Source organism: Megalobrama amblycephala, linkage group LG4, assembly GCF_018812025.1.
Source record: "Megalobrama amblycephala isolate DHTTF-2021 linkage group LG4, ASM1881202v1, whole genome shotgun sequence".
Classification (NCBI taxonomy): Eukaryota; Metazoa; Chordata; class Actinopteri; order Cypriniformes; family Xenocyprididae; genus Megalobrama; species Megalobrama amblycephala.
Genome location: NC_063047.1, coordinates 52,807,762 through 52,879,850, shown reverse-complemented (window position 1 = coordinate 52,879,850; position 72,089 = coordinate 52,807,762). Strand labels below are relative to the sequence as shown.

Below are 72,089 nucleotides of genomic sequence, written 5' to 3'. Positions count from 1 at the left end.
ACAGTATATTCCAAGTTTTCTCAATAGTATCTACCTTCCCACAATCCAAAGTCATCATTGGAGGGGATTTCAACACAGTCCTTAATCCTTCATTAGATAAATCAAATAACGGAAGTCATATTAAAACCTGGCACTCCACATTAACAATAAAAGAGTACATGAATGATCTTGAACTTGGCGATAGCTGGAGACTAAACAATCCCACAACAAGAGACTACACATATTTTCATCAGCACATAAATCATATTCATGTATAGATTTCTTGCTATCAAGCAATTGTATCATCAATAAAAATCATACTGAAACCCCACAAAGATGGAGAATGAACTTATCCTTACTACAAGATAAAGATTTCAATGAGTACTTTAAAAGAGAATGGGCATCCTTCATAGAAATAAATGATACACCAGGTATATCTGCATCATTATTCTGGGAAACCACCAAAGTAGTCTTAAAGGATTAGTTTACTTCAGAATTAAAATTTCCTGATAATTTACTCACCCCCATGTCATGCAAGATGTTTATGTCTTTCTTTCTTCAGTTGAAAAGAAATTAAGGTTTTTGAGGAAAACATTCCATAACTTTTCTCCATATAGTGGACTTCAACAGTTATCAACAGGTTGAAAGTCCAAATTGCAGTTTCAATGCAGCTTCAAAGGGCTCTACACAATCCCAGCTGAGGAATAAGGGTCGTATATAGCGAAACGATCTATCATTTTCTAAAAAAACAAATAAAAATTATACACTTTTTAACCACAAATGCTCGTCACTGGCTCTACGATGTGCCACACATTACGTAATCACGTTGGAAAGGTCACGTGACGTAGGTGGAAGTACTGTGGTTGGGCAAAAAACTCCATCTCATTCTCTCCTCCAACATCAAAATCTTCCCAACATCGTTGTTTCACCTTTTTTTGTAAAGGCTGTCTGACTTTGTCTTTGCATGTTCGTTTTGTAAACACTTGCTCTGGACTTCCGCCTACGACATGCATAACCTTTTCAACATGATTACATAATGCTTGGCGCATCGCAGAGCTAGTGCAAGACGAGCATTTTTGGTTAAAAAGAATATGTTTTTTTTTTTTTTTTTTGAAAATGGCCAATTGTTTAGCTAGATAAGACCCTTATTCCTTGGCTGGGATTGTGTAGAGCCCTTTGAAGCTTCATTGAAACTGCAGTTTGGATCTTCAAACCTGTTGGTAACTGTTGAAGTCCACTAAATGGAGAAAAATCCTAAAATGTTTTAACCTTAAAGGAAACATATTATAAAAATCTGACTTTTTCTGTGTTTAAGTGCTATAATCAGGTTCCCAGTGCATCTACCAACCCAGAAAATGTGAAAAGGGACAACCCAGTCATTTTGTTTTGGTAAGCCTTCTCTGCAAGCATGTGAAAGTGAATGAGCCACTTAGATTTTGCTCCCCTTGTGACACAGGAAGGGGATATTATAATATTACCACCCCTTAATCTTTACGTTTCCACCCATTTTGTTTTTGCAAGCAACAACTGTATACCTGTACCATTAACACTGGTCCTGGAGTGCAGCTGTCCTGTACAGTTTAGCTACAATCCTGATCAAACACACTTGAATGTCATCAGGTTTATTAAAGCTACATGAAGGAAGGTGAGTTGGGTTGAAGCAAAACTCTGCAGGACAGCAGCACTCGACCATCCCTGAGCTTGTGATATGTCTCAGCTATGTAAACATTATCAGTGATCTGTTAACGGCTGTAATAGTAAACATATGAGTCTCCATAAACTCCTGGTATCTGAGCCACTAAGGACGCAGTGGTGTAATTTTATTTATGAAGGGAATGTGCCCAAAAAAATGTATATACCAGTATGTGCAAGTCATTTTACACCAGATTTTCTTTCTGAACGCGTTTCATTAGCACGTTGCTAATGTACTGTTGAATGTGGCTAAAGTTACCATTGTTTCTTATTGAATTCACGGACACGTTGTTATTTTCATTTTAAACCAGAAAAAGCTTGCAGTCTGTATAATTCATAAACACATCTTCATTCTTATTGAGTCTCTCCAACAGTGTGTAGCTTTAGCCACGTTAGTACGTTATCCAATCCATTCAGAATCGAATCAAACATCCACAAAATACATGCCATAACTACGTGATCTGATATGCATCAAGAACAGTTTGTAATGATCCATTTTGAGAATTATATTTGCTGTATGATTTTCTCCTGAATTGTGTATACCTCCATGTATTGGTGCTTGGGGGCGGGGAGCACAAGCTCATTTGCATTTAAAAGTATACACATTAAATCTGGCATTTTTCTCCCACCCAAAATTAGGCAGTTGAAACATGGTATAATAAAAAAATCCATGAGGTATTTTGAGCTGAAACTTCACAGACACATTCTGGGGACACCTGATACTTATATTACCTCTTGTAAAAAAGCACAAGCTCATTTGCATTTAAAAGTATACACACTAAATCTGGCATTTTTCTCCCACCCAAAAATAGGCAGTTGAAACATGGTATAATAAAAAAATCCATGAGGTATTTTGAGCTGAAACTTCACAGACACATTCTGGGGACACCGGATACTTATATTACCTCTTGTAAAAAAGCACAAGCTCATTTGTATTTAAAAGTATACACACTAAATCTGGCATTTTTCTCCCACCCAAAAATAGGCAGTTGAAACATGGTATAATAAAAAAAAATCCATGAGGTTTTTTGAGCTGAAACTTCACAGACACATTCTGGGGACACCTCTTGTAAAAAAGGGCACAATAGGTCACCTTTAATTTCTTTTCGACTGAAGAAAGAAAGACATAAACATCTTGGATGACAATGGGGTGAGTAAATTATCAGGAAACTTTAATTCTGAAGTGAACTAATTCTTTAAGAAGAAAAATATAATATACTACACACAGTATAAACACAAGACAAATCAGAAACAAGAAGAAGAATTAGAAAATAAATTAAAAATATTAAAAATGAACATACTACCAAAATCAAAGCGAACAGACCTTAAGCGACCTAAATAAAATTAAAAATCAATTAGAAGAAATTATCCTTAAAAAGTACAATTCCAAAAACGATTAAAATCTTTCTACTTCAAATACAAAGATAAATCTGGGAAAAATCATCATTACACAGTAATAAACAAAAGGAAAATAGTACAAAAAAAAATATATAAGAATACCAATATTAAATCCCACACAAACAGAAGCATTAGAAGAACCATTAACAGTAGAGGAATATAAGGATGCACTCTTCATATTACCAAACAATAATCCCCATAGGCCTGGATGGCTACCCATCAGAATTTTACAAATACTTCTGGACAATAATTTCACCACTATTCCAGAGAATGACTACAGACATCAAATTTCAATCTACCATACCACAACATATGAATACTGCACTAATTACAGTCTTGCTTAAACCAAATAAAGGTCCGACTTCATGCTCTCTAGTTATTGCCCACTGCCATTTATAAACACAGACATGAAAATAATCATAAAGCAGTACACGTTTAGAATCTGTCATGCCAACTCTTATCCTTCCAGACCAAACAGGTTATCATCTCACTTGATGCTGAAAAGGCATTTGATAAGGTAAACTGGTAATTTCTCAACCCAACATTGGAAAAATATGGCTTAGGAAATTATTTTATACACTGGATTAAGTTGTCATACAGCACAGTGACAGCATCAGTTATCACCAATAACATAATTTCATCACCATTTAAACTGCAGTGAGGGACTAGGCAGAAATAGGCAGACTGCCCATTATCTCCACTACTCTTTGCACTATTTAGCAACCCTGACGACATTCTTCTATATATACTAAACACAGAAAAATCACTGACAGAAATCTTCAAACTTATCAATGACTACTCAGACATATCCGACTATTACATAAATGGGAATAAATCAATAATACTCCCATTATACAAAGACTTTGAAATCACCAGGATAAAGAATAATCAATTTAAGACAGGCAACATTACATACTTCAGAATACACTTCTCAAATATATCAGATCTGTTTGATCTCAACTTCACTCCGGCATTAAAAACAACAGAAAACGACTTAAAGAGATGGATGAACCTGCCACAATCAATTATAGGACGAATAGCCACAATCAAAATGTCTGTAATACAGAAAATAAATTATCTATTGATAATGATTCTGATACAATCCACCAAAAAAAAACATTAGACTACAAAAATATAAAGAGCAAGGAGGATTATCAACACCTAATTTTCAATACTATCTTTCTGCACAGACACAGCACTTAGAAACACAGAAAATAGAGTTGTTATATAATTCACCCACCTTTTAAACTGACATCTTTTAATTTAATTATATCAAAATTAAAGTTCTGTTACAGACAGTTTAATTTTATGAGCTAAGTGATTTGCCATTAAATATTCTACAGATTCCCTACCAATGAGTGGTAGAAGTCCATCATGGAACTCTAATAGAAAAGTAAAATTACTTATCAGAGTGAATTATCTTTTACAGGGCACTAGTTATCAAAAGTTATCTAGCCATGGCTGGCAATTATTAAAGCCTTAATCAAATATGGATGGTCATTTGTTAATTGAATTATTGCAGACCATCAGAGCACGTTTGGGAGGTGAAAAATGAGCTGTGAGATGGAAACTGAGATCTATGCTAGATATGAGCTCCATTAATGATGCTGAGACCTGTGTGGCACTGAGGAGTTATAAACCTGTAGTAGAGAAAAGTTATAGGAAATCAAATGTCAGAGGCTTGATGGATCTGAATGTTGAGTGATAACTTCATGTGCATTCGCATTCAATGTACGCATTTTATCGGTTCATGCATTCCCCTGCTATTGTTTGAGCTACAGGAACATTTAATGTGAGTCTTTTGAAACTTTTTCTTTTTGCAACGTGCCATTTTTTTCTTCTCATAAATCTTATGAAATTAATGCATGCAGTGTGAACACAAGAAAATTACAACAGTGTCACATGTCCAGCTCTGGTTTCCAGAGTTTTGATCCCAGTCATGACTGTGACTAACTGACACCCACTGAGGGGCCAAAACAGAGATCATCTAACAGTGATTCAGCTGAGTAGAAAACACATTCCTGCTCCATACGTCACTCTTTTATTCCCAACTCTCTCTCGCACAAGCTCAGAGCAGAGGAAATGGAAGCAGACAGTGGAACAGCAGTAAGAGATTCAGAGGGGAAATGAGAGGCAACAGCTTGGAACAGCACTTCCTGCCTTTGCTCTTCAGAGAATATATGAAGTATGTCCAGTCCTTAACATCAGAATACAGATATAAATGTATATATATCTTGTATGTGTTTTTAAATGCATTCTTTAGAACAGACTTTTTCATTTGCACATCCCTTTTATCATCTTTATATTTTAATGCACTGTATAGAATAAAACAAAATCTAGTTCTATCTAAATGTGGATGAACTGAAATTAAACAATCCTTTCACTGATTATGAAACCTCCCTCTTCTGCGATAATTGTTCAGACATTATCTGCTTAAAGAATAAATGTAAATTAATGAAATCATATTTGAGGGAGTGATATCACCAACGTCTTTTTAAATAGAAGCAATTTTTAAAATACTTTATCAGGCTTTTATTATGTTTACGCCAACTGCCATTTATTTGCTCAGTGTTTAAGGGGGAATGTGATCATTTGTGTGATTTAAGCCACACCAAAACCATTAAATCTAGTTATTTTATTACATTTATTAAATGATTTACATTTATGCATAAGACACTTTTATTCAAAATGACTTCCATTATATTTAAGGACCAACATTTTATCATTTTCCATTCCCTGGGAATCAAACCATTGATTGACTGTTTAAGGTACAGGAATTATTTTAACAGCATTAAATTATAAGTATATTATAAAAAATTTAAATAAGGTTGTAATGCTTTAGACAGTAGAATTAACTAAAAATATTTAGCAAAGAACCACATATTTAAGATAAACATGACTTTTGCTAGCATATTGATCTAGGACCTTATGTTGTACAGTATATACAACTTTGGGTAGATTTCATTTCTAAAAGTGGGTGTACACACAAAAGTTTTCAGAATCTGTTCAAAATTCCTTTTAGAAATCATAGACAGTGGACGATTGTGTGTATATGCATCCCCACTCTGTCTCCTCCACAAAATAACCATATATGGAGTTTACAACACCTAGTTTGACTATGCATGATATCATCTTTTCCATATGCATATTCCCATCCATGTGATACTACCTTGTTAACGGTAGCCATAAGACAAAAACAAACAGTAAATTTTGTTTGTGTTGTTACACCGGTAAAAATCATTCAGTTTTTCTTTGTCCTGTTTCTAAAAAAATAGGAACTGAAGGAGGAGGAAAACAGGAACTGAAATGTGCATATGCATTTTTTTCACGTTTTATACCTCACGCCCCTGTTTTTGTAGCCTCTACACCAGGGGTATCCAAACTCTGTCCTGGAGGGCCACTGTCCTGCAGAGTTTAGCTTCAACTTGCCTCAACACACCTGCCTGGACGTTTCTAGTATCCCTAGTAAGACCTTGATTAGCTGGTTCAGGTGTGTTTAATTGGGGTTGGAGCTAAACTCTGGAGCTCACCCCTGCTCTACTCATGCCAATGTTTGTGATGGTTTTGTTTTTTTGGGTTTCTTATTTGAGTATCAAACAAATATCATCAGTGCAGGTATATATTCTGTCCTTCTCTCTATAGGTACACAGCTTGTCCAAATCTGTTCTGGAGATGCAGATGTAACATTTGTCATGTCAATAAAACTATTTGCACTGAATTGATTAGCTGTAAGGCTGAGGGGCTCCCTGTGGGCTTTCTGACAAGAGAGAGTGAAAATATGTGTGTTTGTGTGTGTGTGTGAGAGAGAGAAACAGCGAGCAAGAGCTGATTCACCAAACACAGATTGTATCAGTCGTGTCGCTGCTGACGGGGCTGCGCTGACTGTGTCTGGGCCAGTGCTGTTCAGGGCTGATACTGCACCCTGGAGATAGTCCAGATAACAGCACTGACATCCTCTCTCATTCACACAGCTGAGGGGGAGGACAGCCTCTCCCCTGGGACAGAGGACCGCTGCACTGAGGGGCAGGAGGGGGAGCCTGAGAAAAGGCAACTGGAGGAGGAATGGAAGAATTAAAATAATCTACATTAGGTCTGAAGTTACCAATTAGTAATGTTTAATTTGCAAATAAATTGATATTTTGAACTGGTACATTTTATGGTTTTGCAAAGCACTTGTCTGTAAGGGAGGTCTTTGGGATGTTGTGACCTGGCATGCAGTGGCTTGCCTACATCTACTTCACAGGAACCTCATAACTCAGCTCAGCGGTTGTGGCACTTTCCATAGTGACCCCTAGTGTTAGCTCTCGACACCAAGTCTCGTGCCCTCCATCAGGGAACGGAGGTTACAACAGTAACTTTCCCAATGTGTCACTTCAAAATGGTGTAGAGAACTAACACTAGGGGTCACTATGGAAAGTGCTGAAAGGTAAGATATGTTCAGAGTTTGCTGGCTGGGGAACTCAAGTGGACAAAAAAGAAAAAAAAAATGCATGTTATCACCTCAGCAAAGAGAAAGGCGCTGTATGCAAGCGGAGCTCCCAAGGAGTTTCCTGCAGCTTACCTGCTCATACCTGATGTAATGACTGAGGCAAATCAGACACAATTATTGGTTAGTTAACCAATAGTTTTAAGCTCACTCTGGAGTCTGTCCCCATCCCCCGGGAAGTTTTCAGTTACAAGTTTATTGCGCTGAGGAATGTGGTTGCCGCATGGAGAACAGAGTAGAGACACAGAAAATCTGCATCTTCCCTGCATTTTCCACAGAGAACACAGACTCTATGGCATTAATGTATAGACAGACTGTGCTATAAATGATTCCTTCTCAGGAAATGGTATCCATTATTACTGATGTTGTATTGTACTCATTGTATTTACATGTTTGATGATTGTTAAATGTTATGACCTGCACGGTAACTTCAATCATGCCATGTTTAGTGTCTATACGTTCGTAGCGGGAAGATTTAAATGTTTGTGTATGCGGTACATCCATACCTGTGCAACACATCAGTATTAAAAGAATATTTAATAGTTCTGATTCAAGAACTCAGCTTGTTAATCTTTCGGGGTTGTAAAAGCCCTGACAGGAGGGGTGTTGCCACCCGGAATTACAACATCTTCATTGGTCCGGTCAACAACTGAGAGGTGTGACTTTGACCAGAGGTTAAAAACCAGCGAACAGTGCCACTCCCTCTCTTCTTCTTCCTTGCTTCTGGACCGAACAAATCTCCTTGCGGCCGGCCTCTCTAGGCCCGGCCGCAAGGCTGGTAGGCCCCTGGCCTACAACACCCAGCCATGTGCTCATCACCCAACAGACTGGCAACAACTTCAGATGATAACTTCAAGAGTTATCCTCAACCTGCAGATCCGACGCTCTTCAGCCTAAAGGCATCTTGCAAGTATCGTACATTTTAATGCTAAACAGCGATTTAGTATTGATTTGTAAAGACTTTACCTTTGCTATTGCTAAAAGAAACTGATGAGTCCTTTCCAGATTGCCTTTGACATTTCATGTAGCTCTAGTAACAGCAACTCTTCCGGTTCAACACTATCATTACTCATTCTGACTTGCGTGTGTGTGTGTGTGTGTGTGTGTGTGTGTGTGTGACCCTTTATGTATGTTATGTTATGTGTTTGTTAGTTTAGTTATGTGTTTGTGAGTTAGTTAATAAAGATTGTGCACAATACACGTTTGGTTCTGACTCCGTCTGCTAATGAATTGCCTCTTAAGTGATAGATCCGGACTACGTGAGTAGTACAGTACAATAAGAAATATTATTTTTCCATAACTTGGAAATTGACATTTCTTAGAATTAATAAACAATCAACACTGAGCGTTCACTGGACGAACAGGTTAACTGATTGTAATGTTAATTTTAATGTAGCTACGTCCAGTTAATCTGATTAACGGATTTGCATATTCATAATTAATCATAATTAATAATCATAATGAGTTATGAATAATTATTAATATTTCCCCTTTGAGTTAATTTTCGCTACACTGACAACACATGGGACGAAACTTGTCAACCCAGACATTATAAAATCTCGCAAAGTTATTACATGTTGCCCAGCCTACCGCTCTGCAGATGTCTATTAGAGAGGCACCATTGGCTAAAGCACAGGAGGATGCAACACTCCTCGTGGAGTGTGCTCAAACTCCAAAGGGGCACGGCACAATATGCCAAGTTTCTTATATGCCAATTCTCTGATATGCCAAGACAATAGTATCTATGATCCAGTGGGCCAACCTCTGTTTGGAGACAGCCTTCCTTTTCTGCTGTACCCCAGAACAGACAAAAGAGCTGCTCAGAGCTTCTAAAGCTCTGTGCGCGGTCCAAGTAAATACACAGAGCGTGTACTGAACACAGCAACAATAAGGCTGGGTCTGCCTCATCTCGAGGCAGCAGTTGCAAGGTCACCACTTGGTCCCTAAATGGGGTAGTGGCAACTTTGGGCATGTAGCCCAGCAGGGGTCTCAGGATTACGTAAGAGTATGCCTAACCGAACTCAAGGCACATTTCACTGACTGAGAACACCTGCAGGTCCCCAACCCTCTTGACGTAAGCAAGTGCGGTCAGATGCACCAACTTCAACTGACTCCAGTGGCTCAAAAGGAGCTTCCTATAGGCCCAGCAAGAATACAGAGTGATCCCATAAGGAAATAAGGCATGGCCTAGGAGGAATTAACCTCCTGGCACCTCGGAGGAACCTGATGATCAGGTCGTGCTTCCCTAAAGACTTACCATCCACTGTGTTGTGATTTGCCGCTATGGTGGCCACATACACTTTCAGGGTGGAAGGGGACAGCCGACCCTCCAACCTCTCCAGCAGGAAGGAAAGCACTGACCTGACTGCTAATGTCTGCGGGTCTCCCTCTGGTAGCACACCATTTAGCAAATTGACTCTAGCCTGAGTTATAGTGTCTATCACTGCTGGTGATAGCCCACTCAAGTCTTCCACATCCAGAGGTCTGGGCACAGGTGCCAGATTGTGCCCTGTCCCTGAGAAAGGAGGTCCCTCCTCAGGGGGATTCACCAGGGAGGGGCTTTCGCAAGGAGCATGAGCTCAGAGAACCAAGTCCAGGTGGGCCAATACAGTGCAACCAATCAGGCTCACTGGAGGAAACGCATATTTGTGCAGGCTCCGGGGCCAGCTGTGTGCCAGAGTGTCCATGCCAACCAGGGCCTCGATCAGGGAATACCACAGTGGGCAGTGGGAGGATTCTTGGGAAGTGAACAGGTCTACCTATGCTTGTTGTTGTCAGTTGTCGAGTGCAGTCCCTGCATCAATTCTGGCTCAGAACTACCCTTGTGCAAATCTTTGAGTGCCTTGGCCTGATGGACCTGCAGGATGGCCAGGTCATGCAGGACGAAGATGGCCTGTCCAGCGGCAATGTAAGCCTTCGCCGTCAGAGACAAAGTAAACTTACAGGCCCTGGACAAGAGCCTAGGACAACTCTGCCAGACAGAATTGACTATAAATGCACCACAATTGCATACTCCAATCTGGGGAATCTCCTTGTACCCCCTGGCCACACCATTGTCAGTGGCAGTGGATGCATACCATATCCTTTTATACCCGTATGTCCAGGGGAGTGGCACATTTTACTCGCCAAATTTCATTGGCCTTTTTTTGAAGTTTTGAGGTATTGAGTAAGTATTGAAGAGTTAGGGGCTCCCAAGTTTGATGGCTAGTATCAGTCCTCGACACCATGATGAAGTGACTGACAGATAGGGAACAGTGTCATATTGGAACACATACTGTATTTGAAACTATAAACTATGATACTGCACTTACTTTTTCAGAAGTACAATACTATTTACAGTGTGTACAAATTTTCTGTATGCATGACCTAAAAGTGTAAACATTTCTACAAAAATTTAGGTAACACTTTATTTTCAGCTGACATTGTTATGTGTTACATGTATTTACATGTATTTACAGTACATTTTAAAAATTATTACAAGTAACTAACTATAAACCAAACCCTTACCTTAACTCTATAGTAAGTAGTCTATATGTAGTTAATAAGTTTTACTTAATAGTATTTTTCTGTGTGATAACACTGTAACAATGTCACCTTAAAATAAAAGGTTATACTTTATTTTAGTGTCTTTGTTACAGTGTAATTATACATTTAAGTACTGAGTAATATTAAGTAACTACATGTATTTACTATAGGGTTAGGATTAGGCTTGGGTATCGAGTATCGAGTATCGAGTATTGATTGGAACCGGGACTAGCTTTGCGATTTTCCCGGAATCGTTCAAAAGTTTAAATTTCGATTCCTAGTTTCGATTCACAGTCCGTTCAGGTCTATATCCGTTCAGTCAGAATTTGCGCTGCAATACATCCATGACAGCTGTTAAATCCATTCTGACAGGCTAATCATGGCCACTCCATGAAATATATAAATAATTTTAATAGCACGACCATTCAAAACCCGAGGATCTACTATGTGCATTTAAAACTATCAGTGACGATCATTTTGGGGCAGGAAGTAATGTAAACACAGATATCGGATGGCAGCCGCAAGTGAGTAAACACACTGGCCAAAAAATATATGTGGTCAAAAGATCGGATTTGTGCATTAAGACTTGCAGTGTAAATGCAGCCATACACTCATGTGTAAATGTGTTTTCAATATATTCATAATTTATAATATTTATATTCAAGTTCAAAGATTTGATATTTGTATTGTAGTTGAAAACAGCCCTGTGAGAAATTCATAGTAAAGTTCATAAAAAGTAAAAAGTTCATAGAATTAAAATTGATGGAGAAGGTCAGACTATTTCCTTTAGAAAGATCGTTGGTTCTTAAAAGAATCAGAATCAAGAATCGTTAGGAACCGGAATCGGAATCGTTCAAATTCAAACGATACCCAACCCTAGTTAGGATTAGGGTTTGGTTTGGTTTATGGTTAGTTGCATGTAATTATGCATAATTTATAGTTATTAGTATAGTAACTGCATGTAACATAATAATGACACTGTAAAATAAAGTGTCACCAAATAAAATGTAAAATGTAATTAAAAATGTAAAATATAAGATTTTGTAAGATGATTACTGGATGCCACTAGCTGAAGAAAAGGAAGTCATGTGATTACAATGTATCAGACTTTGAAACATTTCATCATTTGAAACAATTTTTGCATGTTTCACATTCTATTTTTAAAAATAGAAAGGAGTACTGTGGGTGTAGTACTGCTGTGTACATTGTGTAGTGTGCAGTAAGCAGTACACAAATATTCAGTTAATTTACACTAAATACAATAAATACAACCAATACAATTAAAATGTGATAACCTTTGTATATATATTTATTTATTGTATATATTATTATATATTTACACACATGGCCTTTTAGGAAAAGCAGGGAAGCAGGGAATTGTTATTTTGAACCGGTTCATTGGAATAAAGCAACAGAGCAAAGTGAACCAATTCATTTAAATAAACTAGGCTTCTCAATTCTTTTAACAAATATCCTGCAACCTGAAAAGCATTATAATTTTTTTGAACAATTAATGGTCTTCACTTTTGTGTCCATTTGATGTATCACAAAAATTACCTTGATCATAGATATATGGATAATTGTGTGGACATATGCATAAAATGTGTCTAAGAAACCGCTTGAATAAAAAGTTGTGAAAGTCCATTATGACCCTTTAAAACACTTTGTAATATATAATGCTCTGGAAACAACAGAAAGACAGCTAAGTAAATGATAATGCCATAGGCACAAGTTGGGAAATAGCTAATAGTGGTTTCCCGTAGAGAATATGAAATTGTTGGATCCACAACATCATATAAAATCACATGTAAGAAACAGCACGAGCCTGTTCTTGGCCTGTCTCATTCATCTGAGTATTTATAAAGAAAGGCCAATTCTTCTGCTTAAATCTGTAACTGCCCACAAAATGAGTGTCTGCCTTTGAATTTAGAGTGTTCATTAATAGGATATTATGTGCAGCAGGAGTCCATAGTAATAGAATATTACACACATGGTCTGAGGGATCCTCACTGTCTCTGGGCTTGATGAAATATCAATATACTGACATCATACATTCTATAGGAATTCACTGATTCTTAAGATAAGGGAAAAACATCCTTTAGATGTTAGCTTTTATTATTTAATAAAACCTTACTTTAAACTGATATATTTATGGAAAATATAATTCACAATTTATTTTTGCATTGTTTGATATCTTATAGATCTCTGCCTTCAGTTGAAATATATATTTTTGAATTTGTTGCATTTTTTAACACTTTGTTTGGCAGTTTTACATTGTGACCTCATGCTAAGGACAGGTTAAAATACATCTATTTTCCTAGAATATAGTATGTATTTAAGATAATGCTTAATTATTTAAGATGTGTATGGCATGTAGAACATATTTTGTCCCTTATCTCAAGAATCAGTGAATTATAAAGCATCAATGAATATTACAAGTGTGTAGTAAAAATTTACATAAAGAACAATCACATATTACAAAGTTAGAAATATCTCATTTCAACTGACTTTATGTAAAGAGTCAGGACACGACGTGGGATCCATGAGCAGGCTTTATTAGACAGTGATCGTAGTGAGACAGGCAATGGTCAAACAACAGCAGAGAGCAGACAGAATCATAGTCTTAGAGCAGGCAGTAAGTCAGGGCTGGCAGATATCAATCATAAGTCCAAGACAGAACAAATAGTCCAAAGGGCAGGCAGCAGAGAATCGTGAGCGGGGAACAAACAGGGTCAACAACAGGCAGGCAAACACAATGACAAACGCTCAGAAATGCAAACCGTAGTAATACAAGACCTCGCGAAGACTGTGAGGTTGAGAGCAGCTTATATAGCCCAGGTAATGAGCAGCAGCTGGGTGTGATGATTACTGATTGGTGAAGTGAGTGCAGGTGATTGCCAGGGAGGATTATGGGAAATGGAGTCCGGGAATGACTGGAACTGTGACAGAACGTCCCCCTCCCGGTGTCCTGGAGACCTACTGGCAGGTGAGGGTGGATGTACAGATAGGTAAGGAGGTCTCTGGGGCAGGTCCAGGGACTCTAGGCGTCATGGCGGATCGGGAGCCTCGGGCAGCCACAGCGGGTCAGGTGCCTCGGAGTGCCAGAGCGGGTCGGGTGCCTCGGAGAGCCACGGCGGGTCGGGTGCCTCAGAGAGCCACAGCGGGTTGAATGCCTCGGGCAGCCATGGCGGGTCAGGTCCCTCGGAGAGCCATGGCAGGAAGGTAGCCACGGAGAGCCACGGTGGGTCAGAAGCATTGGGCAGCATCGGGCAGCAGTTCGGGAGCCTTGTGACACCAAGGTGGGTCAGGAGCATCGGGCAGCCATGGCATTTCTGGAGCCTTGGGACGCCACGGCAGGTCAGGAGCGTCGGGCAGCCATGGCAGTTTGGGAGCCTTGGGATGCCAAGGCGGGTCAGGTGCATCGGGCAGTTATGGCAGTTCGGGAACCTTGGGACGCCAAGGCAGGTCAGGAGCATCGGGTAACCATGGCAGCTCCCGAACCCCACCCACAGGTTCCCACACATGGGCCTATGCCCCCCCCCAAAATGTCTTTGGGAGTTTTAGAGGTGGTAGTAGCAGGCTCCTAAGTTAGAGTGGGCTTGTGGGCTGGAGCGGAGTCTGAAGCAGACTCGTGGGCTGGTTCGATGACTGGAGCGATATCTGGAGCTGGAGTATGAGATGACTTGGTCACTGGGGCGACCATCTTGTCAGCTGCTCGTGCTGAAGTCAGTGGTGGATCGTCCACACTGGACAACAATCCTCTCCGCTCTCGGACGGGTCGAGAGACTTGACGTGACTCTAGAAGATCAGCGGAGACGTGGCGTGGATCTGGAAGATCAGCAGAGACGTGACGTGACTCTGGGCGATCAGCGGAGACGTGACGTGACTCTGGAAGATCAACCGTGACTTGACTTGGTGTGGGTTATTAGAAATGGAGTCTGGGATTGACTGGAACTGTGACAGCAACACAGACCACCTTGCTAAAACCCACACATATGTGGGAGATAAAAATAACTTGAATAAGCCCATTACATTAATGGCTTGTTTGAATCATGCTTCTAACAAACTGTTTTATTTTTATTTTTATTTGCTTGTTACACAATGGATCCTAACTTATTGTAATAATTATTTGACGTAGCCTACTTTTACACTCAGAATTATTCCTTGGCATCCTCACACACTAAAGTGCTTTTTTTTTTATATATAGTTTGCAGGCTGGAGGTATGCTATTATGTCGTGGGTCACCGTGATTTTGCCAAGTAAGACAGGTTCCTGGATCAACATATTTTGTTGATTCTGGAACAACATTCCTATCTGAAAATTTTGTCCTAACCTTTTCCCAACCCCCTAAACCTAACCCTACCCATAACTTATCCCTAAAATCAGATGGAAAACACTGTTGTGGAAGCACCTAACCCAGGTTGAAAGCCTAAACTTGACATAAATGGTAAACTTTTCCCTCAAATCTGATTGGTTGATTGGAATGTTGTTCATGATGATTGTTCATCAATGATTGAACATGTTGTACTTGGTGAAATCACGTTCACCTACGTCGTGTGCAGAGTGATGTTAACATTGAAGCTAGCTGGTGAGAGAAAATGGCACTATCAAAGAGTCTAAAGAGGAAAGTTGACAGCGAAAATAGGGCATACAAAGAAGAATGTAACGACAACCATGCGTTCATCCTACCTAGTTTTGTGAATGCAAAGCCGGTGTGTCTTATCTGCAACAAAGTTGTCGCTGTTTTCAAAGAATATAACACTGACACTGGACGTGAGCGCCGTGAGGCACCGCTACAAAAGATAATAGAACCCATTACAATGATATTGTCTACACTGGATGCGGTGCGACACGACATGACACATTCCCGACAGTAAACGGATTCCCCGTTCTATTTCTGACGTAGTCCAAGTGCTTTGCAACGGTCGGTTTGTCGTGGTCAGTGTAGACAGCTTTGAGCTGTTTCGCTGTGTCACCTCTGGTGTAGACACGTTGAGACACGAGATGAAGATCTATTTCAGAACCGGCCGCCATTAAAATAATCTGGCTGGGGGTGCGGGCCAGATATTATTGCTGGCGGGCCAGTTTTGGCCCATGGGGACTGCTGGCTGGTCCCCACAATGTAGGTGATCTTTTACTATCTTGTTCCCCACAATATAATATAAACGTGTACACACATACACACAACCTGAACATTTTGGCAGCCATAGCAATGTCCTGGCAACCAAATAGAACACGCTATAATAATTTAGATGACTTTTGGACTTTTGTATATTTAAGAACATTTTTTGTATAGACAACCACTTTTTTTTTTCTTTTTTCTTTTTTTTGTACAAATCGTGTTAATGTCTGGTATTATATTAGCGTTTGCTCATATTTTCTCATAAACAGTATTTTATTTCTCTTACTGAATGGCAGTTCAATTCACAGCATATCTGCAGGAGACAGACAGTCTTTCTGCCAGCCAAAAGATAGGTGATAGTCAACAGACAGGTGGAGAACAAATGGAGAGCAAGGATTAGAGAGCCCCTTGAAAAAGAGGGGAGACATGGAGGGAGGGTGGATTTTGTGAAGGGCTCTCTGAATCCCAAAGGACATGTGTATATCAGTCTATCTGTGGGGCTAATTCATGTCAGTGCGTGTATCTCATATCTAAAGAGAGGCCAAAGAGAGAGAGCCTGATAACTCTTCTCTACACTGATTCCTGTCTACCTTCCATATTTAAACTAGAAAGTGAAGCTGTTATGCCTCATGTCGATGTCAACAATCAAAAGTAAGAATAAAAAATGTGTTAATGGCACAGGAATGTTACAGTACATATACAATTTATTTGCATTTTTTGCACTCTAAACTTGATTGCAATCTAAAACAAACATTCTCTTTACAATCAAATATCAATGATAATGTTTTATTTGTATTTATAATTTGACATCAAAATTAATTTTATAAATGAATGAAATAAAGCCCCAGTTGAACTTGCTCTCCATTTTCTGGTTGGGCAGTATGTGGGCTGGATCAAGGGGAGTTCTAATGGCACAATGAGTGTCCCAATCGTCTGAGACCCCTCACTAAATGGCTTGTGAGGACAGTAATTGGAGAGGCGGGAGAGAGGTACATAATGAGCAGTGGTATCAAACAGAGAGCAGAATAGAAGTCAATGTAAAGGCAGACACACAGGAAGCACAGGCAGATTGCATTCATTGAAAATAGACATGATGTCTTGCTGAGGAAATTAAGCAATTTTAGAACAAAAACACTTGATTTGACTTTAAGAAACAATTCACCCAAAATTGTTAATTATGTCATCATTTATGTACCCTCATGTTGTTCCTGTTTGACTTACTTTCTTCTGTGGAACACAAAAGGACATTTTAGGTAGAATGTTCATGCTGATTTTCAAAAGAATTAAAATACAGCATATGGACTACTTTTATGGAGCTTTATGGCAGCGGTTCCTAACTGGTTTTGCTTTAGAACATAAAGAGGCAATCCAATAGTATTTGTATGATCAAATTATTCAGTACCAGAATTATTTATTATGCAAATGTTAACTAAATTTGTCCATAAAATCAAACATTTCAATCTATTAATATTAATATAAAACATTAAATACAGGTAATTAAATAAAAAATATGTTAATCTCTATAACTTCAGCAATAAAACTATAATTTTGGTAATTCGTTGCAAAAAACACATTGTGGTAGGCACTGAGCACTGGGCACTGAGATTCTGAGCCACTACTTTATGGTCCATTTTTACCCATTTTGGAGGTGGACAGTTCCCAGCTAGTCATATTTTTGTTGTATGCAAAATATCCCATTTGGCGTCATACAGGTTTATAACAACATGAGAGTGGTTAGAATTTTTGGGGCTTTGGATAGCACAGGTGGAGCTGAATTTGAAGGGGAGGATCAGATCTCTGATTGCACACAGTAAACAGAATCTGTAAATAAATATCCTTTTAAGCTTCACAGCTCACATTGCCCGGATTCATATAAAAAGCTTCATCCATTACAACAGTGAGGAATTAAACACTGGTCCTATTAAAAAGAAGTGAAGTGAGTGTAAGTAGCAAGCTGAGATTGGTGTGAAAAGAGACAAGGCAGATGGCAGAAAGCTGAATAAAATACCGCTGTCGGATCTAAGCCTATATTCATATGAGCCACCTACCTTTGATTTTCAAGAGGATTACACCTTGTGCTCAAATACAGAGCGGAGACAGAAGGAGAATGAGGAGGTGCAGAATGCATTGAATGACTGCTTAAGGAGATCTTCATTCATACTTAATTCCTTATGTCTCATTAACACTAATCCTTATTAGTCTGTGAGTAAAGCAGGTCTGAAAGGGCCTGCGGTGGATAAGCGGACATGTGCCCCTATTGTGATGGGGCGTAGGGGGTTAATCCAGATCTTAAGGCTTGGGTTGAAGAGGAGAAGCCAGGTTACACCCATCCCCCTATTTCCCACACTGAGGTCAGGGAGGAAAAGGACACTGCAATTGTGGTTGGCATAGTAACAGGCATGTGTAGCTCCAAATGTCAGCGACATGCAAATATTGCCATGATGTGATGTTAAGGTAGTTGTAAATTCATTTACTGTATTAAAGGTAATTTCTGTCACACTACAATTACTAAATGGTATTGCAAAAAGTAATGTTTTCAAACAGGTTTACCAAACTCCCTCCATCTGCCAAACAGGTAGGTCCATCCCCGTCTCATGCCATTGGTTGCCAACATGAACATTTTCAAACCAGACTAAAGGCCTTTAGGGGCACTTGCATATCCCAGCCTAAGTGTGTGATGTAAAGGATAAAACAACAACCATATGATACATAACATACATAAAATAATGGCAGTCATACAATACTTTTAACTTTTAAATCAATGACATTTAAAACAATCAGTGCAATAGAATGTCACTTGAAGTACAACTGAACTTTTAAAACCAGACTTGGCCAACATTCCATTTAGTTATTTGAAATTTACATCTGTTTTAATAAACTTAATGTGATGCATATTTAATGTGAACATACATGAAACAGGTAAGAGACAGATAAGATTTATGCACTCAAAAATGATGGCATTGTTTATTGTCTCAGTGGTTGCAGCAAGGATGAGTTTGAGCAAGATCTAGTTGCAGCAGTAAAACTTTAATAAACAATAAATCAAAATAAACACTCAGGAGATTATTAGCACACAGGAACAGATAAACCAACTTAAATGGGGGGTGTGGGGGGTGGCTGACAGAGGGAAACGCCATAAAGGAGATGATGGAGGGAAGACCCAGGGAGGAGACAATGGAGGAAGGAGCCATGGAGGAGACGATAGAGGGAGGATCCTGGGAATGACCCAGAGATCCATTATGAAGGTCATATCTGGGAAGAACCATGATGGAGCTCTAGTGGATAGGCCAGGTGGAACCAGGGGATGACTAACTGAGGTGAGCCGTTGGAGGTGGGGACTCAGGCTGAGCCAAAGAGGACCGCAGGCTCGTATGACCGAGGTGGAGATGCATGGAAACCAGAGGTGTCAAGTAACAAAGTACAAATACTTTGTTACCTTACTTAAGTAGAAATTTTGGGTATCTATACTTTACTGAAGTAATTATTTTTCAGCCGACTTTTTACTTCTACTCCTTACATTTTCATACAATTATCTATACTTTCTACTCCTTACATTTTAAAAATAGCCTCATTACTCCTATTTCATTTCGGCTTGTTTTCATTCCGGCTTGTCATCATTCCAAAAAAATAATAAATCTCGCCATCCAGATAGAGTGAATTTGATTGTGGTTGGATGAGAAGTATAGACATATACCATTCTGACACCCTATTGGCACCTGCACATAACACAAATCACGTCACACTCCAGCAAGGAGGACATAGCCAGTGTTGGGGTCGTTAGTCCAAAAAAGATTATTTCTTAAAAGTTATTTCTCCACTACTGGCTTATTTATCAAACGGGTGCTTTCTCTTCGTCCTCCGCAAATTAAGCTACAGTAGGTAGAGAGACATTTGAATAAATTAGCGTTTGCGATTGACAACGCGATTGACAATGTTGTGATAAGTAGGCTATACTAACTTGTAACTCGTTACCCCCAACACTGGACATAGCAGACGTATGTACATTTTGACATCCTTGTTTGCGTGTATTTGACTATTCAGGCGCAAGGAGAACTGATGGTACACGTGACAGAGAGAGAGCGCATGCGAGAGGGCGCTTCTGTTGTGTGCCATTCCTATCCCGCCTTCACAACAAGTTAATCGATAAAGAATTGTAATTTTGTGATATGACGATCTTCAACGATCATTTGGCTGTAAGCTGAAATTAAATTCAACCTGCCAAAGTGGCTGTCTTACCCGCCACAGCTGAAATCTACCCGCATTTGGCAGGTTGGCGGGTGTTAATGTCAAGCCCTGATTGTTACTAAGCCTGCCCTGGGTACACCAATTTTCTTGTCCGTTGCCCTCACAGATTCCTGCAGCTAAGCTTGGATGTACATTTACATTCCAGTAAAGGTTATTGATGACATGCCTCTGAAGTTTGACTTTTTGCACCATTACAATACTTATAGGCAACTAGTCATCATATCTTCCGCTCCATGAAACACGTTAATGCTCAGTAGTACACATACATGGTTCTTTAATGTATTTGCATTGTACTAAAATGCGTTCATTTTCAGTGGGCATATATATGCGTCTGAACAGGTAGCCTAGTGTATCCCAAATTCAACATTAACATTTTAATATAACATTATAGTCATTATGGCCTTTAGAAAAATGTTTTTTTGAGGAGGTGGGGTAGTGCACAATAGGCCCCTGTGGAGCGGCCTAAGCTTTTGTCCTTAATGGCATTTTTTTCCTTACATTACTTTTATTTTATACTAGTTTTGAAACCAGTATTTTTACTTGAGTAAAAAGCTTGAGTTGATACTTCAACTTCTAGTCTTTTTAAACCCTATTATCTATACTTCTACATGAGTAATGAATGTGAATACTTTTGACACCAGTGATGGGAACCCGGCAGACCAAGGTGGAGGACAACGGTTGAGCTGGAGGGAAGGAGGAACCCAGCGGAGCCAATGGGGTGGAGGAATGAAGCGTAGCCATAAGTCCAAACGTCCATAGGCTTGTTCGAGATGCATCACCACGGTGCAGACTGATCGGCATATGACATCAAAGCACACCTAGGCAAAGTTGGCTAACTGTAAGCCCAAGACGGATCCAAGCTGCAAGTTGTGGCCACAAAGGAGGAGCTGAAAGGCTGAAGGGAGCCAGTGGAGGTGGGGCTGAGGAACTGGATGGCGTTGCCAGAGGAGGAGGGAGTGGGGGACCATCAGTGATGAAGGAGACTTGGAGCTGGGCTGGACCAGTGGTGACAGAGCTGACTTGGAACTAGGTGGGACCAGTGACGACTGGAGACTTTGAAGATTTGCCATTATCCAGATCATCACACCAACTTGTGGGGACGGGGCTTAGCTCACCCTCAGTGTTGGAAGTATGGGCAGGGCTGCACTCCATGCCCTCGAACTCCACTAACACACCCTCTGGGATGGACGTTGGTGCCGGCTCTCGCACTTGGCCTCTGGCATAAACTCTGGCTGTACCTTCACGGCGGCACTTTTTATTTGGTTTGGCCGTTCATTTACAAGACAACAGTTTTGAAGGGGTGTTGAAATTAATTGTTTCTATGTTGCATCACAATGCGGAGGTAGATGATTCTGCATCGATGCAGCAATAGACAATAATCGATTATAGCCTACTGACGTTTCTCTGACATCATAAAAATGGCAGAGGGAGGGGAAACACAAAGGAGAGAACTAAAAAAAAGCCACCAACTATTTAAACATTAAATAGTTGCGTGTGAGAGAAAGAGCGTGTGCATGGGTGCGAGTGTGTGTGAGCGTTATTGTAATTTAAGTACAGTATACTTGACAGTTTCATGTGCTTTTAGTATTACTAGTGTTTATTAATTCTAAATGCTCCTGTCATATGCTGTGCTCAGACTTAAGTTATGTTTGATGTTTGCTACATTCAGGAAGTGTTCTTTCTTGGAGCAGATAAAATAAAAGGAGTGTTTATATATATCTGACTGCTTTTATTCATTGACGAAAATGTAGCCATGTGCAGTAATTTTGTAAATTGAGGATGCAATGCAACGTGATGCATCATGGAATCGAATCAAATCGTTGATATGATAATCGTAATCAAATTGAATCACGAGACCAGTGACGATTCCCACTCCTAACATTTTGGGTGCCTGAAAATGCAAACTTTTTAAAACAGGTACAAGTTAAACACATACAACGTGTGTAGTCTAAAGGCATGAGCGTTTGGAGTGAGTGCTCTGTAAAATATTGCATATGTGCGCAGGTGCACAGTCTTTCTTTACAAAGTGACATCGCCAACTACTGAACTGGCATGCCTAATACAGTGTTTTTAGACATTTTTGCAGATCTGTGTGAACAGGGATCTTTTTGATAACGTTGTCAAAGTACAGCTGGTATTTCCTATTGGCATCAGTTGGAGGAGGTGATCATCTAGCCCACTCCAAAAGCACATCTTCAACCAGGGGCGGATCTACCGGGGTGGCACGGGGTGGCAACTGCCACCCTAAGAAAAAGCTTTGCCACCCCATCTGCCACCCCAAAATGATCAGAGAATAAAATATAAATGTTAGCAGTGTTTCAAGTACTACTGCTTTTCAGCAGCAGCGCTTCAATGTGATGACATAAAAAAGACAGCATATTGCAAAATAATGGCAAGAAAACACGTCTTTCAATAAGCTGCATGACGGTTGCACGCGCACGCAGCGCGCTCAATGTAGTCAGCTTCATTAACAAATGACTCTTATGGACCGGTTCTTTGGGAGTCAAAAACACAGCGCAGCCAAGTTCACTTACGAATTGTTTTCCATTTGTTCGTGAATCGGAAAATTACTGCTTCTCGGCTAACTCAGAAGTCCTCGAATTTTCGTATTTTTTGCGAGCTGATTCACCGACCGCCCGCTCCACTTTCATCATGGATAAAGGTCTTTTTGCCATCCGACGAAACGGTAACATCAATAAGAAGATCCCGATCACAGAAACTAGTTAGGTAAGAATCTAAATGTATTTTAGCTTTTCCCGATTGCTAACACATTATAAGTGATTCAGTTGGCCCAGTTTCCCAAACCATTCACTCAGTTCTCAAAACAAAGACACATTTCTCAAAACGTTTAACAATGACTACATTAGGTAGCAAAACTGATGACACACACCAGTTAAAATCTGAGAGAGAGAGCTGAATGAATAATTTACAGGGGTTTTAAACTTACACAGTACCAGTACTTTAGATGAAGGAAATTTCACTATGTACAGTAAACTGTATCACGCTGTACACCCTCAAACTTGTGATTGTCAACTTTCTCTGTAGGATACTGTATTGTGGTCATAGATTGTTGTGCATACCAAGTTCATACATATCTACTGCCAGATCAATTTACAATAGTAAAATGAAAAAAAAAAAGAAAGAAAAAAAATCACTGCTGTATTTTACTGTATCTGTAAATTTATTTTTGTATAGTGTAGTAGACAGTGAGCTGCAAAATAATTCCTGAATCCCAGTAAGCGGTATTTTTGTTACAGTGTTATATGAATTGATCTCACTAGTGTTCACTGGGCAGTGCAGTAGTCTGTGTATTTGTTAAGTTCTGTGTGTCATCTGAGGCCAAAGTTTGATTTTGTCAGACAAGAATAAGTTTTTGACTAAAACATTTTATTTTGACCTGGAAGTTTGAGGTTTTACAAATTGGTGCATAGTTTTGAGATTGTGTTTATAGTTGTAAGAAAATGTTGAATTGTTTCATTTTACCTAGATTAAAAGTTTGAAAGACAAATTTATGCTGGCTTGTCATAAAGCCAACTTAAAGTCTTATTTAAAAAACGTCAGTTAAGCCAGAATATAGATGTTCTGGGTGATTGCTAAAGTGTTACTAAGTGGTTGCTAGGAGATTCTGGGTGGTTGCTAGGCTCTTGCTATGCAGTTGCTGGGGTGTTGCTAGAGTATGTGGTTGATAGGGTGTTCTGGGTGAACACACACAGACATTCCCACCTCTGTTAATAACAGAAACTCAAAAAGTTTTTGTTGTTCTTTAACTTGCACTAAAACATGTGATTTATGCCATCGAAGTAACCAGTGTAATATTAATAAAACTGCTCATCTCCTTTAGTGATACAAGGTCAGACTCATTTTAAATCTGTTGATGTTTTTCATATAGTGCCTTTACTTGGTGCCATGATGGATATTGAAATCTTGTTATTTATTTTGGTAATGCAATGTTTGTGAACACAATTGTGTATGTCAGGCCATAAATCTCCAAAAACTATGCATGGGCGCTTGCTTTGGTGTTGCCACCCCTCATACACCTCATGCCACCCCTTTGCCACCCTATAAATCATTTTCTAGATCCGCCCCTGTCTTCAACGTTACCTCATTCCAGTGAACCTGATGGCAAAGTTCAATAAAGTCTCCCACATAATCTTTCAGTGAACATCCCCCTTGATAAAGTGACAAAAGTTGGTCCTCTGGATGAAGTGGAACTGCTGCTAGATCCATGTTTAAAGGGTTAGTTCACCCAAAAATTAAAATTCTGTCATTAATGACTCACCCTCATGCCGTTCCGTAAGACCTTCGTTCATCTTCAGAACACAAATTAAGATATTTTAGTTGAAATCCGATGGCTCCGTGAGGCCTGCATAGGGAGCAATGACATTTCCTTTCTCAAGATCAATAAAAGGTACTAATAACACATCTAAATCAGTTCATGTGAGTATGGTGGTTCAATATTAATATTATAAAGCGACGAGAATATTTTTGATGCGCCAGAAAAAACAAAATAACGACTTATATAGTGATGGCCGATTTATAATGTATAAGTGTATAATGCCACATGTAAGAATCAAAGTATAATGTCAAACAGTTAATGCACACAGCGAAAAAAACAATTGTTCACTTTTAAGTAAACTTAATATACTAACTAAAGAGTTAAAATTCCTATTACATGACCATTAATCCTGTTTGAACACAAAAGAAAAATGTGTAAAACACTGTAAATGATCTTCTCTGTTGTTTAGAATTTCTACCATTTCCATTTTATTTCTTTATAAAACATCTTCTCAGAATACACAAGAAAAATCTGTAAAAATAGGGCCCAATGTACTGTGTTAATATAAAAGAATTTTCTGTATTGATTTTTCACTGGTGTTTTACCCATATTTTGAATTGAACATTATATTTGTGTTGTGCTTTAAAGTAAATGTCTGTAAACTTAACGGATAATATCCTGGCAAAAAAGTACCTGTACCTTTTTTCTCCTTTTCTGCTGTTTTTTTCTTAGTGTAGGACAAAAGAAATATAAGACAATAAAAGCTGGAGATATCAATTAGAACTCTCCCACATTTGATTTTCAATGGAACACAGCATAAAACCACTGAAAGAAAAAGAGCCACATGGCCTTTACCCACTTTTAGATGCCATCTGGGACCTGCGGTTCAACCCTTTGGGCTCCTCCAGAGTTCTTACCAGACAACCTTGTTAACACAGGTCAGAAATTAGCACCTGCTGTTCTCTTGTTAGTGTTTGTGAGTGAAGTGTTAATGGAAGCCTAACCTGTTGAGAGTTTCCAACTGTGAGATAAAGCAGAGATGGATAAGGTGTGAATATTGTATTTGGAGGAAGCAGTACTTTGTAGATTGTCAAAAGTCACTAGTTATGAGCACTTTTTTCAGTGTTTATCTTATGACATTGGTCTATATAACTAACTATGCTCAGATACTCAGTATCTATGTACTAAAGAGCAAGGTTTTCAAACCATTCTTGAAGCCTCCCTAGCACTGCACATTTTGGATGTCTCCCTTAATTATCCCAGCATCAGATGATTAAAATAGTTACTCTGAGTTACCATGGACTGAGCTGGGTGTGTCCAATAAAGGAGACAATGTGCAGTGCAGTGTTGGGAAAGAATGGTTTAGAGGTCCCGTTCTTCGTGATCCCATGTTTCAAACTTTAGTTAGTGTGTAAGGTTGTTGTTAGAGTATAAATAAAATCTGTAAAATTTTAAAGCTCAAAGTTCAATGCCAAGCGAGATATTTTATTTAACAGAAGTCGCCTACATCGAACGGCCAGTTTGGACTACATCCCTCTACTTCCTTCTTTAATGACGTCACTAAAACAGTTTTTTGACTAATCTCCGCCCATAGGAATACACAATGAGTTGCGTTTGTAGAGTGTGCTTGTCGCCATGTCGTCGAAACGCTGTTATTTTCATCCCGCAGTCCAATCACCGGGTAGAGTGTGTTTGTAGAGTGTGTTTGTCGCCATGTCGTCGAAACGCTGTTATTTTCATCCCGCAGTCCAATCACCGGGTCTGATTCCGGCTCAAATTGATAGGGTAAAATTAAAGACATGTTTACAATAACACTGAGCGCGTGCATCTCCACGTTATGGTAAGAGGCGTGACTTTTCCGGGCAAGATGCGCTAAACTGCTGTCGAATCACAACACAGGAACCGCTGGCACAATCAGAACTCGTTACGTATTTCTGAAGGAGGGACTTCATAGAACAAGGAAGTCATCAGCCCATTTTTATGACAGTGGAAACAGCGGTATACAGAAAAGTAAATTATGTGAAAAATACTGTGTTTTTTTACACGCGAAACATGAACACATGTTATATTGCACACTATAAACACAATCAAAGCTTCAAAAAAACACGAAAAACGGGACCTTTAAAAACTCCATCACAGTGTGGCCAAAAATATGACCAACACAAGCAGTCTTTCATTTGGGATCATAGTACTAATTTTCTTTTTATTCAAACCACAACTACTGACAATTGTAAATTACCTTAACATACAGCATATTACCTGAAAAAAGTCCCAGTTTACACGACACCGTTTTCAACTAAAAATGGAAAACTTGTTATGGTTTTTGGCCGTTCATTTACACGACAACGGCGTTTTGGGGGTCCGAAAACGAAAACTTTTGAAAACAGGTTTCAAAGTGCAAGTTTTTGAAAACGCTATCGTTGTCATCCCCTTTTAAACTGCAAAAACAGTGACGTCATGCACGTGTATTACGTGTTTAGTATACAGGGAGTGCAGAATTATTAGGCAAGTTGATTTTCTGATCATATTTTTTTCCCAAGCACATTTTACCAATTCCAATCCACATCAATCTTAATAACTACTATTAATATTGTTTTTAATCATTTATAAGTGATATATAATTGTTCATGAAGGCTGGAAATGAAAAATGCCTTATATTCAGGTGTGCAGAATTATTAGGCAAGTTTTCTTTTACAGGCAAAATGAGCCAAAAAAGAGATTTAACTCAGACTGAAAAGTCAAAAATTATTAAATACTCATGAGAAGGACGCAATACTAATGCAATACTAGAAATTGCAAAGTTAAAGCATGACCAAGGGACAGCAAAATGCTCATTGGGTCAGCGGGGTCAGACAAAAACAGGTGGAAAAGAAAAGACACATGTTAACTGCAAAATAATTAAGAATTAAGGTGAAGAATTAAGTGTGAAACCATCAGGAACCCTTTAGTCTCCAGCGCCACCATTTTCCAGAGCTGCAACCTACCTGGAGTCTCCAGAAGTACAAGGTGTTAGGATCTCAGAGACTTAGGTTAGCTAAAGAATCCTAAAAAATGACCTGCACTTGATAAGAATCACAAGCTGAAGTGTTATAAAATACATGAAGACTGGGTTTTAATAGGGCTTATAGACAGACAGCTTGAGAATGACTCCTGATGGACCAGCACCACATCCTCTTGTACCACTGTTTGAAGAATTTATCCAGAATCTGGCAGTAAGGTGTTTGAGTTCACTTTTAGTCCATCTCTTATCCTGAAATGTCTGTCTTGCAGAGATGGACTAAAAATGATCTTCCAAAACTTACTGCCAGATTCTGGAAGATAAATTCTTCAAACAGTGGTACAAGAGGATGTGGTGCTGGTCCTTCAGGAGTCACTCTCAAGCTGTCGGTTTATAAGGCCTATAAAAACCCAGTCTTCATGTATTTTATAACACTTCAGCTTGTGATTCTTATCAAGTGCGGGTCATTTTTTAGGATTCTTTAGCTAACCTAAGTCTCTGAGATCCTGAGACCTTGCACTTCTGGAGACTCCAGGTAGGTTGCAGTTCTGGAAAATGGTGGCGCTGGAGACTAAAGGTTTCCTGATGGTTTCACACATAATTCTTAATTATTTTGCAGTTAACGTGTCTTTTCTTTTCCACCTGTTTTTGTCTGACCCCGCTGACCCAATGAGCATTTTGCTGTCCCTTGGTCATGCTTTAACTTTGCAATTTCTAGTATTGCATTAGTATTGCGTCCTTCTCATAAGTATTTAATAATTTTTGACTTTTCAGTCTGAGTTAAATCTCTTTTTTGGCTCATTTTGCCTGTAAAAGAAAACTTGCCTAATAATTCTGCACACCTGAATATAAGGCATTTTTAATTTCCAGCCTTCATGAACAATTATATATCACTTATAAATGATTAAAAACAATATTAATAGTAGTTATTAAGATTGATGTGGATTGGAATTGGTAAAATGTGCTTGGGAAAAAAATATGATCAGAAAATCAACTTGCCTAATAATTCTGCACTCCCTGTATCCACCTTATTTTTTAACGCAGAAGTAAGGTGTTTTCTGTGAATGTGTGAGACTTCCGATTTATTAGCCGCTATAGGGAAATAAAGAGAAGAATATCAAAGTGTAATAAACTGTAAAAATGAGGTGGATAGGCATGTGCGTTTGGCGCAAGTGCTCTGTAAAAGAATACGTATGCGCAGAAGCATAGTCTTTCTTAAATAAAAATGTATAATTCAGATTTTGATCTCCATATCCATTTACATATATTATATATATCTTCCAAGGGGTTTTTTCCCTCATAGGACTTTTTTCCCAGTGCTAGCACGCTGGGTTTTTCTCCTAGGGGGTTTTTTCCACCCCTGGGAGTCAGCCGACATTGGCTTAATGTAGCACCATCTTGTATATGTTACATATTACCACGCTTGCTTGTACAGCCTATTTTTAACCATTTCTCTTTTTTCTGTGCTCCTAATATGTAAAGCTGCTTTGAAACAATTACCAATTGTAAAAAGCGCTATATAAATAAATTTGACTTGACTTGACTTATCAAAGTGACATCGCCAACTACAGTACTTGTCTGGCATGCGTAATACAGCGTTTTTTTTTAGCCATTTTCGCGGATCCGTGTGAACGGGGATAGTTTTGATAATGTACAAAAGAAAAAAACTTTTCAGTTTTTAGTACACCGTTGTCGTGTAAACTTACCCTCAGTCTCATAACATAAAATGGTGTGGTTCAGGGGGTAAATCTCATGAAAATCTTATAAAAAAATGGGTTGTTCCCAGCTCATATTTCACCCCATAACCAAAAGAAAATATACAAAATAATTTTCTGCATTAAGAAAATGTAATTTACTATTCAGGTATATATTCCCTTCACTGTAATGCATCTGGTGTTGTATTCTTATTTTCTCATTTTAATGATAATTATGATTACTGTTATTGCAGTAAAATTACTACAATGTAAAAATGTAATTTTTACAGATTTTTTTCTTTAATTCTACAGTAAAAACCTGTTCTTTGTTTAAATGTATGTTACCTTAACATATACAGGGAAAATTGAAAATAGTTTAACAGTGCATTATATGTATTATATTCCCAGAAGTCCCTTAATGAAACATCAAATATAATTATATTTTACATAAATAATTTTGTTTTTATTTATTTATTTATTTATTTTTGTTGTATCTTCTCATTTTAATATAGGCTACATTAGGATTTTACATGTAATGTTATTTGAGGTTTTTTTTACATAATGATGGTGTATTTGCATATGTTTCTGTGCCTTTGATTTTTGGCCATATTTTATGGACAGGCCATAATAAAAAATGAATGAATTAATATTTAAATAATTAATGGGTGTTCAGTCATGACAATTCTTGGAGTGAATTATTTAACCAGCATTTATTGGCATGAGGCATGGAATGTAGGGAGACTGGGGATGGTTGTAACATTTTTGACATTTCTGTCTGTATCTTGGAGTTCTTTTAAGCTAGTGCGTTCAAAATATGATTAAAACTAGTTACAAGTGTCAGCTATTAAATGACATAGCTGTTATCTTTGCAGCACTAATAGAAAACACGGGGAGTGAAATGTTACAATTCACCCCATAGTCTGGGTTAGTTGTAACAGACCCTGGGGTGAGATGTAACATTATGAAAACAGGATTATAACAACAACAACAACAACAACAACAACAACAACAACAACAAAAAAGCTTGAAAGCTTTTGAAAGCCTTTTATTCAATTTACATCCCTTAATTTGTCTTTCTCTTCCAAGACCTAGGCCACGGGTATACAATCCTGCTCCTGGTGGGCCACCATCCTGCAGAGTTCAGCAACAACCCCATTTAAACACACCTGAACCAGCTAATCAAGGTCTCCTAGGCATACTAGAAACTCCAGTCAGGTGTGTTGAGGCAAGCAGGAGCTAAACTTTGCAGGACAGTGGCCCTTCAGGACCAAGTTTGGAGAACTCTGACCTAGGCATACTGAAATGAATAAAAAAGAAGCATAAATACAACTAAAAATGTATTTGGGGTAGGCTGTAACATGCTTCATTGATGATACAACTAACCCAGAGTCTTGTAAACATGAACCAGCTCATTCTTACAGCTAACAGCCAAAACATTGGCACTAACAACTTGCATGAAAAATATCTACGCAGACACACAATAAACATAATTTAACTTTGATGAGTTTAACTACAAAGCAGGAATTGCCATAACAAAAATAAATAAAGTAAAAAAAAATGACTTTCTTACATCAAAATTAGTTTTTCTCCTCTAAAATCTGCTGATCTGCTAAAGTCTGCCACAGGGCTCTACTTTCTCACATGTGGAATAAGGACTAAATAAGCATGTGTGAAGTGAATCAGGTGATTTGTATCTTGTTCCTGATTGGAGAAATTGGAAGTGTTACAACCGACGAGATTTGCAATGCTGCTGCTGTTGACCAAATGTACGAATTTTTTTAGCTTAGTGAAAATTGCATGCATAAAGGACATGCCGCTGCAAGAATATATAAGAACCCCCATAGCAGATCTCTACAGGTGGCACTGGGGAGGAGGAGGGGTACAGGCTTTGCCACCCATCTGCCGCCCCAGAATTATCCCAGTATAAAATAAAAATGTAATGTATACTTGGAAGATGATATATAAAGAAAAACATGGCAATACTAGCGTTTGTTTTACAAGTGTGGGATTAGGAACAGAAAAAAAAAATAATAATTTACTGTCTGCAAATATTTGCTAAAATATTTGTTTTATTATAATATAGGCTAAAATTAAACCAGTAAGCAGGTTATTTTCTATATACACAAGGTTTCATTACTTAATTTTGTGAGTCATTGAATGTTTGCTGGACATCAAAACACAATCTTTCTGCGCATTCCCTTCATTTAGACTATCACTGCCTCAGTAAAATCACCCCCTGCAAGAGTTTAAACATACACTGCAGCACACACACTGCACTATATCAAAATGTAATTAAATTATGAACTGATATGCATCAGAGCGGTCACGCTTATTTGTTTCTCCATTATTAGAGAGGGAGCGCTTCATGTGGTGAATATGAAGTAGGGTTTGTGTATGACTCTCCTCTCTTTGCTGTGCGCCAGGGGCCGTCTACTCCAGCGAGACACACTCATGCTGCGAAAACACATCTTCTGCTGGGAGCCCCTCTCTTAAATAGTTTTACCCTCTCTGCAGAGCATACGCAACATTATCTGTTGTGCTAATTGAATTGTGGCGAATCTCAGTGAGGATATTAGACTGCATGTGACAACAGCAGTAGGAATAATTATTGCTAACAAGGCCGGTCGAATTGTAATTGCTGGGAGAAATGCATATGAAACCTTGATATTTACTGACCAGAAACCTCCAAAAAGCCCTGGAGAGTAAAAGAAGAGGTAACTGATGTTTAAAACTCTAAAATCACATTGAAAATCTGAGAGTTAATAATTAGGATGATTGGAAATAAAGTTTTAGGGTTGTTTGATAATTTAATTTATCCGAAGAGACATAAATGAGGAGGAGTTTTGAAAATCTCTTCTGACCACTGTCATGTGCCATGCTATTGACACTTTATGTTGCAAGCATTTGTGTATTTTGTATAAAATAGAGGCTTGTGTAAGAGACACTTTAGGAATGCTATGCTTAGATGAACATGAACTATGAACATGCTTATATAAGACTCTCAATAAATGCTAGGGATCTGAACATGACATTTTTTTGATTATTTAAATATCATTTGATATATAAACATGGATTATATGCACATTATATGGACTATGAGCATGCAACTGACTTCATGAGAAGAAAACTTCCAGGTTCGTCAAATAACTGAACTCTTCATTCAATTACTTACCACCTAGATTCATAGGTTTTATCATGCATTTTAATAGACTTCCATCTAATGCCGAGTTCACACTGCACGATTTTCAAAGTCGTCAGATCACTGTTCTTTTCACACTGCACGACTATCTAGGGTAGCTTTCAATTGCTGCTGTGTGCACATTGCACAATGGATCGGCGACGGGGTTACACATTGCATGAATTTACAATAGGAAGAATCGGCAACAACTTTGTCTGGTCCGCAAACTATGTTTCAGAAACAAACACGCGAAAAGTGATAAGGAAATATCGCAAGCTGAGACTGGAGATCGGAATTGTTATCAAAAATGTTAGCCCGCAAGAAGCTTGCGATCCAAATTGTCTGTGAACCAATTTGCTGTGAAAAGGAGAAAAAGAAAAAAAAAGATTATGGAGGAGGAGATGTTTGGGGAGACATGGGTCTATAACTCCTCCCCGAACGTCCCGCTGCCCTGTATCTTTCTCTCTCATTGGCTGTAGGCCATTGCCGATGTCATTTTCAGTCAGAACACATTTCACACAGCAGGATTTTGAATCGCTAACAAGTCTAAAGCTTTAACATGCCACATATGTCACGGGTGTCTGCGATGCATCGTCGATTCTTTCAGAGCACCAATTTGCCTCTGATTTCGGGCATTTGTCAGCGATTTTGCAAAATCTGCCACCGAGTAAAAATCAGGCCTAAAATCAGCAGGGGTCTCCAAAATTGGTCCTGGAGGGCCACTGTCCTGCAGAGTTTAGCTCCAACCAGTTCCAACACACCTGCTTGAAAGTTTCTTGTATACCTAAGACCTTGATTAGCTGGTTCAGGTGTGTTTAATTGGGGATGGAGCTAAACTTTGCAGGACAGTGGCCCTTCAGGATCGAGTTTGGTGACCCCTGTCATACAGTGTTAACTCAGCATAAGTGTTATGGTTACATGGGAAAGAGGATCTATTCTAATCTAAGTATTGCTTCACAGCAATACATGTAAGGACAACAACCAATAGAAGACAACTAAAACACAGAGGCATATATACACCGGATAACAAGGGGCTAACAAAGAGCAGGTGTGGGCAATGAATTGCCATGGTGGCTAACAAAGGGAAACTAAGGAAACAAAGGCAAACAAGAACTATTTAGTTACCCCAAGTGAACAAAGGGAACAATGGAAATCGAAAATACACTTCAAAATAACAGAACACAAAAAACACAGGGGAGATCGTGACACTAAGAAATATTTACCATCCAAACAGAGCTTAAAAAAAACAAAAAAAAACATATGACATAAACCATAGAAGAAAAATAAGCAATTCTGCACTATTTGTTTTGACACTTTATGTGGCAAGCATTTGTGTATTTTGGATTAAATTAACACTTATTCAATAGAAATGTACTGCTTAGAAAATTAAGTCATTGTTGTCAACAAAAATGTGATTCCTTTGTACAGTTGGTCAGATGTTTTTTCTTCCACTGAAGTATTTGGATTCTCAAATCTCATATATATATATATATATATATATATATATATATATATATATATATATATATATATATATATATATATATATATATATAAACAAACAAAACCAGAAGCATTGTCTCTAGTGAATTGTTACATTTTTGACTTTTGGACCTAAACATTAGTATATGAGTCTGACTGAAAACCGAGTTTGAACAATTTTGCTTTTTTTCTTTTGTCCCTTTCAAACAAAGTGGACTGACCTTGTACCAGAATTACATTGGCTATTTTTACAGAATTTCCCCATGCCATATTTATAGCACACAGGGCAAATATTGCCCTACTTCAATCCTTTTGACAGAAAATACTGTTTTTTTTGGCATCTCTTTTGTTCGCAAGCTGAATCTGTTTTGCTTTTGTTGTATAGAGAAATTGGTATATTACATTTTATGCATTTTACTTTTTCAAATTGAGGACACATTATGGTATGTGGGACTCACAGCGAGCACCACTGAGGTGAGGGCAATTCATAAAACGCTCACTGTTCAACAGCTTTAATGACCTCCAATGGGTGATGTACTGTTTAGAACGTGTCTGAATCAATATGAGGTATAATTGGCTCTGATGGGACTTTATGACATGTTAGTGGTGGGACATGACAGTGTAAACACTCATTTGTCTAAAGGAGGCTTTCTGAACACAGTCACATTGTGGTGAAGGTACAGGAGAAGAGGAGAAATACAGCAATCTACCATAATCACCTCTCCATTTGCTAAAGGAGCTCTTTATTCTGCTCTGTATTTCGGCAGCGACCAATTTGAGGCTGTTTGCTTACTTATTAGTGTGCTTATGTGCTGTTTGTTTGGTGGTGCTTACAAAATCATTGCGTTTTATTTTGCTTTTCATCTAGAAAATTGAGTCCAGCAGGTCATTTTGAGACATTAGTATACAACACCATCTTATCTTCATTGATAGAGCACTCAAAAAATTAACGGAATAGCTTGTTGAGTATGAATAGTTGATTTTATTTAAATAATCATATTTTCAAAATGTATTTATTCAAATTCTTTAGAATCAGCATAATTCTGTTAATTGTGAAAACAATTAAATGTAATCCGTTAAAAAGTATGAACATGGTTTAAATATGATTCAATTAGTTAAAATAGATTAGTTAATATAGATTTGTTTACATATTATGTGTATATATAAACCTGGTTATTGTGTATTTACCACTGTTTCTGTTTCTTGGAACTACTACATAAATCTCATTCTTGTTGCATTTATGTATAACTGACAAATATGCATTATATTAAGTTTATTAGTTTATGTTAAAACTTTGTAATCCAACTGGATATAAATTTTTTTATGCAATTAAAATACATAAATCTTATAATTTTCAAGTGAAAGGTGAAATAAAGCACTTTGCATTGCATCTGCTAGGAAAAACCATTTCCCTTTCATCTCACACTTGTTTGTTTACACAGACATATAGAATATAAGTTGTCCAGTAAACTAATTATGTACTGCCAAATTTCAAGGTTCAGGTAAAATAGAAAGAATGATTTGAATATCACTGATATTGGTGATATAAGCAGTTTAAGACAGACACACAAGGAGATGACAACAAATGTATTTATTTTTCCTAAATAATACAAAATACAGTATTTTGTCTGGTAAGAAATATTTATGACTGGGCATTTACCACTATTCACGCACCATGTACCTACAATCTTATATTATAGTAAATATCTCGACAGAGCATATTTTAGCGTCTAAAAATTAAGATCAATACACTCCAAAAACTAATTCATGGGACCTTTAGTCATTATTTAAATATATATATTGTTGTGAAATAAAAAATCAAGTTCTGAAATGCTGTTAGACTTTTTACTTGTAATTGTTATTTTATTGAGCTTGGATGACACACAATATGCCTATTGATTCGATATACTATCATGACTTGCCATAGTTTAACATTTTCAGTTAATCAAAAATGTATTTAATTTTAAGTTCTGTTAATGTAAAATACAATCTGATGACGTGTAAACGTGTTTCATTGTTTTGAGTTGTATGAACACTTCTTTTAATTTAGACGAACTTAAGTTAAGTGAAACTGGGCTGGGATTTATATTTCCCATCATGCTTTGCCCATGGCACTTGAAAGGGAGAGTAAATGCTAAAATTAAGTGTTATATAATGTTTTTTTGCACAAGATTAATGGTAAGGGAGATTTAGCAGTAATTAGTGTTTTGTTATGCTAATTTAGAAGAGTTTCTGTTAATGTGGGTTTTTGGGGATTTACCATCACGGTGACAAGCGGTGCTTGGTAAGTTCATGTTACTTAGAAATGTGTTTTATTGTGTCCAAAAAGCGTCTTCACCTTACTTAAAACATTATGTTGGATCAACTCAAAATATTGCTTTGAATTAATGTAATTCTCCCAGTTGGCTTAAGTTAAAAATTCTAGTGGAAAACGTTAACATATTTTTTTGGTTGAACCAATGTTTTATTTTTTTAGAGTGTACCCAAACATTCACCCAAAACTCTTTCTTTTGATTTGATGTATTCCATCTGATATGTAAAGCTGTGATCAATGTGTATGTGAAGTGGATGCATAGTATATCAACATTACTCTCGTCAGCCCCTGAAATCAATTCAGTCTAATTAACAGAAAGGGCTCTCCAGTATAGACACTGTCTCATTGACATGATGATGCCACTCAACCTGATACAAAGTTACCACAATTATGGCAATTACATGTGGATGATTGCACTCAAACTGGGCAGAGCTCCGAGAGACTCTCAGCTCGATTATCACTCTATTCCTACGAGCTCTCTGATGGAGGGCTGTGCTGATGACACATTAGGGGCCCTCACAGGCCCTCTGACACACTGCCCAACATTACTCAGGAAATACAAAACACAAACATATTGCACTTTATTACACTATTCAATGGTCACATGGTGATTTAGTCCTTACAAAAGATCTTTGTTGTGAATCTGTTTCAAAATCTAGTGAGTTAGCTTGATTAAAATGAACTTATCCTAGGTTATCTTGGTTCACATTTCACACTGCTCATAATTTACCTGGGTTAACAATTATTAAAATAATGAGTATTCATAAGCTGATGTTTCACATTTCACCCTGGGTTAATGTTCTTATTTGCAGATTTGTTGTGTTGTGTCATTGATTGGATGAACGCAGCATGCGACCTGTTTATATAAAGGCTCTAGCATTGCATATCCTTCTACTACTTATTGCTGACTGTACTTTTTTGTTTTTCCTGAATGGTCTCTTAACTCCATTTGACGTGTTTTCCATCACCAGTTGACATTTGTCTCCTCAAACACTTCTGTAACTGTCCAAAGCATGTGAATATGAGGCACGTGATTGATAGCTGTAACATTCTAACGCCATGCCGTTTCACACTGTACAAGTTTGGCACCACAATGTGGGGTTAAAAAGATTTCAGACTGAATGTGAGCAAAGTAGCATTTATCACCTTTTTTTTCTTTTTTTTGCAAGTGTATGAGCTGTTGGGTGGCAAGGATATAACTAGAAATCTAAAACAACAACAACAAAAACATATAAAAAGGCCCTTAGTGGTCTGGCTTTCTGACAACAACAATGTTTATTAGTTAAGAGGCTGGTTCGGGTTAATGGAGCATTGAGACAATAGGTTGGGCTATAAAGGGAGAGGGGATTTATGGTTAATGGATCATAGCTGCCAAATGCTGGCAAGTCTTCTTTAGCTACAGATAGGAGTCATCTTCTCAAGTTGGCAGCCCTTCAGCACCCCCACCCAGAACCCTATCATGTATTTAACACCTAATCACCATAGAGAATAAGCCTTACTAACACTGTTATACACAAAACATCAATGGCAATTACAATGTTGTAATTGTAATTTCACATGGAAAGTATGTGATTGACAGTGAATGTTATAAGAAGGTGAGTTACTATTTAGTTACTAACAGAGAAAAACATATATTGCTAGTTCTGCCACAATACACTGTAAGACAAACATAGAAAAAACAAAAAAATGTACTGCTTGGACATTATCCATTAAATTCACAGACATTTACTTTTAAACACAACTGAATGTAACAAATAATCCAAAATACTGGTAATACTCTTAAAAAATGAATACAGAAATTTCCTTCATGTTACATTGTATACAAATACTATTTTAAGGACTTTTTTCTTACAGTGTACATATTTAAATAGAATTATTGTATTTTACTGTATTGCATAAAAAGAACTTAGATGTATGAAATAAAAAGTACATATTTGTGGAATAAATATTCGTATAAGAAACATTCATACCGAAAAACACATCTTTGAGGTTTCATTGAAATAAAGCACATCACACCTCTCTTCATCAATTTGCACTGGTAGCCAATTGCTGCTCGCATCAAATTCAAGGCACAAATGTTTGCCTACAGAACAACCACTGGCTCTGCGCCCCTATACCTAAACTCACTACTTCAGGCTTATGTGCCCTCCAGAAGCTTGCGTTCTGCAAGTGAAGGGTGCCTTGTGGTGCCATCCCAAACAGGCACAACATCACTTTCACTGACCTTTACCTTGACTGTTCCCTGCTGGTGGAATGACCTGCCTAACTCCACCCAAGCAGCTGAGTCTTTAGTTATTTTCAAGAAACAGTAGTTGAAGTGTGCTCAATCTGAGGTATATAGCAATAGAATAAAATTAAAATAATTAATCAATAAAACAACACATGTAACCACTGAAATGCGACTTGCATGGCATGTCTTTGCATGTCATAAACAGGCCAAGCACTAAACAAATCCACAACTTACAGAAATATAAGTGTCCAAATGAGCTAAAACACCACAGCAGATTAACGTTTATTTGCAACCTTCCACCCCACAGCTTGACCTCTCACACTGTTACTCATCTCACACAGTCTTGACTCGCAGCAGTGGCTGTGGTGACACTGGTGGCCAATGTGGCCTGTAATTGGGTGAAAGGAGAGGTCAGCAGCCCCTCTATTAGTCCTCAGCACCTCTGCACTGTTTCACAGTGGTGCTATTGGCAGGAGGTGAAGTAATTGGACCTGTCTAGTCTCTCTCCAGTCACCAGTTCATGTTTAAAGTGATAGAATTATTAAAACACAAAAGAGAGCTCAGATATTTTAATGTCAGGTGTGGGAAACAGACCCCATGTGCAGAAAAGCCAAAATATTTTTTTTTGTTTTTTTTTTAAGTACTTATTAACAAAAAGTAATCAAAATAACCACAAACTTGGCAAAAAAAAAAAAAACAGACTTCAGCCAACAGGGCTGCAAAAAACAAAGACCAGTGGTAAGGCAAAACTAAACCCTTTTTTTTAGCCACGTATCAATAATTTTAACTTTTACACGCAGCACCGCGCACCAATGTCAGTTCCAAAACAGTGGACCAATCAGAAGAACTCGGAGGCGGGGCAAGCGTTGCGAGCTTCTGTTTACCATAGCAAGTTGGCATGGCAACTGTTTTATTTGTTCTTTATTGCCGTTATTGCATCACGTCTCAAAATCGTGTTTTTAGACGCAAAGACGTGTTCTGTGTGAACAAGCCCTAACCCTGGTTCTGAGGTAGTGTGTGACATCATGACTAGGAAGCTATAAAGCTGAGTCAGGGGAGAGATAGCTCTCAGGCGTCTCTTCCACCTTATGTATTGCCTTGTACCCCTGTTCATTCAACCCCAATATTGACGTGTAGTTCGATACTTGGGGTCTGAAGAATGGGCGGAAAATGTTTTATTTAATCTCGACACCTCAGTGTGGAGATTGGGAAAAAAAGGAAGCCCATCGTGGAGGTTGTGCTTTGCTAGGGAGGAAGCGTTCATCGAGTTTGTTTCTTCGACGAACCACCTGCCTCTCAGAGGGCCATTCAATATTTAACTTGCTTGAGTAACAACCTCCAAAAGCTCCTCATAAGCAGGGGAGGGAGGTGACAAGTCCTCTATCTCCCTACCTCGATACTAATACATCCTCAGAGCTGGAGAGCGTCAATACCGTGTCTTTACTTGAGGAGAAAGTGTTGGACCAGCGGGACCACAACTTTGAGGAACAATGACAGTGCTCTGTTCCCAGACAAACAACAAATAAAACATGTGTATCCCCACCCATGAAGTACCGTAGGCATGGAGGAACACAATCTAAATTACTGTTTGTCACCATTTTATGTATTTATATCTTTATAATAGATACTATGGGACAAACAAACAGTAAATAGTACAGATAATTTATGCAGAGCTCTTGCTGAAGGCACAGAAGCTGAAGTTGTTTGGTCCGGGTGTGCTTTATAGCTTCCTGATCATGACATCACATGCTATGGGATGACATCTCGCCATGCCATTGGATTGATTTCACACTTGCTTCAAGATGCAATCACACAGAGACAGCATCAACATCCTTCTCAGGGAACCAAACTTGAAAATTTGAGAGCAACTGGCCTATGAATACACTCACAAGCCAGGTGCTCACCAGAAAGATAACTCGACCTGTGTGCTTACAACAAAAGACAAAACATGGAGATTGAATGTCCAGACCCCTAAACTGAAACAAAGTCAAACTAGACAAGAGTACCGGAATCCAGACACCACACTCCGCACACACAATGCATCACATAGATGGAGGAACGGCTTGTGGAAGTGTGGAAACAACATAACTACATCTGAGCCATAGCTTAGTGGGCAGAGCTATGGGCGACCGGAGTTCGAGTCCCAGCTTGTGGTCCTTTCAAGATCCTGTGGTCCTCTCCTAATCTATGAAAATGCAACCAGATTTCATAATCAGTTAGGATTTAAAAACTCCTGTAATCTGAGCCAGGCTTTAGTCATTTATTCTATAATGCAGTTTTTCTCTGTAACCATTTACAGTTATTAAGCAAACTCCACTAATTAATTCAAAATATTCATTTTAAAATATTAAGAAAAGAAATAAATCCTGGCGTTAGTTTACTTTTGGGAATTTGTCATGTTGTGTCGTCCCGCATTCAGTGTAGACAGCATCAGTGAATATAATGGGTTTTATAGTCTTGTATCTATTGTATAGTCTCATGTCGTGCCACTCGTGTCAGTGAAGATCAGTGCATGCAACATGTCGGAAGTGCCGGTACGCAAAAAAAAAAAAAAAAAAAAAAAAAAAAAAAAAATGGTTACACGCTAAAAATAAAGAATTGTATGGGCCTTGGTGGAGACACAAAATTACGCTTTGTCCTCATCAAGCTCAAACAGACTATTATGTGCCCAATGAATCTGTGTCATCACAAAGTCATGTGCTGTTATTATTCCCCATTATTTCCCTCCCATGCATCAACATTTAGGAAGGTTAAAACGTACTTCATTACGCATGCTATGAATCTGAAATCAGGTGTTTCTGTAATGATTTGGTATCTGTGCTGGTAGACGGCTTGAGTGAAATCAATAACTGGCGACACCTGTCTCCAGCATACCCGAGAAAGGATCTATCATAGTAGAAGCGTGATTTATGCCGTTCGAAGACAGATCAGGAGGACAGGCCACAGAGACAGATGAGGGCGGATGGAAAGATGCAGATAACGATAGATGCACATCCTTCCTTGCCAGAAAGTGTCAGGGAACAAGACTGCTGTGTTTTTTTTTCTTATGTTTCCTGTTCCCACCAGCAATGAAAGGTTTGTAACCATCAGTGCTTTTTTATCTCAAGCAATATGTGTGAAAGTAGAGGCATTACTAAGTGAGAACTGCTTGCCATAAAATGAGTTAAGACACAGTGATAAATGGACAAATCATTGCAGCAGGTGAAGAAATACAGCATACTAGAATTGTAGTGGAATTGTACGGCAGTACAGTCTTTTACTATTATCATTTGTTTATCATTGTGATGTATTAAATTTAGAGTACCTCCCTACTACATAGTGTTCGATAAACAGTGTACCTCATACCTGTGGTCATTCTTCTAGGACATCTGTGTGAACCTGAGGAGAAATTACTTCATGTATCTGCTCAAAATCGCTGACACTAGTTGGTTAAAACTAATGGTAATGTAAAATGGTTCAGAAAAATGAAGTTAGTTTTGGGGAAAACTCGTGGAACATTTTTTTCCAGATGCCACTTGGTTTGTTATGCCATGCAGTTATACAGTGGGGTATTCAGACCCCCTTAAATTTTTCACTCTTTGTTATATTGCAGCCATTTGCTAATTTGCTTTTTTTTTTCTCATTAATGTACACACAGCACCCCATATTGACAGAAAAACACAGAATTGTTGACATTTTTTATTTATTAAAAAAGAAAAACTGAAATATCACATGGTCCTAAGTATTCAGACCCTTTGCTCTGTATTTAGTAGAAGCACCCTTTTGATCTAATACAGCCATGAGTCTTTTTGGGATGCAACAAGTTTTTCACACCTGGATTTGGGGATCCTCTGCCATTCCTCCTTGCAGATCCTCTCCAGTTCTGTCAGGTTGGATGGTAAACATTGGTGGACAGCCATTTTTAGGTCTCTCCAGAGATGCTCAATTGGGTTTAAGTCAGGGCTCTGGCTGGGCCATTCAATGAACAGTCACGGAGTTGTTGTGAAGCCACTCCTTCCTTATTTTAGCTGTGTGCTTAGGGTCATTGTCTTGTTGGAAGGTAAACCTTCGGCCCAGTCTGAGGTCCTGAGCACTCTGGTGAGGGTTTTCGTCCAGGATATCCCTGTACTTGGCCGCATTCATCTTTCCCTTGATTGCAACCAGTCGTCCTGTCCCTGCAGCTGAAAAACACCCCCACAGCATGATGCTGCCACCACCATGCTTCACTGTTAGGACTGTATTGGACAGGTGATGAGCAGTGCCTGGTTTTCTCCACACATACCGCTTAGAATTAAGGCCAAAAAGTTCTATCTTGGTCTCATCAGACCAGAGAATCTTATTTCTCACCATCTTGGAGTCCTTCAGGTGTTTTTTAGCAAACTCCATGCGGGCTTTCATGTGTCTTGCACTGAGGAGAGGCTTCCGTCGGGCCACTCTGCCATAAAGCCCCAACTGGTGGAGGGCTGCAGTGATGGTTGACTTTCTACAACTTTCTCCCATCTCCCAACTGCATCTCTGGAGCTCAGCCACAGTGATCTTTGGGTTCTTCTTTACCTCTCTCACCTAGGAAGGGTTCTGGTCGTCCCAAACGTCTTCCATTTAAGGATTATGGAGGCCACTGTGCTCTTAGGAACCTTAAGTGCAGCAGACATTTTTTTGTAACCTTGGCCAGATCTGTGCCTTGCCACAATTCTGTCTCTGAGCTCTTCAGGCAGTTCCTTTGACCTCATGATTCTCATTTGCTCTGACATGCACTGTGAGCTGTAAGGTCTTATATACACAGGTGTGTGGCTTTCCGAATCAAGTCCAATCAGTATAATCAAACACAGCTGGACTCAAATGAAGGTGTAGAACCATCTCAAGGATGATCAGAAGAAATGGACAGCAACTGAGTTAAATATATGAGTGTCACAGCAAAGGGTCTGAATACTTGGGACCATGTGATATTTCAGTTTTTCTTTTTTAATAAATCTGCAAAAATGTCAACAATTCTGTTTTTCTGTCAATATGGGGTGCTATGTGTACATTAATGAGGGATGAAAAAATGAACTTAAATGATTTTAGCAAATGGATAGCAATATAACAAAGAGTGAAAAGTTTAAGAGGGTCTGAATACTTTCCGTACCCACTGTATGTAGGTATTTAGACATAATGTTACTAAACCCCATAGACATTTGCAATATACTTTAGTATTTAATACTACAGTATATTAAAATGTCTATATGGCTGTTACAGGTGAGGCTCCCTCTCCGCTTCCTCTGGATCATCAGAACCATTTATTCATGAGTTATAAACATTAATAACCTACGAAAACAAACCTTAATGTAAAGTGGAAACCTGTGAACCATTTATTAATGAGTTCTAAACATTAATAACCCGTGAAAGTGAACCTTATTGTAAAGTGGAAACCTGTGAACCATTTATGGGTAAGACAGAAACTTCTGGTAAGCAACATAGTAAGAAAAGTGGCAGTCATGAGATATTAATAAGATATTAATAAGAAAACCACAAATACAACACCCTTCAGTCTAATTATGATAGTCAGTTTTTGCTGCATCATGAAATAAACCAGGAATCTGGTTTTGAGTTAAATAAGTGTTAATAAATACATTTATTAAGCATTTAGAACACGTGAGTTAAAAACGGCTCACTATTTGGCAGGAATTGCATTAAAGTCACCCTTTTTATTCATGCAGTTATAACTGCATTATTAACGATTTATAATGCTTTATAATAATATATTAATATAATGACTTATTACTCATTAACAAACACCTTTATAAACCCTTTACAAAGGGAACCTTAATGTAAAGTGTTACCGAAATATCATATAGAAACTGGCGAGCTGTGAGCAAGTACATGATGTAAATGCAAATCATTTACGGCACAGTCTGTCTCCTCCTGGCTCTGTGCCATAGCAACCACAGTCTAATTTCAAATGTGTCATGCTGCATTATCATCATACACACACATGCAGGCATTCACACACACAAGTTTACAGTTCAGTGTTCTTTGTCATCTTTTGTCTGACACTTTGACCAGAAGCCAAACTGAATGACAGAGCATATCTGATGTCTTGCTTGGTTTTCAATTAAATTTAAGTAGTACCAATAGTTTAATAAACCAAGAAATATATTTTGTAAAGTCAATAAAGAATACATTACAATAATGAGCATTTGTACAAGTTTCCCCACATACAAGAAAAAAAAAAAATCATATAATTGCACACAGGATACACTTAAATACTTAAAACTAATCCAATTTAATTACATCTAATTATATTTAAACATTTATAGAGGACTAGACCTATCCACATAGGCATTAATCCAGTATTTATTTATATGTCTTTTGGTAATTTGGCACATTGAATAATTATGGAGCCCAGTTTCCCTCTAGGCACATTAGAGAGAAAACGAAGATGAAAGGGAGGGAAAGAAAATTGATGAATGCCAATGACTTGTATTTCGTTACAAATGGATTCCCTTAACTAGATTGAAGTGACAGCAAAAAAAACACAGCAAGTCATTTTACTATTTAATGCAAAGTCTTCAATACCCCCCCCCCCCCAAAAAAGAAAAGAAAACACAATCCAATATAAAATAGGTAGTAATATTATTAAAAATACTGATCAATTAATTAAATAATATAACTATAACTATACTTGACAAAAGCTGAACAATACTTTCAGTAGTCCTATTCAAAATTGTCATATGCAAATAGTTATATTTTAGAATAACTTTGTTTTTTTAAGTGAAGCTCAAATGCAATACTCATCCATTAGGCTTCACATTTAGCGTAATCATAGCACACCATGCAGCTCAGTCAATTTGGCCTGAACTTCTAATGAACAAATTAGCTAATAACTCACCATCTGTAATGAACTAAAACACTGTCATACAAAATTTATGATGAATTTTCATTTGTGCAATGGAGTTGCCTCATTTAGTACATAGAGCAAAGGAGAGTGGACGAATATGAGCGATTAAATCAGACAGACAGACAGACAGATAGACAGATAGATAGATAGATAGATAGATAGATAGATAGATAGATAGATAGATAGATAGATAGATAGATAGATAGATAGATAGATAGATAGATAGATAGATAGATAGATAGATTCACCATAGGACTCTTTTGGTCCTACTGTATTTGCTTGAAGAACTGAGAATTTCCCTCAGCCTTGACCTCCAGCTATCAGTGCTGGCAGGCAGCTTTTACGCTCTGCTGTTCCATTACTTTGCTCCTTTCTGTGGCATATTAAACAGATTAATAGAACTGCACTCTGGGGAGGGGGAAATGCCAGTCAATCTAACCTGCCGACACAAAGGCGAGAAAAGCAGACACGCCCGCGACTCATCCTGAGAGCTGATAAAGAAAGACAAATGCCACATGAGAGGAAAGTGGAACTCAGCGAATGTTGACTTTCAGCTTCAATTTTGTAAACAGAGGAAGGATCAGAATAATTTGCTCACTGAGAAAGTACCAGTGAGAAGTGGAGATTTTTAAGGGTCCCTGCTAAGGCTAGAATCACTCAAACTTAGCTTAAAGATTTGAACAAACCACTAATAACTTGGTTTGTGAGAATCCCACACTAATCCCACACCATTTGTTCTATAGTCTTTCATTTAAATAATCATCCTTTCAAAATGCATTTATTCAAATTGATTAGTATCAGCATAAATTATTGTGAAAACTCCTTATTCAATTACAAAAGTATGAACATGGCTTTTAAAATATAGCTATGGAACAAACGATATTAAATGAGTTTAAAATACACAATAAACTAATTCAGTTTATTAGTATACTATTACAGAAATCCAAATAGATGGAAATTGTATACGCAAAAAATCCCATAGATGTACATTAAGCCATATCTAAGAGCCAGAATATTATAGAGATTTGGGGATGGGCTTTTTGACTTATGCCAGTAAACAAATACCTAGCGACCACCCTTACAAATAGGAAAAGAACACTAAAGGACTGTTATAGCAACCAAGCAGAGCAATGCTCTAGTTTACAAAAAAAGATATTTTGAAGAATGTTGGTAACCAAATAGTTCTGGTTACCATTTACTTCCATTGTAAGGACAAAAAAAAAAAAAAAAAAAAAGTCAGGTTTCCAGGTTTGTATTGACACGAGGTAGAGTAAATGACAGAATTTTATCCCTTTAAAGAGATATAAAGTTGTACAAGACCTAACAAATAACTCCATTCCAGAGCATTCCAAAGACAAAGTATCATTAGTATCATTGAGCTATTGTATTTTCCATTTCCATGTTTTATAAATTTTGTGTTTTTATTACTTTTTTATTTATTGGGTTTTTTTTTTTTTTTTACTTGCTTTGGCAACTTTTTTCCAGTTAACGTATATTTTATTTACATGAAAATGTTCTTTTATGGTTTTAGTCTGAGAAACATTAAAAAGCAATCAATACCCAAATACATATACTTAACAAAATGTATATTACTTAAATTGAATCAAAATGCTCTGGGAATGCAATGAAACTCTGCTAATGAAATTTAACAACTGTCCCCACACTCACCACAAGGTTGGGATTCAGTGATCTAAATTATCTATTGTGATTATTAGTATTACAAATCCACAGATCTGTCCATCTAACTATTGGAAGGATTAACAAATTGGCTGCTTGATGAGACACATCAGCATATAGCTGTTTCTGTCACAAAGACCTTCAGATTACTCTTCCCTGTAAAAACAATAGAGTGGTTCATTACATTCAATCTCATCTAATATCTCCCTCTCCCCTGCAGCTATGGGTAAAATGAAAGTGAGGTCTAACTGTCTATAGTATTAGCAGCTTAATCGTCCTGTCCTGCTCCCTGCAGGCGTGCCAATCGTGCACATTTTAGTTTAATTGTAAACCATCTTGGTCCATAACCTGCAGTCAGCACCTCGCTGTGAAGCGTGAAGGGAAATGGAGGTGTGAGATATCTTTCAGTGAACTTTACGTAAATGCTGCTAGATGTAACTGGTCTAGCACCAGCCTCCATGTGTCAAGCCCTCATCTTAATTCTCACAGGAAAAAAAAATCAATGCTGATGTCTACTATAGTCTACTGATATACTATATATGCAGTGCCACCTGCTGAACTAACTTATGTACTGCTGATTAGATGGAATACATATGCACTCTACGGCCTATTATTTATTCCATTTCTGTAAGCCTAAATACTGTATTCCACAATACATTGCACTTGCCTTCATTTCCAGTGTGACAAATAAACCATGAAAAATGAACGTCTTTTTCTTGACTAATCTTATGATCATTGTTTTGTTGGTTATCATAGCCCGTTATCTACAAGTTAGCCTACTACTGTTTATTGTTGTATAATCATTTTTAAAAACTAGGCAGTAAACAGTACAGAATGCAGTGCAGTTTGTACACTAGTATTACTAAACATTACCTTACTGCCTAACATTACCAGGACTTCCACTACCATTCAGAAGTTTGGAGTTGGTAATGTTTTTAAAATGTTTTGTTTGATCCAAAATACATTAAATTAACTGGTTTCGGTTTTAATATATTTTAAAATGTAATTTATTCCTGTGACGGCAACGCTGAATTTTTAGCAGTCTTCAGTGTCAAATGATCTTTCAGAAATCATTCTAATATGCTGATTTGATGGTCAAGAAACATTTTCTTAAATGTTAAAAACCAGTTGCTTACTATTTTTTGTGGAACCGGTAATGTTTTTTTTCTTTTCAGGATTCTTCGATTAATATAAAGACAAAAGACAGAAATCTTTAACATTATAAATGCCTTTAACATCACTTTTGATATTATTAAGTATTAATTTCATAAAAAAATGTATTGTCCCAAATCCTTTGAATGGTAGAGTATACACTACCGCTCAAAAGTTTGGGATCGGTAAGATTTGTAATGTTTTTAAAATAAGTTTTGTCTGCTCACCAAGGCTTAATTTATTTAATTAAAAATACAGTAAAAACAGTAATATTGTGAAAAATTATTACAATTTAAAATAACTGTTTTCTATTTGAATATATTTTACAAAGTCATTTATTCTCGTGTTGGCAAAGCTGAATTTTCAGCATCATTACTCAGTCTTCAGTGTGACATGATCCTTCAGAAATCATTCTAATATGATGATTAATTCCTCAAGAAATATTTGTTATTATTATCAATGTTGAAAACAGTTGTGTACTTTTTTTTTGAGGATTCCTTGATGAATAGAAAGTTCAAAAGAACAGCATTCATCTAAAATACAAAGCTTTTGTAACATTTTACACTACCGTTCAAAAGTTTGGGGTCAGTAAGAATTTTTATTTTTTTGAAAAGAAATTAAAGAAATGAATACTTTTATTCAGCAAGGATGCATTAAATCAATCAAAAGTGACAGTAAAGACAATTATAATGTTACAAAAGATTAGATTTCAAATAAACACTGTTCTTTTGAGCTTTCTATTCATCAAAGAATCCTTAAAAAATATATTGTACACAAATATTTTGTACAATTGTAAACAATAAATGTTTCTTGAGCAGCAAATTGACATATAAGAATGATTTCTGAAGGATCATGTGACACTGAAGACTGGATTAACGATGCTGAAAATTCAGCTGTCAACACAAGAATAAATTACATTTTAAAATATTTTAAAATAGAAAACAGTCATTTTAAATTGTAATAATATGTCACAATATTACTGCTTTTACTGTATTTTTAATTAAGTAAATGTACCCTTGGTGAGTAGACGTAACTTCTTTTAAAAACATTAAAAATCTTACCGATCCCAAACTTTTGAGCGGTAATGTACATACTGTATATAGGACTACCCCTACATTTTGACCTCAAAATGTTAAAATGCATTGCAATGTAAATATTTCTGCTTCTTTATTGGCGCATGTAGGTGCACTAGCCTCAACAAGCATCCTACAAAGCTCATAGATATGGAATTTTATATTTAAAGAGTAAACATATATAGTTGTATATTCCTGTAGCTCAAACCTTGCATGTAGAAACTCAGCAACACCAAAGCCAATGGTTTGATTCACAGGGAATGCATGAATTGATAAATTGTATGCCTTGATCCATAAATGAAAATGTACAGCATGGGTCAACTGGGTATATAAACTGCAAATTATTAACTACATATTTAGCTTCAATGGGAATTTTCAAAGAATTATCAATAAATGTATTTTCATCCATCTTTATGTGGCAAATGTTTACAGTGATGAAGCAAAATAACTAATTAGCATGTTTCATGAATAATAATTGTTTTATATAAGTACCTCGAGCTCTTGGAAAACAAACCAAACTCCTTGTGTACTTGTGCACACTTGGTGAATAAAGTGCATTTTGATAAGATGAATAATTAAACATTACACCTCTGTTTTTAAAAGCACGTTTTCCCAGAGATTGTAGAGACCCTGTAAAGTGCAGGTCTTGTCTTAAACAAGGTGGTCATAGTCAGTAACTGGACCAGAATGCATCTACATCCTCTCTTTATCTGATCAATGGGCCTCTCCAGACTCTCAGACTGTTAATTGATGAAGTAATCCAGTCATTAATCACTGTAGGGGGCTAATGAGAGACGTCTGAGTAAATCATGCTGCTGCCTTGTCGTTGTTGCCATCATCAGCAGCTTCCTGTGCGTGTGGACAGAAGAGAGTGCAGCAGGATGCCTGCATGGGAGAAGGAAAAACCGGCAACAACTCCATAAAAATATGCTCTTAATAATCCATATGTTTCGTTAATTTATATTCATAGATGGAGTCTTGAAAGAAAATTATATATTTATATATACACACACTGATGAGACATAACATTATGAGCACTGACAGGTGAAGTGAATAACACTGATTATCACGGCACCTGTTAGCGGGTGGGATATATTAGGCAGATGTGTAAGAAGCAGGAAAAACGGACAAGTGTAAGGATTTGAGCAAGTTTGAGGGGCCAAATTGTGATGGCTAGAAGATTGGGTCAGAGCATCTCCAAAACTGCAGCTCTTGTGGGGTGTTCCCGGTCTGCAGTGGTCAGTATCTATCAAAAGTGGTCCAAGGAAGGAACAGTGGTGAACCGGCGCAGGGTCATGGCTCATTGATGCACGTGGTGCGCGAAGGCTGGCCCGTGTGGTCCGATCCAACAGACGAGCTACTGTAGCTCAAATTGCTCAAGAAGTTAATGCTGGTTCTGACTGAAAGGTGTCAGAATACACAGTGGATCACATTTTGTTGTGTATGGAGCATGAAAGGGGGACAACCTGTCACTCATATCACGACACAGCAATAGAAAACCACAACGATGCAATCAGTGATGCAATCACTATGTACTCATCCATGTAGTGCGTGAACTGTCAAAGGTTATTTTGTCATTTAACAACAGAGTCTGATACACTCTCCCCCTCCAATAAGTAATTAAAGCTGCAAAAGTTGAGTACATGAAGTGTCCAACATTCCACACTTCGTTTTTTCCGTATTTTAGTGCATCATCCGAGTATTTAAAGTGTACTTTTTCTTTTTGGAATTTTCAGTGTGAACGCATTACGTGCACTATTTATACTTATGCACTATTCTATGACGTTTTTAGGTATGCGAATTGGGACGCACTGTATCACAACTTCCATTTCATGCTGATTTTAAACCAATAATAAACCTTTACAGGTGATGTTATTCATTTTTAATTTTGTCTTAATATCTACTAAAAATCATCCAGAGCTGTGGTTAATTTCTAACATGTCAATTTTAAAGGTGCCATAGAATTGAAAATTGAATTTACCTCGGCATAGTTGAATAACTAGAGTTCAGTACATGGAAATGACATACAGTGAGTCTCAAACACCATTGTTTCCTCCTTCTTATGTAAATCTCATTTGTTTAAAAGACCTCCGAAGAACAGGCGAATCTCAACATAACACTGACTGTTACGTAACAGTCGGGATCATTAATATGTACGCCCCCAAATTTTGCATATGCCAGCCCATGTTCAAGGCATTACACAAGCCAGTATTAACGTCTGGATCTGCACAGCTGTATCATCAGACTTTATGCAGGTAAGCAAGCAAGGACAATAGCGATAATAGCGATAAGGGCAATAATAACTGATATCATGATATCATGATATTTTTAGTTATATTTGTAAACTACCTTTCTAAATGTTTCGTTAGCATGTTTCTAATGTACCGGTAAATGTGGTTAAAGTTACCATCATTTCTTACTGTATTCACGGAGACTGGAGCCATCGTTATTTTCATTATTAAACACTTGCAGTCTGTATGATTCATAAACATCTCTCCAACAGTGTGTAATGTTAGCTTTAGCCCATTAGCCACGGAGCATATTATCAAACTCATTCAGAATCAAATGTAAACATCCAAATAAATACCATACTTACATAATCGGGTATGCTGCATGACAAATACTTGTAAAGATGTAAAGATCCATTTTGAGGGTTATATTATCTGTGTGAACTTTGTTTATGCAATGTATTATAGAGTTGCGAGCTTGGGGCGGGGAGCGCGAGCATTTAAAGGGGAAGCACGCTGAATCGGTGCATATTTAATGATGCCCCAAAATAGGCAGTTAAAATAATTAATTAAAAAAAAAATCTATGGGGTATTTTGAGCTGAAACTTCACAGACACATTCAGGAGACACCTTAGACTTATATTACATCTTGTGAAAAAGCATTCTATGGCACCTTTAAGTAAATACCAGCAATTCAGAGCAATATTTACATAAAGAAAAACATACAGTACCTGTGGCTACAGATACATTGAGTGACTCTATTCCAGGGTGCATGTTTCTGCGTGGAGGGATGGTGAGCAGGACATCACACAGCTGACGCAGTTCTGGAGACAGACCGTCACCCTCTCCACCTGATAGCACAAACAAAGACAGACTAGCTTTTAAACAACACAGAGAACAAAACAATTATCGGTCCAAATAAATTTGAACACATACCCATTAACAGCAGTGTAGGTCTGGACATCTTGAAATCTGAACATGGCATAACAGGGGATTCAGGATTGCCTTCCTCTAATCCAACAGTGCCGACTACTTCCCAACCTTGTTCCGCTTTCACCTGTAATGTCATACAAAATTGGTTATAGCCATTAAACAATGGAGTAGGAGTATGTGTTTCTCAAAAGGACTTGACAGACACAGTCTAAACCTCAATGGTTTCCTTTAACTGCCCTCTACAGGCTACAGATGGAAAGACTGTTAGAAAACTTGGGAGTTATAAACGGGTCTTATCAGATAATTCTTAAAATTTTCTATTCAATTCATAAACTAAACCAGGGTTTTTTTTTTGTTTTTTTTTTTTAAGTTTTGATGAACACCTTGAAAATTACCTCCTTCTTAAAATGTAAAGACAACTAGAGTATGTCTTAATACAAGTTAATGTAATGCATAAAAATATGTGCAAGTACTATACCAAGTGTGATATTATAAAGACATATTATGAAATTTTTGAAATTATGAATTTTGGAGAATTTCAGGACTCCCTTCCAGTTTTTGCTTTTCTCCAGAATTTGCTTTTCTCAAAAATGTTGGTGATATTTGCAGCATTTCTGTGTCGATTTGCAGGAAAAAAAACACCAATAATCATTTTCTATTTATATAATAGTATTACTGCAGTAGCAGCAACCTGTAAACTGTTTTGTGCTTAATCATTGAAATAAATTGTGAACAGTTTGAAAAAACAACAGACAAGTGTAGATGGCAAATTGATCTGGATTACTTGGAAATAAGCCTACCTCAGAACTTTCCTTTTAAAACACCCTTTCTTATATAACCTAATTGGTGTCAAAGTCCTATTGCTCTGTGTGGCTGGTCTATCCCTGGTCATTTTACAGAAGAATTCACTACACTTGCACATTGATTAATTTGCCTGGGCTCAGAATTTGAATTTGCCATTCATTTTTTGGGATCGCACAATCCTGGAGGGACTGATCAAAAACTATGGCAGTCACAAGAAAGAAAACACAATTAATATCATGATTTACAACCATTTATACTTTCTGACCAAAAATGCATACTTTTTTCAACTTTATTTCTCAAATAATAATAATAATAATAATAATAATAATAATTATTGCAGACCCCTAGAAATTCCCTGGACCCCAGTTTGTAAAACCTTGGACTAAACCACAACTGTATCCTGTATTCTGCCCTCTACAGGCCACACATGTAAACACAGTGAGGTGAAGTGGAGTGATCAACTTCCAGACCTTTATCATATCTTTCAAATTGCTGTAGCCAAACACCTCCATGACCTCCATCACACCAGCACTGGCTTTGCTCACTGTGGGCGTCAGAGGACAGCTAACAAAGAGAGCAAATGATCAGAAGCAAATATCAATGGTTCATACAAAGTAACAGTTAAAAGCACATTTTAATTTAATCATAACCAGTCTATATGACCAAATATACAAATAGTGTTGGTTTTATATCCTACAGTCCATTTAACAATGTTATAACACACGGGATAAACACAAAAGCCTCTTTTCACTCCACCTGTTTTGAATGCTGCTGGCAATCCGATCCACTCCCAGGAAGTAGGCAGACCGCAAAATGGCACCAAGATTCATGGGATCCTGCACTCCATCCAAAACCAGCCATAATGCCCTGTCATTCCTCAACTCTTGAGATGTTATTGGTCTTTCCACATTGATAAACCCAAGAGAACTTGCCTGCAGACACAATCCCTGGTGCACCTTTCCACCACACATCTTGTCAAGTGTTTGCTTGCTGACTCTCTGTATCTGCACACCACGTCTGACAGCCTCCTGACAGACCCTCAGAATCGCATCTCTCTGCAGCCCCTCACCGTTCTTCACAAAAAGACGACTCAACCTCCTTCTACCCTGAGTGAGGGCCAGCAAACATGGGGCCACCCCAAACACAATCTCCAACTGTTCTTCATTTGACTCTTTTTGGATATGCCCCAAAGTCCTTTTGGTTTCTGACTCACTGAAATCCTCAAACCTTAGTTTCTGAAGCTCTGATGACACTTTTCTCTCTGTTATTGAAGACGGAGCTGCTTGAGATTGTCTCCTCTGTGTTTTTGTTGATTTGGGAAAATCGTCTCTGTTAGCAGTATATTTATGCTGCCTAGACACAAATATCTTTTTGAGTTTCTCATCTGACTTTGAAACACTGTCACTTGAAAAGAAAAGTGCTGCATGTAGTGTTAAAGATGTTGGTGTAAAAGATAATTCATTCAGCCCAACCAAACATCTTCTATTCCTAGTTTGGTTAGAGACTCTGAATGCTTGGACACTCATTTTCCATACCTGCATATCTGCGTTTAATAACTTGGTAAAGTATGCCTCAATAAATGGCATAAAACAGCTTAAGGTTTTTTTTTTTTTTTTCCTTATCAACTGGTCAGTATGAAAGACCAGTTGACTTACACATAAAACCAGCTGAACACCAGTCGGGCAAGTCTGCGAGACCAGCTAAGAGCAGCAAACCTAGTTTAAGAAGTCGGTTGCAGGTAGCTGCTAACCAAAAAGCTAACTTGCCCTTCAGGATCAAAGTATCAGCAACGTTATTTAAACATTTAATGAAGCAGAATTTTCTATATTAGTAAAATGCTTTATATCAAAAGAAGCGACCTCAAGCAGATCTATACCATTATATTCGTTGTTCTACAACCACGTGGAACAGCTTTCAGTTCATTAGCAGTAGTCAATGTGTAGATGTGAAGCGTTGAGTGTTTTTACAACCGCTTCTGCTCCCAGATCAGCTGTGGCTACTGGCCCCGTTGCTGTGTACTGCTTCAAGCAGTGCAGGCTGATTTGAGAACAGCGTATTTATATCCGTACCGAGCATGCGCACAATTGGCTTCCGGCTTCTTCCGTTTGTGTTACTATGCAACAACAAGACGCTCTGATGTGTAGTATCAACTTCCTACCCGAGTGTTACATTGAGAAGTAATTTAAATCAGTTTAAAATTGCTCTGCTTTTCCATGCTTGGCGTGTGTTTTTAATAGTAAACGACGCAAATGGTACACTAAAGCTAAAGACTTTTATCTTTTGAGGCTGAGTGTCAGATATGGCCGACGGCTGGTGCACTGATACCGGAGAATCGGTTTACCGTTCCCGGGATGCAGTTAAAAACTTACGAATACGGTAAGTCACGTCGCTTGAGTGTACTTGACAACTATGACAAAATTATACACAGTATTAAATATATAACAATGTCTTTTGGGCATGGCAGTACCGTGCTATTCCTGGAATTACCTTGTAGTACCATGTAAATACCATGGTAAATGAATTTCAGTTCCATTGTACAGTATATATCGAAGTAAGTTACCATGGCGTTGTCATCTCTACTGCACCATAATACAGCCAAAATGTCTTTACTGTGATTCTAAATGATTACTAAATCGCTTATGTACCACTGTTTTTGCATGGTACTCCAAGTCACTAAACACAATACATTTGTGTTATGCCTAAAAACCATGGTACTTTTTTTGTTCCTTTTTTAGAGTGCGCATACAGCGTGTGACCTCGACAGCTGCTCTGTCTCAACACCTCCATCAGCAAATGATTTCCCAGCAGGAAAGAGGAGTTATAGAGCTGGAAACCTTCAGCTCTCAGACACGATCAGCCTCCAGTATGTGAAGGACAGATATAAACCTGTTAAAAAGTATTTGCAACAATTACCTGGTATATTGTGAATAATTATTTTCTCTTTCTTATTCTAACACAGCCACTGATGAGGAGGAACTGGTGGTTGGTTGGCAAGAGAAGTTCTTCAGTCAGGTAGGCAACTAGTGTGATATGTGTGCTACTAGATAGTCAGCAGGCTACCTGTTTTCATGGTGTATCTGATGAGTTCTGCTTGTTATTAATATGCAGTATGAAGTGGACCTTTACCAAACAGAGTCAAATTGTCAAACACCACTGGAGCGTCAGTATCACACAGAAATCATGGCAACTGAAAGATCCAAAAGAAGGCAAAACCAGCGCATTTTTACCTACACAGATTTTGATCGCTTTTCCAAATGGGAAGAGGTTGGTTGACTACTGTTTTCATTTTTAAACATAAAAAAAAAATACACAGGTCATATTTCACCACAAAATCAAAAGGAAAAAAAAAAAAGAAAGAAATGTTGGTAGCACTTTGTTTTACACTTACAGTGTCCCTGTTATACATCTTACATATATTTTTGCCCATACAGTGGAGATCAAAGAAAATGAAAACTGTTAAGCAGTTATCTGTTACCAACATTCTTCAGAATATCTTCTTTTGTGTTCCACAGAAGAAACAAAGAATTTTGGGCCGGACAATCACTTGAAGATATTTTTCATTGTGCATTACATTGTCATGACAATATGAGAAATTAAGAATTGTCATAAAAATAATGTCACAATACAGAAAATTTTAATGTTTCCAAATTATTTTTTTTCCTTAAAGTTACCATGAAATCAAAATTCGTATTTTTAATGGAATATTCCAGAATTTATTATAAATTATTTATCCGTGCACATAATATTTTCTTTTAAACTCACGTGCCCTCATAATCTTTAATCAAATAACTTCCTCTGCCTCTTGCAACAACATCTCATCTCTTCTCTGGTGATGTGTTCACTGGCGCGAGGGTGGAACAACCTGTCACTCACATGACATCACAGCAATAGCAAACCACAGCAATCCAATTAATTCCCGATGGACAAAATCAAGTCCCACCCTACATTTTTTCTTGTTTGAAAAGCCATTTCACTTGGATATACGTAATAAAAACTTCCGGTTCATGCTTGACTTTAAAGGGTTAGTTCACCTAAAAATGAAAATTCTGTCATTAATTATTCACCCTCATGACGTTCCACGTCGTAAGACCTTCGTTCATCTTTGTAACACAAATTAAGATATTTTTGATAAAATCCGATGGCCTAGTGAGGCCTCCAATTAACAGCAAGATAATTAACACTTTCAAATGCCCAAAGACATTTAAAACAGTTCATGTGACTACAGTGGTTCAACCCTTAATGTTATGAAGCAACGAGAATAATTTTTTTTGCACCAAAAAAATTAAATAACAACTTTATTCAACAATATCTAGTGATGGGCGATTTCAAAACACTGCTTCATGAAGCTTCAAAGCTTTACAAATCTTTTGTTTCGAATCAGTGGTTCGGAGCGTGTATCAAACTGCCAAAGTCACTTGAACCATTGAAATTTCAAAACGTTTCAAAACACTTATGACGTAACGAAGCCTCGTTTACTGAAATCACGTGACTTTGGGAGTTTCATACACGCTCCGAACCACTGATTCGAAACAAAAGATTTGTAAAGCTTCGAAGCTTCATGAAGCAGTGTTTTGAAATCGCCCATCACTAGATATTGTTGAATAAAGTTGTTATTTTGTTTTTTTGGTGCACAAAAAGTATTCTTATCGCTTCATAACATTAAGGGTTGAGCCAATATATTAAATAGGTTAAATATGTCTTTAGTAGCTTTCTGGGCATCTGAAAGTATTAACTGTCAATGGAGGCCTCACTGAACCAACAGATTTTATCAAAAATATCTTAATTTGTGTTCTGAAGATGAATGAAGGTCTGACGGGTGTGGAACGACATGAGGGTGAGTAATTAATGACAGAAATTTCATTTTTGGGTGAACTAACCCTTTAAGCAAAATATAAGTTCTTAATAATAAATAAATATCTGCAGTAAAATATGACCCGGACATGATTTTGACAGATTTGGTGAGATTCACCAGTAGATATATAGACTACATATGTTTTGGAGTTTCCTGAAGTTGTGATTTTATTGGCAGCAAGCTCAAAGTCTGCTGACCCCAGCTCAGTCAAAGCCAACCTTCTTAGCAGAACGCATGGCCAATGTTAGACACAGGAGACAAGAGAGACGTCCTGTGTAAGTGTACCTATAAGCAGTTTCTGTGAAAGTCAGATCACATTTAGGAAGTTAAGGAGATTTACCTGTACATAATTTGGATTTTTTTCTTACATAATTTAGAGAGTCTAATGTTCCCAAGTCGCGTTTAATCACATGGGAGCCTTCAGAGGAGTTCATAAAGAACAGCCACATCATCAACACACCAGTGCAGACCATGTACATCATGGGAGATCTTGGGCCTTCAGGAAAGTAAGTGAGTCAATGATACTCTTCATTAGCCACTTAAAAGGCTCGTATCATACATTTTATTATAATTTATTTAACTTGAGGGCCACTTATAATGTTATTCAAGGTATTTTGCATCCAAATGCGTTATGTAGTTTAATATAACCATTTTCCACCAGCAGACCAATTTTTTTTTTACTGTACCTTTAAGACTTCTATGCAAATAATCTTCAGAAAAGTTACAGAAAAACTCCCTTATTTCACTTTTAAGTTCCGAATTAGATTTTTATATGACCCTTTTAAAGTTACGTGAAATAAACAGACATTGGTGTCCATTTCGCAAGAGAATGAGATCTGATCTATCAACTGACTGAGTTGACGGTGTTTTATAGGTTGGGCCTGAAAGAGAATGAATATATATTATGCACCATAAAAGCAGACGGTAATGGAGTAATCACAATAAAACCAGACTTTAACAACAACAGAGGAGCCTACAGGCAAGACCCACCAATTTCTATTAATTTCTCTTAAGAATAATGTGGGGATGAGTTCATTGTGATTACAAAAAGTGTATTTGACTGTCTTTCACTCCAGGCTGGAAACAGAGGGGGAGAAGAGGGAGGTGTGGAGGCTATATCTGGAGAATGCCTCATCAGACATTCATGCAGAGGAGAAAGAGAGAGAGCAGCGCATGTACAGAGATGTATGGCCAATTGCCCTTGCTTATCTTAGTTTGCCACATTGTCTAGACCAGAGGTATCCAGTCCTGCTCCTGGAAGGCCACTTACCTGCAGAGTTTAGCTCCAACCCCTATTAAACACACCTGAATCAGCTAATCAGCTAGTCTTACTAAGCATACTAGAAACAAAGATGGTTTTAGGAGAAAGCATAACAGCTAACTTGGATCACATGTGCCCTGATAACTAATCACAGTACATCCTTGACATCACTGAATTTCGTTCAATGATTCGAACGTTAATTACTGTTTGCAGATATCATAGAAATGAATGAGAAGTGCCGTAAACTAGTGATGGGAGAAACAAAGCTTTTCAAAGCTTTGAATCAACTGAACCAAATGCTTTGCAAAATTATTCACTGTTTTGAAGCGTTCAAAACGGCACACGCTGGTGACCATGCTGGTCAGATCAGTGGAAATGCAACAAAAATTCAGCATAAAAACATAAAAACACATTTTACAAACATTGTAAATTGAAAGTAAAATCTATCAAATGCAATTAACTAATCTAATTAAAAATTAAGTGTCTGTGTAATATGTGTTCTTTTATCAATTTTCAGGGCTTGTTTTGTTTGTTTCATGGATTGCTCAGCTAAACAGATACTATTAAAGGGTTAGTTCACCCAAAAATGAAAATAATGTCATTTATTACTCACCCTCATGCCGTTCCACACCCGTAAGACCTTTGTTAATCTTCGGAACGCAAATTAAGATATTTTAGTTGAAATCCGATGGCTCAGTGAGGCCTCCATAGGGAGCAATGACATTTCCTCTCTCAAGATCCATTAATGTACTAAAAACATATTTAAATCAGTTCATGTGAGTTCAGTGGTTCAATATTAATATTATAAAGCGACGAGAATATGAATTTTTTGTGTCGAATCAGCGGTTCGGAGCGCCAAAGTCACATGGTTTCAGCAGTTTGGCAGTTTGACAAGCGATCCGAATCATGATTCGATTTGCTGATTCATAATGCTCCGAAGCATCACCCTTCACTTTGGAATGTATCTAGACAGTTTGGAACAGAGTCTCAATGTGATCTTCTTGGTTACTAGAAAACTCTGTTCATTAAAGCATTTTAAACTGCACTTACTGTACAGACAGCGTCCCTGGAGCAGTATGGAATTCATTGGCTGGCCCAAGACTCATTAGTAGATTGCTGACCCCTGTCTGGTGGATTCATCATTCACACACATTTCTTTTTTTCTTTTAGCTGTACACGCGTCACAAAGATTACCTCAACAGCCTGGTTGGCCAGGACTTTGAGATGGTAAGAATTACAATTCTTAGTTTAAAGTATAATCCAAATAAAAAAGGCAAATCTTTCATTCTGATTCTCCAAAAACTTCCTTTAGCCACCTCCAGGGATACTTCGCCTGATTGTAAATGGAGAGATTGGTGAGTAGAACAGTTATTATGAATTAAAAATTTGCTAAGGGGAAAGCAGTATAACATGTGTCCATTATATGCACATTATGCATGCTTAAATTGTACAATGTCTGCAATATATTTTTACATTTTAGCACAAACTGGGGTCTCAAAAGTTACTGTTTGGATCATAATATGGCCTTTTTTTTCCTTTTATTTTTAGTTTCTGCTCAGGGCTATGAGTATGACAATCTTTATGTCCACTTCTTCCTGGATTTACCAAACAGTAAGTCAATCTACTCTCATGCACACACAATGACAAACATTATTTAAACAGTTAAGCCACACTTATAAATGTACAACCCGAATTCAACAAATGTTTAACCTGAGAAACTTTTATCCACTAAATGAGCTCATTTTGTGCATAAAATTGTAAAATTTCTCAGTTTAAACATTTGTTATGTTATCTGTGTTCTATTGTGAATAAAATATTAAAATGAATTAAAAGTCTTAGTTTTCATTTTATTCAAATTTAAAAAACATCCCAACATTTCCGGAATTCAGGTTGTATACATGACATTGCTTTTGATGATTATTTAAGTTTTTAAAGAAAGCACAATCACACTTTTCAAGTTTTAAATGATAAACAATAGTTATACTGTTAAAAAAAAATACACATTCTGATGGTAAAAGTAATAAAATGACATTCAGACATTTTAAAGGGATACTTTACCCAAAAATGAAAATTCTGTCATCATTACTCAACCTCAAGTTGTTTCAAGCCTATGTGAATTTCTTTCTTCTGTTGAACACAAAAGAAGGTATTTTGAAGAATGTCTGTAACCAGTTGATAGGCCCCATTGACTTCTATAATATTTTTTTCCATACTATGGAAGTCAATGGGGCCTGTTAGATTACCCATATTCTTCAAAATATCTTCTTTTGTGTTCAACAGAAGAAAAAAAATCATACAGGTTTGGAAGAACTTGAGGGTGACTAAATGATGACAGAATCTTCCTTTTTGGGTGAACTATCCCTTTAAGTTACTGTATTACTGTTTTGTGCATTTTCTGTCAGTAAATCATGGTGTTGAGGTTGGTCTATGTTCTTCAGGTTGGTCCAGTGTTCCCTTTCAGTGTCTGTCTGGTGTGACTCAGACATGTCGCACACGCAGTATGGGAAAGGTAAGCCGCCATTTTAGTAGACCCCATCAACCGGCTCTGTGTTCATGGAACTGTGGTAAGCACGTTCTCTGTTTTATAGGAGGATGTTGCCTTCTTCTCCTATCCATTCAGCTTTGAGACCTTCTTCCATAAAGAAGATGAGTCTGATGGTGATATCTTTGATTGCCTCAGAATATCTGTAACTAAAGAATGGAAAATACTTTACATAGACAACCACCTGATATGAAATAGAAGTACCACTGTCAATACATTTTCAGTGAATAAACACAGGTGCTGATGTTCTGTGCAGGGTCATTATCCCAGTGGCCTGTGCTGTATTTCAAAGTTCTCTCACTGGATTTTTGGCAGCGCTACAGAACTGAGGGCTATGGCTTCCTGGTCATTCCCTCAACGCCAGGTAGGAGTTGGAAATTATTGCGTCTAATATAATGATTTTCAATTCATCAATTAATGGTTCTTTCAAACTGGGAAACATACACACATTCAAAAGTTTAGAGTCAGTAAAATTATCAAAAGGGACATTTATGTAAGTTAATGCATTAACTAATGTTAACAAATGAGACCTTATTGTAAAGTGTTACCAACAAACAAATGCACATGCAATAAGGGATGCATGTGTTAGAAACTACTTTTGACTGGTTCATCTCTTATGATTGTGCCCATGTAGTTTATATACAGTGATTAAAAAACAATTAAAATTAAATATATTATTTTTGTTTGATATTGAGAGCTGTTTGGGGAATTATTTTATGGGACCAAAATCTCTTATTAGGTAGCCTAATGTCTTCTTATAATTTATTACTTTAACAGTTAAACTAATCAAGAGCAAAATAAAAAATATATATAAAAATGTGCACATATAGTATTACATGATACAAATATTTTTTGACTAGTTTTTAAAGTTTTATTATATTTTTGTTTCTGAAATCCACCCTTCTGCAGGGATCAGGATAATCCTGAATTATGAATCAAAGGTATCCCAATCTTACTAAAAAGTTTTGATCGACACAACCTGACGATTTGATCCAGATCAAAACCAAGATTCGATTTTGTGATCTAATCCAATTTCAGAATCCATTTTTCTCTTTTGAACAACCCATTTTCAAGATTTGATCCAATCCAATTTCCAAAATCTGATCAGATTACTTTTGAACAACTGGGCCCTGGATATCATATATATATATGTGTGTGTATATGTGTATGTATGTATATATATATATATATATATGTGTGTGTATATATGTGTGTGTGTATATGTATATATGTATGTATATATATATATATACTTTTGATATATATATATGTGTGTATATATGTGTGTATGTATATATATATATATATATATATATATATATATATATATATATATATATATATATATGTGTGTGTGTCAGTTTGTTGAATAGTGGCTTTGTTTTACTGTTTCAGGTTGTCACAAAATGACTTGCCGCACATGGAGACCCGTCCAGCTTGGCACGGTGGCTGAACTGAGACGCTTCTTCATTGGCGGAGCACCTGAACTCGAGGACATCAGTTATGTCAGAATACCTGGCACTTTCAAGGTGATTCATTATACATTTTGTGCTGTGAAGTTTTGTATAAGCATATCTGTTAATTAAATTTGCTTCTGTTTTTAGGGAGAGCGAATGAGTCGCTTTGGCTTTCGCACTCAAACCACTGGAAGTGTGACCTTTACTCTTAATTGTATCCAGCATGCCAGGTTGGCCAACACAATCAGTGAATCATGCTTTTTGTGACTGCAGCAGTAGGCTACTATTTTGTCCCTTTGAGATTGTAAGAGCTTGTTGTTCCTTATTTAGGGCTTTTATTGATGCCAGCACCCTGAAGAAAAGGAGACAGACTGTTCTGGATCAGTTGGGAGGCCACAGTCAGCAGGGATCTGTCTATAATGTTCTGGGTAAGGCAAGTCTAAATAATTTCAGTTAGGACTTTTATTGCTATTACTTAGTGTTGTTTGCTGAGGTAATTTCAAGGTAAGTAAATGTTCATATTTAGGATTTTAACAAACCCCTAATTGTTCCACTTATTTCATCCCACCCTTTAAGTTACGGGGATTAGTGATAACTCAAATTATGAATTTTGTTGAGGATTCAGTCATTTTGTAAAAATATGTCTGATTGCTAAGAAAAGTAATGGTTCACCTTGTACTGTGTCTACACCACACATGACGCGACAAAAGCAAATAGAACCCATTATAAAGAGTGATGCTGTCTACACTGGATTCAATGCAAATTCCCGATGGTATACTGATACCCCGTTCTATTTCTGACGTATTTCAAGCGCTCGCGCTACTTCTGATGTGAAGGACAAACGGATTTGCAGTGGTCACATCCAGTGTGCACAGCTTCTAGCTGTTGCAGCGTGTAGACACAGTTCTCAACAAGGAGGCCAGGACCCACTCGGGTGCCTTAGCACACTTCCAAAGGGGGCTGCAAGATGCCTTAAATATATTATTACATTATTATATTAAATGATTTAAAATATGACAAATAAGCATTAAAACAAAATAAAACAGCTAAAAAGTGTTATATGACATATTTCTCATTTTGCTCATTTGCTCAAGCAGGATTCCTCTGCTTTTGGAAAACCTGCATGAGGGAATTGATTTTTAGTGTGATTTTTAGCCCATAAAAAAATGTGTAAATTAATAAAATATTTTTGAAAAATCGAAATAAAAAGTAATAGGAATTTATATAACGAGCATACATTTTTCTATTCATGTCAAGCTATAAAATATCAATAGCGTAGAGATGTATAAAACATTGTTCACACAGAAATCACTTTTAAACTAAGTCGCTTTCTGTTGGTCAGCTTGATGGATTCACATGATCAACTGGAAAATGAACAAAATTGCGCAAAATCCTATTGGAATGACTGGATTTTGCCAGCAATATTTTGCTGTGCATCAGTAAATGAGACCGCACCTTTAGAAGTACATTAAGGCAGAAACCAAAACATGTAATAGCTATACACCAGAATATCATAGTAATTTTTTTTTTATTTGGGCCAGTAAGCAACCATCCAACAATGCCCTGCTAACCACACAAGAAACGCTAGTGCATAGCAACACCCTGGCAACCACCCACAACACCCATGCATTGTTGTGCAGGCTTCAAAAAATCTAGTTTCTTTTGACAGAATGCCAATATATCAGATTATACAGGACATATTTCTTTTCTGATTTGGTGTGTGTTTGTGATTTCAGAAGCATTTCAGAGGGCTCATAAGCGCATGCAGGAGGCAAGAGAGACTTTACCCAGAGATCTCATCACCACCTCTGCACAATTAAACTCAGAGTCTTCTGCATAGAAACATTACACGTTGAATGTATATAATAATGATGTTCATAGTATTTGTGTTTATATGTGAATAGGTCATTTTTTTATTGTTTGAATTTTTCAGTTGTATCTTATGCATTCTTAATGCATTCTAACTATTTTTGAGAAGAATTTGCTTAATAAAGATATGTTTTTTGTACATATTAAAACTGATTGATTGCTTAGTTCACTTACAAAGAGTGAGGATATTTCAAAGAAATTCATATTGTGTTCATAATATTTCACAGACTGAACGGTGTGCTTGTGCTATCATTTCTCACAAATAAGTTTGTTTAAATTAACATTTAACAATAGATATACTTTTAAAATGTAGCGGAGAAATGTATTTGGACATTTTCAGTTTTGTCAGACATGGGTCAAAGTTAATGTGGCTCATGGCTTTGAAAGAGTTGGTTTAGCTGCACAAAAGGCTTCGTTCTGAGAGGCTCATGCTTAATTTATTTAATTGCAATTATCTAATGCAGCCAGTGGGGCCACTGTACATGCACATGAGTGAACAGCAGATGGCACCATCTAATCTATAAACATAAGCCACACATCATAAAACATGGTAGGTCAGTTATTTGATTCATGAAAATTATGATACAGTTACTTAGCTCTCTGCAAATTTGTTCTGTACAATTTGCGCTGCCAAGTTACATGACAAAGATATTAATGTAATCCATTACATTATACATTTAAGGTAATATAATCTGATACTTTTAGATTACTTTTGACCAAACTCATTTATCACATACATTGATTTGAATAGGATGATCTTGTACTATAATGATATAAAAATGCAAAGAGAAAGAATATATATTCCATTCTTTGTTATCAACAACATGAAGTGCATTAAATATTACATCATGTGAGGGTTTCCCAGACTGGGGTTCATTAGTTTAATGGCAAGCTATTAAGTAATTAAATTATAAAAATTAAAATAAATTATTTTAAAATAAAAACAAAGATGAAATATTTTATTTGTTTACCTACATGAAAATCTCAGAGGGTACTTTAAGTAAATAGGCTATGTTGAATCAAAGAGGATCAGCTGACAAAAGGGGGGGGGTGTAAATATGAAATGACATAAATTTGTACATTTTAATGTATTTGAAAAAATTTCTTTTGATTTCTGTGAATCCTGTGATAAAATGCTGTGTGGGTCTCAGTTTTCAGTGACAGGCACATGACTTGTGGATGGTCTGTGTGTGCAATTCCGAAAACCTTCTGAGTGTATAAGATGCAGACTTTTATAGAAAAGACCATTTTAAACATAACAAAGAAGTAGAATTAATGAATTATAAATAATTTACTGCCCTTGTGACATTAACATGTAATCATGTAATCATTAAAAAAGTAACTGTAGCCCGATTACAAGTATTTTTCAAAAAGTAATATAATTTAATTATAAGTACTGTACTTGGAATTTTGGAATGTGATTATGTAATCCAGATTACATGTAATCGGTTACTACCCAGCACTGAAAGACATGCATGATCACAAGGCCTTCATCTGATTTAGATGGATATAGTGAAAATATAATGTGTTCACAGCCCTTAAAGCAGGCACTCGGATTAAACAGAGCTCACTGTCCATCAGACCACCTGTCCCTGTGTTAAAGAAAGCAGAGTGTGCAGACTCTTTGGGTAACATGCAGCTGTGTGAAGTGTTCTCCATTTTCATTATTAAAAATAAAGGTTCTTAAATGGATTTTTGTCAGGGTGCAGAATCTTTAAAATTCATGGAATCTTCCAACTGCACTCTTTGTAGAGGATTTTTTTTTTTTTTTTTAGAATCTTTAGATTATAAAAATATTTTTCACACAAAAAAATGTGGTTCTTCTGTGGCATTGCTGCAAAAAGCCCTTTTTAGTTCATCCTGGCACTTTTATTTTTGAGTGTGTACTGCAGAGCCTAAAGGGGTAGTCATATCAGAACTGCCCCAATCAGTCCTGGCACCTATAGCACCTGCTTCTGTCAGAATACATCCTGCCCATAAGCTCGTGTCACTAGAGAGACAAGGTCAGAGTGCCACAGATAAATGAGAGAAAAGCAAAGGTTTCATTTGCATGAGTGAACAGCTAGGGGCAAAGAAGTCTCCTCAGCATGTTGTGCATTGTTCAGTTGGCGCTAATGAAATTGTAGCAGGCACTGCACACATGGTAGGCAAGTTGCTGATGGGCTCTTTTAATAGTGCCGCAGAGTCTGTCATCTAAGGTTACTCATAATAGTAACCCCCTGCCACCCACCCTTACACACACGCACACACACTCAAACAACAGCTCAAATATTACAACTAATACAAATAAAATGCATTGTAACAGAAGAATGCATGCAAATGCTTTTATAAAATTATGCTTTACATTTTCCTCAAAAATCCTCAAAAATTTGGCCCCAACTTCCACTATTGTCATTTGAGCTTGAACCTGGAATATTTTTTAAAGCATTGATTGCATTGATTATTGGGTTCATTGTCTATTGTCAATAGTGTATTATGAAGCGCAGCTCACACAGAAGTCACTTTCTATCCAAGCAGCTTTCTGTTGGTCAACAAGGCGAATTGGCATGACCAATGTGAATCCGTTGCTAAATCTGTATAGGAAAATGTTCCACCTCAATGCAAAATCCTCCGTTGTGTGGATTCCTGTTGAAATTACTGGATTTTTGAAAAATTGTTGAACAACAGTAAATGTGACTGTACCTTGATTCTGGTAACTACCCACAACACTCATTGTACATAAGTATTCGCATTTTATTTAAAAAAAAATCTAGTTATCTTTTTAACTTCTGTGATGTGTCAGAAATGACAGAATTCTCTTATAGAAATAGCTAAAAATTTAAAGCAGATGAGATGGAATTCCTGGTGGCTGGCATGGAGGCGACATGCCTGGCACAGCTTGGCCTTATCCTGTCATCATAGTGACATCTATTAGCATATGACTCTCTTTCATTAAACCCTCCTGCTTCTGCTTTAGCTTGTCAGCCATGCCAGGCATCTTCATTAGAGAGTCCTGCTGCTCTGTCTGTTGATTACCAGCTGACCTTGTATCCCATCTCTGTCCCTGATCTCCAATGATCAGCCAACAGAGCACAAGTTATAGCCCTGCTCCGTCTATAGGGATGACCTTGCATCTTGCACCACTCGGAAGGGGGAAGTCTCATGAAAGCAAAAGATGCAGTGGTTCACATTCACAAGTTCCTAAACTTTTGCTTTTAAAAGTGTGTAATTTCTGTTACAATAGCAGAAACTTTTTTTTTTTTTTTCAGAAACTTTCTTATGAAAATTTGTCACCATGATGTTAAGGCCCATTCACACCTAACAATAGATGTGGTACAGTAACTGTGTACAGTTTAAATTTATAACGAAGTGCCATTTCTTTAGTCATCTGCATTCTGCAACAATGGAAAATTTATAATTTGAATGACAGTAAAATTAAAGAGTTATGTTATTTCATATAACATAATATAACAGTTATTTGCCAGTTATGGTACTTATATTATATTGTATGGCCTACATAGGAAAAACACAACCGAATTTAAATACATGGATAGCCAAACATAGAAGCAACTGTATAAGAGACCAAGAAGAAGGGGTGACATCAACAAAATACTGTTACAAAGAGCTTTTTATATATATACACTACAAACTTAGCCAAAAGGACTTCATTTAGATTTTGATTTGAAGCCTTTTTTGTGTGATTATTTTGATTTTGTATGTTTTTTTTATAATGTGTTGTCTTTTTTGGTTATTTTTTGTTGATTGGTGAATACTGTGTGTTCTCATTGTTTACTTCGTTTTTCAGAGAGTCCTAAGTGTGGTTAATTGTACCCAAGTTATCAATAAAAGAGCAGTTCCCTCAGTCTCTGGGATATAACTGGGCCACAGTCTGGGAGTGAGAGACGCTATGCTTTCTCACTCCCAGCCTCAACCCCCTCTATCACCACAGGCCAAGAGGATGCACTACGTCTTCTTTCGTCTCCAGCCAGCCCATTACATGTTCCTTGGAGCCAGGTAAGTGTCATACCACACTCTCTGCCTCTACTTTGGGAGACTATGCTTCCTCGGTTAGGCCCCAAGGCTCCTCCTCACTGCCCCTTTGCATCGTACATCGGTTGTTCCTCTGGTGCCGCTCGCACTGAACCTGGGAGCCCGGCTAGTGCTTCCCAGCCCATGCCGCTGGCTCATTCGTACAGTCGGACTTGGCTACGCGATTCAGTTTGCCAGGTGTCCACCCAGGATCAGTGGCATCCTATTTACCTCAGTGGCAGGAAATAGACGTCCATGTCCTGTGAGCGGAGATTGCTTTCCTGTTGGCGAAAGATGCAATAGAGCCTGTCCCTCCAGCCGAGTTTTACAGCCCTTACTTCATCGTACCCAAGAAAAGCGTGGGTTATGGCTGATCTTGGATCTGCGAGTCTTGAACTGGGCCCTGCACAAGCTCCAGTTCAAAATGCTAATGCAGAAACACATTCTCACGTTCGTTCACTCCCAAGATTGGTTGACAGCGATCACCCTGAAGGACGCATACTTCCACGTCTCGATTTTACCTCGACACAGACCATTTCTTCAGTTTACTTTTAAGGGTCAGGCATACCAGTACAAGATCCTCCCCTTTGGGCTGTCTCCCCGCATCTTTACCAAAGTTTCGGAGGCTGCCCTTGCCCCATTAAGGGAAGTGGGAGTTCGCAATCTCAACTATCTTGACAACTGGCTCATTCTGGCTCACTTTCGAGATTTGTTGTGCAAACACAGGGACCTGGTGCTCAGACACCTCAGCCATTTGGGGCTTCGTGTCAACCGTGAGAAGAGCAAGCTCTCCCCTAAGCAGAGCATCTCTTTTCTCTGTATGGAGTTGGACTAGGTCGATATGACGGCATGTCTCAGGAACGAGCGTGCACAGTCAGTGCTTTTTGCCTGAATATGTTCAGGGGGAAGACAGCGGTTCCACTGAAACAATTTCAGAGGCTCCTGGGGCATATGGCATCCACAGCCACGGTAACGCCTCTCGGACTGATGTATATGAGACCACTTCAACACTGGCTTCACAGCCGAGTCCCAAGATCAAGAGCCATGGCACACATCATGTGATCATCACACTGATCTGTCAGCAAATTTTCAGCCCTTGTCAGACCATGGCATTCTATGGGCGGAAGTGCCCTTAGAACGAGTGTCCAGCCCCGATGTTGTTACAACGGATGCCTCCAGAACGGGCTGGGGCACTGTATGCAATGGGTACACACCCTTGGGCTCTTGATCAGGACCTTGACTGTAGTGGCATATCAATTGCCTTGAGCTGCTGGCAGTGCTGCTCACCCTGTGCCGGTTTCGGCCACTGCTTCAAATGCATGTTGGTCTGAACCGACAACATGCGGCTGTTGAGTGATACTCCCACTGTCTGCTCTTTTACTCCCTGACTGAGGCACCCCTCGGTACGGACACGCTAGCACACAGCTGGCACTGGGGCTTAGGTAAATATGCATTTCTCCCAGTGAGCGTGATTGCACAGACACTGTGCAAGGTCAGGGAGGACTAGGACCAGGTCTTGATGGTTGCGCCTTACTGGCCCACCAGGACCTAAATCCTCCCAGGCCATGACTCAATCCCTCCTGGGATCTCTCCTTGTAGTCCTTTCGGGACTGCAGAGAGCTCCCTTTGAGCTGCTGGTGTCAGTCGAGCTTAAGATCCGATAATGCTCTTTACCGCGCTCACTTCTATCAAGGGGGGGGGGTCATTTTCGTTCAGAAATGTGCCTTGAATTTGAGGGCTCACTCCACCAAGAGTGTTGCATTCTCCTGGGCTCTAGCGCACAGCACCTCTCTAGCAGATATCTGCAGGGCTGCAGGCCGTGTGGCACCTAATACCTTTGCAAGATTCTAATCTCTGGGTGAAGCCGGTTTCTTCCTGTGTGTTGGGTACAAACAGGTAAAGTTCGGGAAGACTGACTCTGTTTCTTGCAGAGCCATTCTCCACTGTGCTCTCCTTGAGAGATCCCCAGTTGGCAAACTCTGGATTAGAGTCAGACGTGGCTTGAGATGCATGCCTGGTCGGTCAGCCCCTGTACTGGTGTACTGGGCTAGAATAATTTGTGATTAGTAGTGAGTAGATCAGTTTACCTGTTCAACGTGATGATATTTAACATCCCCGACAGTTAGCCACATGTTAAAAGCTTTAAAAAAAAATCACAAGGGGGTATTACTGATGTATTTTATGTTATAGAATAAAAAGTGAAAATATCTTGATCTTGTGTTAACAGACCATTTTTCAAAAACCCATTGAAATTCCCACTGAATTCAGGACAGTGGAACTGGAAGTGCTAAAATGCTAACTTGTTTTGGCCTACAAAAATATAACATCCCTGCATTGTTATGTTAGCCTTAGTCAGTCGAGATGGTCCTGTCCCAAACTCACACCACTGGTAGACAATGTTCAGACTAGGCATGTCTATATTAAACTGTATTATTGCTGGAAACATTCACTATGGAGGGGAAGATTGTCCAAAGAACTCTAGTAAAGTATTTACATTCACACTTGTAACATAGCAAACTGCTGATGAAAACTCAACTCATGTGGTGGGCATCATCTGTGTGCGCGTTGTTGTTGTGTGGTGGAGGATGGTGTGAGAGAGGAGGAGAATTGAAGTGGCGCAGCTGTGGAGGGTGAAAGTAGAGCTCACAGCTGTGAGCAACTGTTCTGCTATTTATTTTTACACACTGACTCTGGAGCCCAGCCGGTCCATTACAGTTGGGACATATCTTCAGGGAACAAGGACAACACAAAGGCATCC

General features: G+C 37.8%; 2 protein-coding genes across 2 annotated transcripts; one reads left to right on the top strand and one right to left on the bottom strand.

Moving 5' to 3' along the window:
* Positions 1–49,771: 49,771 nt before the first annotated feature.
* mrm1 (mitochondrial rRNA methyltransferase 1 homolog (S. cerevisiae)) lies at positions 49,772–55,287 on the bottom strand. Its single transcript, XM_048189955.1, has 5 exons — positions 54,099–55,287; positions 53,813–53,906; positions 52,542–52,662; positions 52,337–52,456; positions 49,772–50,262 (listed from the first exon to the last, which is right to left on the bottom strand). The coding sequence occupies exons 1-5, from the start codon at positions 54,926–54,928 to the stop codon at positions 50,216–50,218; spliced, it is 1,212 nt and encodes a 403-aa protein (XP_048045912.1). The 5' UTR covers positions 54,929–55,287; the 3' UTR covers positions 49,772–50,215.
* A 91-nt stretch (positions 55,288–55,378) lies between these two features.
* Positions 55,379–65,472, top strand: mks1 (MKS transition zone complex subunit 1). Its single transcript, XM_048189954.1, has 19 exons — positions 55,379–55,519; positions 55,628–55,718; positions 56,078–56,205; positions 56,302–56,354; positions 56,451–56,606; positions 58,372–58,469; positions 58,572–58,700; positions 59,069–59,173; positions 59,271–59,379; positions 60,626–60,682; positions 60,768–60,810; positions 61,004–61,066; positions 61,894–61,964; positions 62,044–62,113; positions 62,254–62,361; positions 63,393–63,526; positions 63,602–63,684; positions 63,785–63,882; positions 65,191–65,472. Exons 2-19 carry the CDS (start codon positions 55,642–55,644, stop codon positions 65,292–65,294), a joined length of 1,686 nt encoding a protein of 561 aa, XP_048045911.1. The 5' UTR covers positions 55,379–55,519; positions 55,628–55,641; the 3' UTR covers positions 65,295–65,472.
* The last annotated feature ends 6,617 nt before the right edge of the window (positions 65,473–72,089 follow it).

Coding starts and splice junctions, on each gene's coding strand:
- mrm1 (XM_048189955.1), bottom strand. CDS start 54,928: ATGCCATTTATTGAGGCATACTTTACCAAGTTATTAAACGCAGATATG. Junction 52,663..53,812: donor ATTTGAAAGATATGATAAAG/GTCTGGAAGTTG, acceptor ATGACATTACAG/GTGAAAGCGGAACAAGGTTG. Junction 52,457..52,541: donor ACCTACACTGCTGTTAATGG/GTATGTGTTCAA, acceptor TTGTGCTATCAG/GTGGAGAGGGTGACGGTCTG.
- mks1 (XM_048189954.1), top strand. CDS start 55,642: ATGGCCGACGGCTGGTGCACTGATACCGGAGAATCGGTTTACCGTTCC. Junction 56,206..56,301: donor TCAGACACGATCAGCCTCCA/GTATGTGAAGGA, acceptor ATTCTAACACAG/CCACTGATGAGGAGGAACTG. Junction 63,685..63,784: donor AATTGTATCCAGCATGCCAG/GTTGGCCAACAC, acceptor TTCCTTATTTAG/GGCTTTTATTGATGCCAGCA.